This window comes from Quercus lobata, chromosome 12 (genome assembly GCF_001633185.2).
Source record: "Quercus lobata isolate SW786 chromosome 12, ValleyOak3.0 Primary Assembly, whole genome shotgun sequence".
NCBI classification, from domain to species: domain Eukaryota; kingdom Viridiplantae; phylum Streptophyta; class Magnoliopsida; order Fagales; family Fagaceae; genus Quercus; species Quercus lobata.
Genome location: NC_044915.1, coordinates 2,724,708 through 2,778,369, shown reverse-complemented (window position 1 = coordinate 2,778,369; position 53,662 = coordinate 2,724,708). Strand labels below are relative to the sequence as shown.

The following is a 53,662-nucleotide window of genomic DNA, read 5'->3' as shown; positions in this document are numbered from 1 at the left end:
TTTCTTTTCTAAAGTTGCAAAATAGATATTTTTGAAAAGTTTTGGTAGCAATTGATATTATTCAAAACCTCAAAATTTTTATATTTTATCCTATAAGTTATTTTTTTTTTTAAATAAAATAAAAAACTTAACTTTTGCAATTGGGAATGATGGACATTTTTTACTCATTGACCTATCAAATTTGTCGACCATTCATGGTCACATAAATAAATAAATGGTAAAATTAAGTATGAGAATATTCCAACTTTTACTATCAAAAGAGAGAGAAAGAGAGAGAGAAATTGAAAATGTATAGAGAAGTGTCTAAAAAACATGTGAGGCCCTACCTACTTTGTGGTAGCCCGGAGCAGTGCTAAGTTTTTCCCCCAAAAAAAACAATCTCCCTCCTTTTACTCAAAACTTTCCATTTAATAATCATATTCATTACCTTCCCTATCACACTTTTTTGAAAAAAGAAAAAGTTTTACCAAGCAAACAAAGAGAAAAGAATTGTAAAAATGTGAGTGAGTTCCCTCTTCATCACACATTACACGTAGATGTGTAATAGATCTGAAGAGAAACAGATTCATTCAACATTGTAGTAAGAAAACCAAACTGCAAACACAGTCAGTCAGACTCAGACACTCACTCTGTCTGTCAGAACACACATTTGTCCGAAAATGGGATCCAGTAGTAGCAAAGGGTCAAGCAGTGCTGGTAGTGGTGGTGGTGGTGCTTCTGCTACGACGTCGTTTAGTAGTAGTAACAGGCACCGAGGAGGAGGAGTTTTGAAGTCATTTTGTCTGAAAGGAGGAACAACCACATCTACTACCAATGAAGACGATGATCACCAGGTTCGGTCCCTTTGACTCTTCCCATTTTGCCCCTTCCCTTTTCAATCATATTTCAGATCCCACATTGTTTTGAATGTTGTTAATTAATTTATTATTATTATTATTAGATTTAGATCAGATGTTAGTGTATGACCCACCTTTGATCTTTCTAATCACATCTTGGTTTAAGGAAATTTATGCAACATTAGTTTTGTTTTGTTTTGTTTTTTTCTTATAGATGAATCGAATCAATGTGAGTGAAGGCCCGGTCGGGTTGGGTTGTGGGGTTGCATTGCATTATATACATATATGCATACATTACATACATAATTGGGTATTTATATGTATAAACATTACATACATAGATGTGTGTGGGCGCGCGAGTGTGGGTTTGTGTTTGCTTAGAGAACATAATTTAAAAACTTAATGCTTTTTGAGAAATGACTAAACTAATACAATATCATGTAAGATTTTATAAAGATTAATAAAAATTGAAATCTTTAAAGAACTTAACTTTTCTTTACACAAAAAAAGAAAAAAAAATAAATGTGAATTGAACCTTTTTATTATCTTTGTAATATGATTATACCTTTATTTTCATTTTATGAATGTTTGAATTTAAGAAAGATGTCTACTTTTTTTTGGTTGGGGATAGGGGCAGGCGTGGGGGGGGGGGGGGGTTGTTATTTATTTGTTTTGGGGTGAGGGGGGATGGCCCCCCAACTTACCACCTAGTTCTGCGTTTGTGCATAGTGACAGACTATCATTTTTAGTGCTACAAGTATCGAAGGGCATAACGATGAAATGTAATCATTTAGTTAAGTCTTGTTGGACCTGACATTTTATGCTTCTAATCTGTGCTTGTATTGTAATATTGTTGTTGATCCAAAAGTTTACTATTATCAGTTTTTACAAATGACCTATGTGTCATATGTAAATCATGCTTCAGGTTTGCAATTACGGGAAGGCAGGAAATGGTGGTGGTATAGCTCCATGTACAAGTAGAACTGAAACAGAGTCGGATGAGGAGAAAACTGAGTGTTACAGAAAGGTAAAAGATGAAAAATCTGATGAACTGCCTTGTCTATCGTCTGATGTTGATCTTGATGGATGGGGACAATCAAGTGTCACAAGTACTGTATCCAGAACTGGTAGCAGCTCTGCCCGAGCTTCTTCAACTCAATCCTTAAACCCTTCAAGTCGTTTCCTTTCTCGCTTTAGTTTTATTCCTGGTAATATAAGCTTCAGACTCAGCAGAGCGACCAGTTTAGGGTCATCGAGGCCTTATCCTGTTTCTACGACAAATCTTGCAATATTGAATGATGAAGATGAGCTTCATCTACGAGCAGGACCTGCCAATGGCTTCATTCATAGAAATGAAACTCAACAAGGTAGTGACTTGCTTCCTGCATCATTGATTAATGAAACATCCACGCAATGTTGCGAAGATACTAACAGTAGTTTGAGTTTAAATGCTCCAGCACCTGATTGTTCTGACAATTTGCAAGACAATCAGACAATGTCTAATATCCACAATGTGGCCAGAGATGGTGATAGTACAAGAAATGGGGTTGATGTAAACTTGTATTTGCCAAGATTTCATCCAGAAACTGAGAGTGTTGAGACTAGACATTCTGATAGGCGGATTGGAGCTCGCGAACCTGTTGAACGTAATGTTCGTTTCAGTCGAACCCTAAGTGTTGGGAGACTTCGTGACAGAGTTCTTCGTCGATCATCGTTGTCTGATTTAACAGTTTGTCCTTTGCAACAAGAGGGAGAAGTGAGAGATGCTAGTCAGCGTAGTGGTAGACAGGCCTGGGAGGGTGAGACAAGGGAATCAGTAGCTGAAGCTAGTGCTGTAAATACTCCAACTACTTCTGGTTATCCTCCACCCAGTAATTCTAGCTCCTTATACAGTATCCAAGATTACGAGGTGGAAACTTCACGATCGCGAGAAGGCAGGTATCATGATCTTCTGGAACACAGATCAAATTTCCTCGAACGGAGAAGAAGAATACGATCCCAGGTTTGTAAATTTTCTCACTGATTAAATATTTGTGGTCTGCTGAAATCTTTAGCCAAAAAAGATGTAACTAGATCTCAAGTTTTTAATTTATGTTACATTTTGAGAAAGTCTTCTATTTTATTGCAAATCCAGACTATCTAGCATAGCAATACACATGCCATACATGTTGGTTAGTGGTGCTTACCATTAGGCAGCCTCATTTGGAACATGACTAGGCCCAACATTGATCTCAATGGTCATTGGTCAATCTAAACGCATTTTGTTGTGCTGGACTCAGCGTAGTTCCCACCTAGACCCTTTTCTCCCTTGTTGTAAGGAAATTTTAATAAGGTTATCCATCATTATGTGTGTGTTTTTCATGGTGACTAACATTTCATTGCGTAGGTTCGTGCTCTTCAGCGGTTGGGTAGTCGTTTTGAAAACCTGTCTGGACATGAGAGGTCTTGTATATTATCCGGTCAACATCGGACGGGTCGTTGTACATGTCATATTAGTAACCGGGATGCCAACTTAAATGATGACAGCGGTGCTAGGGCCAGCATATCAAGAATTGTTATGCTAGCTGAAGCATTATTTGAGGTAATGCTAATATGTAATAGCCTCTCTGATGGCCATTTTTTACATTGTTTATACAAGTTGAATATTCTTTACATATTTTAATTAGGTTCTGGATGAAATTCACCAGCAATCTGTAGTTTTATCCTCCCGGCCTTCTGTATCTTCGATTGGATCTGTCCCTGCTCCTAATGAAGTTGTAGAGTCTCTGCCTGTCAAATTTTACACCAAGTTGCAAAAACATCAGAATGAGGAGGCTGCACAGTAAGTTTTTTATATTCTCTACTGTCTGGCTGTCAGACCAGTTCACTAGATGTCTTTAATTGAGGTGGTTGAATATTAAACTGCTTGTATCACCTATGCATGTAGCAATCATAAACATATTGGGACTTCTATCAATTTCTTAGTCTCTAACTCCATGTATAGTAACGTCACTCTCTGCACATTCAATGCGAAAAGAGAAACAAGTGGAAAATACATTGGTACTTTTGTTTGCAAGCCATTAACTGCAGTACTTGTTCACTGCAGAATGAGTCATAAATTTCAACATGTGGAAATGTTTAAACTTTTGAGCAAAATGATATGGATGTTTAACTAAGGGCTAATGGTGTGGTGGATGCAGCCAGCTTGGCTGTCCAGGTTGTGGACTCTCTTATCAAATCACCTAACATTTTTTGTAACCTTATATATCAAGGGTGTGCCAATTTGTTATGTTCATTTGTAGAGGTCATCGTCATTGTTTGGTTTACCATCTCTTTTTCTAATCCATTAGCTCTTTGATGAGCTCTTGGAATGTAATGAAGTATGTGTAGGCTCATGACTCTTTCCATACCCATGGCTTTTGGGGGTGTAATTGGGATGGTATTAGTTTAAGTTTTATCAAGAAGATGGAGGGAAAAAAGGATTTTGGGGGGGGGGGGGGGGGGGAGTTTGTCAAGTGATGAAAGTTGCCTTAGTGGGAATGAGATATTGCATTATAAATCGATTGAGGCAATCAAAAAAGTAAAATATTAGAAAAGGATCAATTAATTTGAGTGCTTTTACTCTTATCAGTCCCCCCAAATAAAAAAATTGAGCCAGTTCTGTTATGTAATGACAAGGAACTTGTTCCACAAAGAGAAGTTATGTAAGATTCTGCTATCAAAGAAAACCATCCTGAACAATGGTTGCAGAAGTGTGCCAATTGAACTAAAAGTGAATCTTGATGTCAAACAAGGGATTTTGTTTAATATTTTGGAAATAAGTTTGCAAATTTCACATTGGTTTTTAATGACGAGGAACAGTTTTTGGGGTTCAGTGATGAAGTGATGATACATATGATAAGACAACAGTTGAGATGTTAAGGAAGGGAGGTTCAGGAAGCAGAGGAACACTGTTATTTGGCATGGTATTCCACTTTGAGAGCCTGCTTGCCAAATATGGGGAAGCTATGCAAGATTTTGTTGAATATAGTGGTATTGTCTGTTTGTTGGTCTGTTTGGATGGAGAGGAGTCTTCAACTTTTGAAGATTGTAAAGGTAAAGTGTGGTCTTTTTAAGAAGATGGAAGAAGTTTTTTTCCCTCTAAAATATAATTATCCTTGAAATTTTGTCCAAATTTGATTTTTGTCCCTCAAATTTGGAAAGTTGCATTATTGTTGGAAAAAAAAAAAAAAATAGAAGGTATATCATTTGGTCCTTTTGTCCATCTACCATTAAAGAAATTGCATATATGGCAGGCGGAGTGTTGATGTAGCCTAGAATAATGTTAACAATGGATGGACGGAAGACCAAATGAATGCTTTTTTTTTTTTTTTAATTTTAACGTTTAAATTGAGGGGTAAAACTTGAACTTGGATTACATTTTAGGGAAGAAAAGTATATTTAAGACTTTTTTTGGGCCTCGTTCTACTTTCTTGCTTTTTTTTGCCAAATGTCATTAGACCAAATGTCACCTTCCCCCATAAATAAGTGGTGGTAGGTGAGACTAGGGTTCAATATGTGGGAGTTGTATTTTACCTAAAAAGGAATAAAAGGAGAGACAGAGAGAGGTCTGTCTTCTTTTTGGGTTTACTCTTCATTTCATGGTTTAATACTCTTCTTTAATTTCACTTGGCCTTGAAAAATAAAAAAGAATGTATTCACAGCTCTTTGTTGCATAAAGGCGAAGGATTTACAATTGAGGTGGAGGCTCAAGTTCTTAGTGGTCTACTGGTGTAAGGCAGTCTCTGTGTTGCACCCCTTTCTTCTACTAATTGAGGGGAAAAATGGGATTTACAGGTGGAAGGCAGCTCTTATCTCCTAGACTAGATGAAAGAGGAGGTGTAGGGAAGCTGGAGATTTTGGCAACTTATGAGAGAAATTTTGAATGGTGTATTGAATTGCATATGAGTTGGAAGATTTTCTTGGCAGAGGGTCTACATATTAACACAACATCTCTATGACATTTTACCTGCTGTGAGCTTCAAGTGAAAACAATTCCTACTGTCGGGTTGATGGTGAGTTCGGGAATGAAATAAGGGAGAGTTGGGCATGACTGATAATTAGAATGTGGGGTACTTACTTAGGAATATGGCTTGGAAAGGGGGCAATCACATGCTCTGGCAGCAGCATTTGAGCTAAAAATATAGCTCTACTACAAGATATTATGCTGAATGCTTGTTTCTTTCAGATGATTCCAAACCAATGTTTACTCTGTAGTGGCTAAAAGAGTGTTTTCTAGGGTTAGTTTTGTCAGTAGGTTTGGGAAAAAGATTGGTGTTTTCAAGTGATGAGGGAATGTAGGGGTAGGGCTTGAGTATGGAAGGAAAAGTTTCAACCTTGGTGTTGCTATGCTGCTGGAAACTGAGGCTTGGCTACCTCAAATTAGCCATAAAAATAGAATTCCTACTCTACTTCAATCTCATAACAATAGAATTTTCACTCATCATGTTCTCATAATTTGAATCTCTTGTTTTAGTAGGGTTATCATTTAAATATTTAAATTGTTGTTGCCTATATAGAAAGATTTTCACAGCATGTGTCCAAGCTAGATAGTGGATTCCAATTAGTTCAATTGGTAAAGTATCTTGTCATTGAATAAGAGATTTGTGGTTCAAACTCTGCTTACATCAAAAACCAATTGGTGTCTTAGTTTGATAACAAAAAAATAATCATAAAGTGAACACCATAAATTGAAATTCTATTGTATCTATCAAAAGAAAAAGTGTCCAAGCTAGATAATTTAGACTATTCAATTTTTTCAAGTTAGTTTATTTAGGCATACCATCATCGTTAAGTGGTGTTGGTTTTTCCTCAGCCTTGAGAGTAAATATTTATTCAATCAGATCAATACAGTATAAATTCGAAGAATCAACAGAACTATATTAAAAAAAAACTATAAATCAACCAATCATCAACAATAGAATTTCAGCCTATTGTGTACTTCCTACTCATGTGTAATGCGAAGTCTCTCAAATTCAAAAAATATGGCATAAATCTTCCATAAATCAGCAAACAACCATCAATTTGGTCCTTTTGAGGCCTATTTGAAACTTATGGATCTAAGCCCATCTGACAAAAATAGCAAAAGAGCTCCAGAATCAAAGATTGAAAAAATATGCTGGTAAATTGAAAAATCATTGTAAACTAGGAAACTCACGAATGGCCTAAAAATTTACCCAAAAATCACTGTAGAGAGAGGTGAAGCATGTGATCACTGGACTCAGGTGTTTGTACCAACATTAGTGTCAACATTATGTAATTGGATAGATGTTGACGTTGGCATCCTTTTTTATCTCACAACTATTTCTAAATTGTTTTAATGGCTTTTAGTTTGGCTTTGATATCAAGTTAAATTATTTCATTGCCATTGTTGGTGCCTGCTTATCCATGGCGGTTTCTTTAAAAAATTCTCTAGTTAAAGAATACAGGCACTGGTTTCATTTCTTAAATATTTCTTCAAAGCAAGCAATACCATTTTTTGTGATATTACAAATGCACCAACATTATAGAGAATCTTATTTAAGTACATCACCTCTTTTGGGTTAGGTGAGATGTGGGTTTCATTATTAAATGAGCGAAGTAGCATTACCCCTTTTGCTTTAATTGAAACTTTCTTTAAATATGGAATGGTACCTAAATTAGGATTCAAATCTCATTAGTTAGATAAGTAAAATTTATCTAACAGAAGAGGAAAGATACGCAAAAATGAGACTTTTCCTTTTTTTAAAGGGATTGGATACCATCCGCTAAGCATTATACCATTAAAAAATGAGTTTAAGTAAATTGTTCTAATTCTTGTTTGCTTTTGGCATTATAAACATCAAGCATGATCCTATGAGGAACTGTACTTTTTCATTGAAAATTTTAATTATTGTCGGATATACTTAATCATTAGTCTTATGATTCTTGATCTGATCTGTAAGGTTCCTCTACCAATCCTGTAGGATATTAATTTTAACAAACTTGGTAGGGGGTGGCTCAGATATGGTTCTACCCTTCATCATTTTTTGCATGAACTGGTGCTATCAATTGATAATTGGGTTACAATCTTTTATATAAATTGTTTGGCAGAATATTTTTTTTTTGGGATTATCCTTTTTATTTGTAATTATTAAGAGTTGCTGCCCTTTATTACCTTTCACTGCTACATGAGGTTTCTTCCCTTTTCTCTTTCTATTACTCATACACTTCTGTGAATATGATGTAATTAATAAGTTTGTTCTTTTTATTTTTTTTGGTTCAATATAGTTTAGAGTGATTTGAAATTCTATTATAATTGTATCTCATTATACTGGATTATCTTAAGTTGCCTTCTGTTTTTGATGATCTTGTAGATGTTATATATGCCTTGTGGAATACGAGGAGGGAGATAGCTTGCGGATTTTGCCTTGCCATCATGAATTTCATAGAACATGTGTAGACAAGTGGCTCAAGGAGATTCACAGGTATAAGATGGGTCTGGTCTTCTATCATTCTTACATATGATTTCCATATATGAATACAATTGCATACATGTGTAAGTTTGTTTACAATTGCATTGTTGAGTAAGTGCCAGTATATTTGTTTCTTGGACTGTGACACTCAAAAATTGGTTTTAGCTGACCTAGAAGAGTGAAAATGTGGATGAGTGCTTCCACAGCCTCTTGTATAGTTTGAGAGTGACATGGTGAAGAATAATGCTAATAGATCGTGATATTAGCAAAAATATGAGTTGAACCAACCAGACTTGAAGACCCCCCAAATACTCATGTAATTTCATTACTTGGTTACATATGTTTTCTGCAGATAGGTATTCCTAAAGAAAAAGAATAAAAGTTTCCTTGGATTTTTTTCCCATTTCTATGGTCATGTAATTTGTACCAACTTGCAGACTTGGATCTTTGGAATTACAAACAATTGTCAAGTTTATAATGCTGGCATGATTTTGCTTCAGAATCTTTTGTTTATAGATGGGGAGAGAGATTAAAATCTAGTAGTATAGTCTCAAATTGGGTATAATTTTTTTTTTTTTGAAATTCTAACTAAAACAGTAAATTTTTTGCATGCTGGAGAAAATATCATGGTATCATCTTTTTCAGATGTTAACTAGGAGTGTTTTTGCACCAAGGAAAAAAAAAACATGTATAGAGGATGTTGTCCCATGCCATAAGAGGAGAGGGAATTGTGTTTGGTGGTGGGTGGGGAGAGAGATTAAAATCTAGTAGTATAGTCTCAAATTGGGTATAATTTTTTTTTTTTTGAAATTCTAACTAAAACAGTAAATTTTTTGCATGCTGGAGAAAATATCATGGTATCATCTTTTTCAGATATTAACTAGGAGTGTTTTTGCACCAAGGAAAAAAAAAACTTGTATAGAGGATGTTGTCCCATGCCATAAGAGGAGAGGGAATTGTGTTTCCAATTACAATAGGTTTATCCATCTTTGAACCTGAATGAGCTCATCAAGCATATGCCAGAAGTTGTCCCGTTGTTAACATTTTCTGTTGGCAGTGTACTTAATGAAACTAGAGTTGGAACTATTCACAGGTCAAATATAAGGAGATATTTCAGATTTCAAGGTCATGTTTCATGTGACTGACAACATAGGGAAAATGTCTTTTGGTAGCCCCTCATTGAACCCAGTTACTAAATGATTTTGCCCAAGAAATTATTTGGATTTGCTCCAATAGATGACTCAAAATTAGAAGTATAAGACTGCCATGAAAAGGGGGTTATGTTCTTTTTCCCAGTGGAGCTATTGAATCAATTATATGTACTTGCTTTTGAGAATGAATGTCATTGATACTTATCAAAAAAAAGAGAATGAATGTCATTCATGTCTCTGTGCACCTGCTGAGAGTCACGGGGGGGATGATGGGCTCTTCTGTCAAAGATAATATGCCAGTTATGGATGTTGTAGGCTTTCTTCTCCTTTTGGTGTCTTTGCATGGCTTATGTATAGGACAAGTGTAATCAATATTACTATGTCTGACCCTTTGAGTTCTCTCTTTTCTGTAGTCACTTTGGTTATCTTGTGGTGTCATTTTGTTTTGACAATGAAATTCATTTGCAAGCTATATTAGAAGGTTTTCCAAAATCATAAAATGGACTGACATGTTATGGAGGTGTAGAAAAGATCCATGATACGCTACTTATCATAAGAGATGAAAAAAAAATCCATGATAAGATTGAGCTTATGTCATTGGTACTCTCCATATGAATGATGTTCTATTTACTTGTCATGATTGAGTGCAAGTTTCATTCATGTGTCCACTTCCCTAAATCTAACTTGCTGCATTACTAATAAAAGTGTTGTTTGCTGCCACCAATGCTAAGAAAATTTTTCTTCTATGGTGCACAGGGTATGCCCACTTTGTCGGGGGGATATCTGCAGATCTGATTCGTTGCCTACAGAAAACTAAAGTGGCCAGTTTCACAATCTATTTTCTTAAAACCCCTGAGCTCTTGAGGAGTGAAGTTTTCCACCTAGGCAAGAAAAGAAAAAAAAAGTATGATGCTCAAGAAGTTAGGGTATTTTTTCTGCTGTAATTTTCACTCTTGGCTGTGGCTAATTGCTCTAATTGCACAGTGGAACCTCCAACCCTCATAGAATTAGACTGAACTACTTGCAATCAGCCACGCCTCCAACCAGAACTCAGTTTTTACCCGGGCACTCTCCACTGCCCTGGGGTAGGGGTTGGTTGAGAGAGAGAGAAAGCATTGGTTCTTTTTTGCAAAGAAATATTGTGAATATGCTGAGCAGTTCTCACTGATGTGTCCTAAATTCTTTGCATCTTGCTTTATTTGTGCTAGTTTCTCTTAATAATTCTTGAACTTGTTTAGCGTTAGATTTGTGCTGTCAATGTTGGAGTAAATATGATGAATGTCTGCCAAGGTGAACTAGCACTCAATGGAGACGTTTATGGTTGAAATCCTCCATTCTTCATTGTTGTAACTATCGAATCATAACAGTATTAAAAAAGAAAAAAAGAAAGAAAAGAAAGAATATCTAAGACAAGCTAACTCTCCTGAGATTCATGAATTAACCGTTTTATGGGCCCATCATTGAATTGGTAAAGTAAAACTTGACCCGCTTGTAACATGGTTCTGTTAGTGTTGGGGCAAAGCTTCCCAATCATGTTGATGCACACCTGACAATTGTTAGTAGCAACTGGCATGTTATTGTTTAAGTACCTAGTATACAATGTATCAGCACTATTAAGGGATTTCCAAGATTTCCTCTTAGTACCTATAATTGTATTTTTCGAAATCCCCAAGTTAAAATAAGAAGCACAAAACGGAACCAAATAAGGTAAAACAGTACAAAGTGCAGCAAAAAGCCAAGAAGGTTGTCTAAAACTGGGGCCAAATTTGCCATTTAACATCATTTTAGGAACTATTTAGTTAGTTAGCATGTTTCCTAAACATTTTAACAAACTAATATCTCGAGTTTTAGAGACTTGAGTTTAAAGAAAGAACTCGAGTTCCAAGTGGTGGCAGTTTAACGTAGACTTGAGTTCCACAAAACAAAACCAAAGACTAGATTCACTTTACCTTAAGTTCCTCACCCAACAAACACACCACTAGATTCACAAACACCTTCAGCTTCCCACCCAACAAATGCACCACCTTATCTTGATCATAAATTGCAAACCCAAACCCAACAAACTCATCTCGATCGGAACTTGCAAAGAGAGGGAGAAAATTCCAAGAGAGATAGGGAATGAGATTGAGATAGAACCTCAATGAGCTTTGGCCTTGGAGGCCTAATTTTGGCGACTTTGTTCTTCGGCCGACGATCAAGAGAGCCGCCTCTCTCTCTCTCTCTCTCTCTCTCTCTCTCTTTTGTTGTGGCAGTGGAGGAAAAGAGGAATTTTTGAGAAAGGGAAGAAAAGGAAGAACATGGTATGAGCACGGTTTTGAAACCCAGACCGTTTATCGAACTAGAAAAGGAAGAGGGTTAAGGTTTTTGAGGTCGAACCATGATGACATTATAATTAATTTAATAATTATTTAAAATATAAATTAATATATTTAATTAGTATAAATATAAAATTTGACTAAAATAAACCAAATAAATATAAAGACCATCTTTCAAAATTTGACGTCATAATTATTTCAAAAATCAACGCAATATTATCAATTTTTAAACAAAATAATAATAATATAAATTAATAAAAATTATTTGTTTACAATTTACTATCAAGGGGACCCTTGTCCTATTACCTCTTCATTTTGGGACATGAAATTTTATTTATTATGCTGGATCATGTGTTGGAAACTATTATGAATAAAGTTAATTTGGCAACAAGCTTGGTTGTAACTTAAGGCTACAGCTGTATTTAATATCTTTTTATTAGATGTGAATTTTGACAAATCCACAAATGAATTACATTTTCTTTTTATAGCAAAATTTTCAGAAGATCAAAGAACAATAGCTATGTTATGATTGTTATAAATTAAATGTTTAAATTTCGATTTTTTTTTTTAAGCAAATTTTTTCGAATTTTTTTAGTCTAAAATTATGCATAAAAAATAAGTTATGGATCGAATAGTAAAGACATGTAATCCGATTTTCACAAAATTTAACATGTGTGTTAAGAATATAAAAACATGTAATCCAACGGTTAGATTTTCAAAATATATAGTCATGTTAATTTTTTTAACCAAGTTTGTAACCAAACTTTATTTAACTATTACTATTATTGTATTGAATTATTATACAAAATTTTATCTAAAATAATTGTATGGAATTATTATACAAATTGTCACAAAATTTAACATGTGTGTTAAGAACATAAAAACATGTAATCCAACGGTTAGATTTTCAAAATATATAGTCATGTTAATTTTTTTTAACCAAGTTTGTAACCAAACTTTATTTAACTATTACTATTATTGTATTGAATTATTATACAAAATTTTATCTAAAATAATTGTATGGAATTATTATACAAATTGACTTGATGTAAATTTGAAAGATTAATTTTGATGGTCATACATTGTGTTGCAATCACGCCGAAGGCACTAATCATGCGTTACTATTGTATTGGAAAAATGCATTAATCCGACAAAAGCATAAAGAGTTGATTATACAAATGGACAAATAAATACATCTTGATTTCAAAAATTTTAAGAAACAAAACCAAAAAAAAAAAAACTGCCGGCCGCCCTTTGACCACGCGCGTGCAAAGATTAACAAAGTACTTATATATTAACATTTATAAATCAGGGAATTTTCAAGAAAGTTCATTTTTTTCTTTAAAATTTGCTACACTCCCACGTATACATCTATATATAGAGAGTCACCGAAATTTTTTTGAAATTTTCGGAGCATGAAAAAAATAGTACTCTCTCTTCTTACATTTTGGTGAATTCTATCGTGATTTTAATGAATGAATTCTACCATAAATGCGAGAAAATGAAGTATTATTTTCTGTGTTTCGAAAATATTTAAAAATTATTTTAGAGTTATTTCAGCTCTATTTCGAAAATAGACCAATGTTCGCAGCGAGTTCAGTGCATTGAAGGCATTAGATAGAAGCTTTGTCCTTAGTATTTTATTCCTTACTTTTTCAACTCTCAATACCATCGTCCATTCCCTTTCTTCTCTCACATTACTACTCTGGTTCCTCTTCTTCTCTTTCTTAACCTTCTCACGTTGCTTCTTCTCCATCTTCTTTGTTCTGTTTTTTTGTTTTTTTTTTTTTTTTATTCACACGTTTTCTGACTCTCACTCTTAATATATCCCTCACCTTTTATGACTTATCTCTACCATTAGATTCACTGCTTTTCTCTGGTACGTACCATAGAACAGATCGAAATTCAAAACTCTGCTCTGTCCCCTTCCTTCAAAAAATGTCTCAAACAAGAGAACCCACAAAAGCACAACCACCAACCCTTGGAAAGATCAAGAACAACCATCTTCCGGACGACATGGTATTCAACATCTTAGCAAGGCTACCAGTTAAATCACTCACCAGATTCAGGTGTGTTTCTAAATCCTGTAACTCCTTAATCACAAGCCCCTATTTCATCTCTACTCACCTTATTTGTTATAATAACAATGATCATGATAATAAGGATCATGGTTATATCCTTGACATGTCATGTTTCAATTCTCCTCCTCCTCCTGCAAATAGACCAGCTATTATGTTTTATTGTGACCATGAGTTTGATAAAATTTTCCAGTTTGAAATTCCCTTAAACCTTCCTTCTCATCATGACACCTTCTTAGTCGGTTCGTGCAATGGCCTTTTGTGTCTGAATTTTTGTCCTCCACGCACTATGATTAATGTTATTTACGTGTGGAACCCCAACATCAGAAAGTTAAAGAGGTTGCCTGATCCTTGTGAAAGCCAATCACACCTTGTGTCACTTGGATTTGGTTATCAATCTAAGAGTATTGACTAAGGTTGTTAAGATTTTACGATGCGTTACCTCTCAACTTGAGGTTGAGGTGTACTCATCAAAATCGGATTCTTGAAGAAGGGTTGGGTTTTCATTTAGAACTAATGTTGAGTTTGAAATTCATCATAATTATTATTTGCCAATCCCATTCTTTGGTGGAGCTTTGCATTGGTTATTAGATACCATACCAGATGAAGAGAACAACAAGAGTGAAATGATTTTGTCATTTGATATCGATAAGGAGACATTCGAAGAGCTAGCGCCACCTGATCATTGCTTAGATGGAGAGCATCCTGGGAGATGTCTTATGTTATTTAGGGGGAAGCTAGCTTTGATTAGATTTGTGAGCGTTGTTGAACATAAATTCACATGCATATGGGTGATAAAAGAGTATGGCACACGTAAATCTTGGAATAAACCTCTTGTTGTACCCAAAAAATATGATGGTTTCAATGGTTTCACCAAGTGCGGTTTAATTCTATCGCATGAACAATTTCGGATGTCTTCTAATGGTGAATTAAGACGAGGAAAAAAACTAATATGTTTTAATTGACCCTGAAACTTTTCGTGAAAAACGTGTTCGTATTCAAAATATTTCATTTGTAGCTACTTTCATGGAGAGCTTAGCCTTACTCGATGGAGCAAATGTGATAACTTATTAAGTGCATGGAGATGTTTGTACTAAAAAGTGAAGTTATCGGTTGTATAAATGAAATAAAATCTTTGTAATGCTTTTCTTTTTGAGTTATATATTCTAGAATCAGACACACAGTCACTCAATCTGAGTGTCTAATTCAACTTTGAAGACATATATTTGTCCGAAAATGGAGCTAGTAATGTACAGAGGGGTTGATATAGAGAGGAAAACTAGGAGGAATTTTCCACTGGAACATCCAACCCTCACAAAATTGGATTGAACTGCTTGCAATCAGCCATGCCTCTAACCAGAACTCAACTTTTACCCAGGCACTACCTTTACCCTGTTTTGGAATATTTTTATAAAGATTACAATATTTTTATTGAATGTTGATTTAAGTGTGTAAATAGAAATCAGTTTTATTCTTTGATATCTTTCTTATATGTTATGGAGTAATTATTAGGTACTTCTAGAGTATAGAAAATAGTGTTCTATCTTCTTACATTCATGGTGAGGTCCACTCATTAAAATCATGATGGAGTTTACTCATTAAATTCATGGTAGGGTCCACCATGAATGTGAGAGGAGGAAACATCATTTTTAGGAATGGCAACGGGTCGGGTTCGGGCGGGGTTTCTTAATGCCCGAACCCGACCTGCGGGTCTGTCCCAAAAACCTGAACTCGCCCCATTTAATAAACGGGTTTTTTTTCCTGTGCCCCAGACCCGCCTCGTCGGGCCCCGCGGGTCTCGTGGGCCCCGTCCAAGATCAGAAATCACCAAAAAAAAACCCCAAATCACGTTCATCAATCTACATCAGTTTGATCAGAAACCCAAAAAAAAAAAAACCCCCAAGACACCGAGAACATGTTCATTAACCTAGATTAGAAACCCAAAAACAAAAACCCCAGATCATATTCTTCAATCGAAACAGAGTAGCAACTAAAAACCCAAAAACAATCACAAAGATTTCAGATTTTTTATTTTTACTTTCAAAATCACAAACACAAACACAAATCCTAACACAGAAATCACAAACCCAAACTTGATTCTCAAAAAAAAAAGAAAAAAAAGAAACCCAAACTCCCTAACGATCCCAAAGGTCCCAAACCGTAATGAACCCAAACAGAACGAACTGAGACCGGCGGTGAACGGTGACACTGACAGAGCTTGGGACGGCGGCGAAAGCTTGGGACGGCGGCGAGAGTTGGACCGACAGTGAGAGGTTGGGTAGTTGGCCGAAGGTGAGATTAAGAGTGAGTGAGATTGTGATTTGTGAGTGAGAGAGTGAGATTGTGTGAGTGAGAGTATTACAAATGAGACGCGGGCTGCAACTGAGCTGAAATGAAATGAAGAAGAAAATGTTAGGGTTTATAACAAAATATATATATATATATATATAGGAGGGTATTTTAGTATTTATATATATAACCAGGTCGGGTCCGGGCCGGATTTTCATAAAAACCCGGACCCGACCCGAACCCAGTTCGGGTTTTTTTTAAAAGACCCAAATCCGACCCTATTCCTTATCGGACTGGGTAAAATCCGGTCCATTAGAGTCGGGCCGGGTCGGGTACCCGCGGATCGGAAAGAAATTGCCATTCTTAATCATTTCTTCGTACTCCAGGAGTACCTAAGAATTTTCTTATATTATGAGTTGGCCAAATTAATGCATATTGATTAGCAAACCTTTCCAAATGTTGGTGTACCTGATGTACTTCCTTATTAAATATTTTCTTCAAATTAACGTTTTCTGAATTGCTAATCTGATATGTTTCTTTAAATGAATTTTAATTGGCATGGATTTTTTACTTTTAAATAGATTTCTATATCCAGCCATATGTGTTAGAGAAAACCATTATTCTCATGGGCACTACTGCAGCCAATTTGGTCCGTATAGTTATCACCACCTTATTTCCCTTTGAGCTACCTATCAAAAGTCTTTTTAAGTTACACCACATTTTCTCATCATTGTTCTATACATTATCCAACACAATTAAGTACTTCTTTTGTTTGCCCAGCAAAAAAAATACTTTTTGTTTGAGTTCTCTGCGAAGTTTGCAAATGATCCATATTAAGGATTTCAAGTTTCAAACCAGTTGCAAATCCAGTTATCTTTTCAATAATTGTTTTCACATCAAAGATATCAGAGACACACACCTAAATCTTCAACTCAAAATAAGTCTTCACTTTCTCATCATTGTATACATATTGTGAAAGTGTGGTCTTCCCCATTCCTTTAATTCCCACTATGGATATGAACGAGACATTTTCTTCCACATCAATGTTCAATAATAAATCTATGGTCATTTTCTTATCCTCTTCTCTCCCAACAACTGATTCTTCTCGTGCGAATGAGTGAGTTTGGTCCCTCTCCCTCACATTTATTAATTTGCAAAGGATGCTCTATCAATTGGAATTTGTTCCAATCATTTGCTGTTGCATCAAGTCTCTCCCTTATGGCCATTATTTTGTGAACCATGTTAAAATCAAAAGCAATTTGGTTTGAGATCGAAAAGAAAGTGTGTACCTTCTTTGCCATTTTATCACCACCCATCACCCTTTAATTTGTCGCAAGTCTTCAGTAGAGAAATCACTCAACAGATCATCTGCGCCATATACTGCCTCTCTAAGCTTCTTGACTATTTACTTATTTAGTGATAATATCTTGTTTCCTTTGTTAATTTATTTTATTTTATGTATTTCATCTTTTATGTATATCATAATAATAATATATATATATTAGACTATTATTATTTATATTATTTTATATTTTATATGTCAATCTTCATTTGAAAAATAAATAAATAATATCCGTTATTTTGTCAATGTCTTTTAAAGGTTCAAAACCTAAAAAAGAAAATAAATATTGAAAAGAAATTTTAAAAATATAAAGAAGTATGAGTTTAAAACCCAAAAAAAAAGAAAAAGAAAACACAAATTGTTAACTAAATAATTTATTGTTCCTCATGTCAATTTGTGTATAAGTAATAAAACACATATGGTCTATCTTTATCTCAAAAAAACAAAAAAAACATATATGTAAGAATGATTCCATAATAAACTTGAAGTTTATTATTACTTTCGATTATGAAGTTTCAAATACATATATCTTTCATTAACCATTCTTCATGATTCTTAAACTTGGCTTTTGTCAATCTATTTGTGTTGCTTTTTGTTCAATTCATTGGTAAAGTACAATAACCATATATGTGAGACGCCCACATCCATACTTATATCTTAGTGTGTCTTGCAAGTTATTTTACAAATTTGAAAATTTAGACTTTGGAACATGGGGCTCTTTTGCTAGATAACGCATAATTTTTTTTCTTCAACTAAAATTGGCATGTAACAAATTAAGAATTAAGCCTCTGTTGTTTGCATTCGTGAAGTCTCGTTGTAGGTATATATTGTAAAGCATCCTATAGCAATGGATAATAATTAGATGAAATTTGCGTCTAGCGCCAGGAAGGATTTTCTCAAAAAAAGAGAGAAAAGGATTCCATGTCCGTGTACTAACTGTGTGAGTAGAAAACTGTTTGGTCTAGGACTCTAGATGTTGCATGTGATCACCTATTTTCATATGGGATTGTTAAGGGTTATTTATAACCTTGGGTTTTTCTTGGAAAATCAACATTTGCAATGACTTCTACTGAAAAGTCAATGGTTACATCCAAAAAATCTTTAATGAAGATGGTGATATTCTTGAGATATTGCATGAGCATGACTATTCTGGTGTCAAAACCAGTGAAAGAAGGCCTTACTGTGCAACAAGCTGCACAAGGTTCTAATGAAGAAAAAACTTAGATATAGTATTTTTAACCATTTAAAATTTTAAAATAAAGTGATGGGCTTTTTCTTTGGTTGGGTTCTAAGTGCCAATTTGTAAATGTTTGGGGAGAGGGGACCAAGAGTAATTATTTTGGACCTAAATGTTAAAAGAATTCAAAATATATAACTATTATGATTTTAAAAAAAATTTGGGGGGCCACTGCCCCTCTAGCCAATAAACAACTCTGTCCATGGATGAGGGAACCACAGAATCTATATCTAGTACCCAGCCACAATTGTGGAACCATTTTTTTTTTTGGCTCAGATCTGTAAATTTTTCATATCTCACAAACTCAAGACACAAAAAAGAAGCTAATAAAGACCGAACTGAGATCAACGGTTGTGCTTGAAATCGATGTCGATTTGCTCTTCAGGTTCATCATTAATTGCAGGATTGTGATCATAGGGGCTCAAGCTTTCATTGCAAATCTCCAGCCACCTCCTTTGTTATGTCAAACGTTAATCACAAAGTGACAAATTCTAAAGTAAATTATACTTTGCCAAACTGATCTCTAGTTATTGGGATAAATGATATAAAGGAACGTAATACAAATTCTAAAGTAGATATATAGAATTACCCTACTTCTACCCTTCCTTATTGTACCCCTTTTTTTTTTTTTTGGGTTAAACTACGTATTTGATTCCTATCCTATATACTATATTTTAATTTAATCTCTAACCTTACAATTGTGTCAATTTGGTTCCTAACTTTTTGTGTCAATTCAGTTCCTATCATTATCTTTTTTATGAAAATTGATGACTTGTCTAATGGCTAAAATAAAAAATAAGTTTTCATTTATGTCACAATAAACTTAAATTTTATTTTAACTGTTTGTCATGTCAGTAATTTTCATCTAAGATATAGCGGCATAGATTAAATTGACACGATATTAAAAAGTTAGAGACCAAATTGATACAATTAAAAAAGTTATAGATTAAATTAAAATATGATGTAAATGTTAGAGACCAAATATGTAGTTTACCATTTATTTTTCCTTTAAAAAATCATTATATATATATATTTTTTAATGTTCATGGATTTTTTTTTATTATGTGGAGACGTGGCTTTTTATTATCTTACAATTACTTTAATAATATATATATATATATGAGATGGGTTCAAGTTACACCTGGTGTAACTCTTATAAATTTACATCTTTTTTACACCGTAGATTTCTAAAAGATCTAACGGTTAAAAAAACATCATTAAATGCTATTGTTTTCCACCTTACTACCTAATTAATATTAGCATTCTCTCTCTCTTTCTCTCTCTCTCCTTATTTATTACTTTCCAATATATAATATTTTCTTCAACACAATCTAATAAAAAAGAATTGAAAAATAATTCCATAATCATTGATTTCACAAAACTACCTATAACAAGAGTCAAATTACTTTCAATTTGCTCCTTGAAATAAATAAATAAAGGAACTTATTTTATAATTTGTAAATAATTATTCAATATACTTTGTTCAGGCTAAGGATACTTATTTTTTTTCTCCTTTTTTCAACAATCTACGGGCTTATAAAAATCAACTTAACTTCTTTCGACTTGCATGTTATTGCCTAGTCACTGCCAAGCTTCCACACATACTTTATCTCAACTTTTTTGCTGACCTTACAAAATTTTGAAACAGCATTAAACCCTCCAAAATATAGCATTACGTACTCTTTGTACTAAAACCCCTAACACAAACACTAAACTAGTGTCTTTTGGCAACCACAAAATGGCTTAATTTCTTATATATGCTATTCTAGAATGCACAAAAGGGTACATGATCCAACCTATTTTGTCTATAAATACTAAGGCTTTTTGCACTCTCTCTTCATCTTCTCCTTGGTATTCACTCTAGGCCTAGAGTCTGAACATATACTAGAGAGAAAAAAAAAAAAGGGAAAATGAGCATCAATGGATTTTTTTCGCTATTTCAATGTTTTATACTTGGTCTTAATCTTTGTGGACTTCCATGGTTTCGTACAGGGACGGTTACTCACAGAAAAGAAACCTGACCCAAAAGATATTGCTGGCAGAACTTGTTGGTAGGTCTCTTAGAATTTCTGGGGAGTCTTAATGTATGCTCCCTCTCTAATCTCTAGCTTGTTAGCTCAAAAGGTATAGCTGTGTTGTTTAGGGATGCTTTGTTGAACTTGAAGCTTATTTTTCTTTTTAATGTTGCAGTACTGTTTCAACTTTCAAGTGACTTGGGAGGAGCACCATTTGGGTAAGGTTTTCCCATTCGTATGTCTTAGAGAGAGTTACTTCTCATGTACAAGCTGCATATCTATAAGTTAATTAAGTTATTGTAGCATAATATAATATTGCGGGATTAAGTTATCAACATTACGGGATTAATTAGTGACGTCAACAGGTGTGTATATATATGCACACTACATTAAGATGACAACTGAGTAATATTATTTAAATATTTTAAATCATAGTTTTTTTATTAGATAAATTAAGGATTGCCCATTAGATAATGATAATAGTGGAAAGCAATAAATAAGAAGAGAGAGAGAGAATGCTAGTATTAATTAGGTAGTAAGGTGGAAAACAATAGCATTTAATGATTTTTTTTAACCGTTAGATCTCTTAGAAATCTACGGTGTAAAAAAGGTGTAAGTTTATAAGAGTTACACTAGGTGTAACTTGAACTCATCTCTATATATATATACATATATATATATATATATAGATTCCTCGGAATTTCTCAGGAGCGTGAATAAAAACCCTACCTCTTTTTATATTAATAAAAACCCTAAAAACCCTACGTCTCTCTCTCTCTCTCTCTCTCTCTCTCTGAAAAATGTCTCAGACAAGAGAACCAGCAAGAGAACAACCACCGACCACCCTTCGACGTCAGAAGTATATTCACTACAGTATTGTACTCAACATCCTGGCAAGGCTACCAGTTAAATCACTCCTAAGATTCAGGTGTGTTTGCAAATCTTGGGATTCCTTAATCACCAGTCCATATTTCATCTCCACCCACTTATTTATCAATAACGTTGATCGTGGTGATTATATTGTTAACATGCCCTGGTATGTGAACCCTTCTTCTCCTCCTTATTCCAACAGACCAGTCATTACGTTTTATTGCGATCATGATGGGTTTGATAAAATTTTCGAGTTTGAAATTCCCTCAAGGTTTCCGCCTTATCAAGCTAACTTAGTCGGTTCGTGCAATGGCCTTTTGTGTTTGGAATTTCAAGTATGGGAGGAGAGATGGCAAGCAGCATCTAAAACTGCTATTATCTACTTGTGGAATCCCAGTATTAGAAAATTAAAGAGGTTGCCTGATATTATGTTTGACTGCTTTTTTGACTGCTTTATTCCACTCGGATTTGCTTATCATTCCGAGGATAATGACTATAAAGTTGTCAAGATTTCATATTATTCCAGGAGAAAGCTTGAGGTTGAGGTGTACACATCAAAATCAGATTCGTGGAGAACACTTGAGGACCTTGACGTTTCATTGAGACCCAAAACTGATGACTTTGGATTTCATTTTTCTTTGCCAATCCCATTTTTTGGTGGAGCTTTGCATTGGTTAGTAGATATCATACAAGGCGAAGAGAAGCACAAGACTGAAATGATTTTGTCATTTGATGTCAATAATGAGACATTTGAAGAGCTAGCTATGCCTGACCGTTGCTTTGATGGAGCAGGCAATGAATTTGATGGGAAATGTATTTCGTTGTTTAGGGGGAAACTAGCTTTGATCAGATTGGAGACAGTTGGAGAACAAAGTTTTGCATGTGTATGGGCCATAAAGGAGTATGGCAAGCATAAATCCTGGAATAAACCTCTTGTTGTACGAGAACAATATGATCGTTTCTATGGTCTCACCAAGCGGGGTTTCATTCTTTTGGAAGATGAATCCCACATCTTTGGTAATGGTCAATTAGAAATGCCGAAAAAATGAAAGCTCGTTTTGATTGATCCCGAAGCTCGATGTGAAGGGTGTTTTGATTTTCAAGATCTTTCATTCGTAGCTACTTTCATGGAGAGCTTAGCCTTACTTGATGAAGCAAATGTGATAACTTATTAAGATGTGTGTAAAAACTGAAGTCATTACTGGTATAAATGAAATGAAATCTTTATAAGGCTTTTCCATTTAGCAGCATATATATATATATTTAATGGTCGTGGCTATTTTATATATATTAGTATTTGATATTGTTATGTGGATAGTACATACCCAGATTACAGCTCTGACTATTAACATTCTCTGGTCACCTTCTTGTTTGCTAGTTCTAGCTATATGGTCTTTACCGGTCTGTGCTTCTATTAATTAGTGCTTTTGTATGCATCAAGGATAAGCATTTCACAGATTGTGATAGAATACAAACTCTCTTCAAAGACTACCTATAACTATGAGTAGAGATGGGCATGTTAATGCCAAAAAGGAGTCAAATCTATTTATTAATTACCATGGGGGATCCATTGATTACCAATTGTTAATGTTAGGATCCTGTCTCTTTGCTTGCTGGTGGCCACTGCTAGTGCTAGTAGTTCTCTATTTGTGCTTGCTGTTGTATCACTGCAAGTTGCAAAGTTGCTGCATATAATATATAGGAGCTGCGTACCACACCACTAGAGCGCTGCAATACTGCTATTATATTGCAGTGTTATTGTGTCATGTACTAATATTTATTAGCAGCCAGTCTATTAGTAATTTAGTAGTACTCCTATTAGTTAATTACAGCATGTGCTCTATCTAAAATAATAACAGCATGCAGTGTTATTGTGTCATTTACTCATATTAATTAGCAGTAGTCTATTTATTAGTCATTAGTAATTCTATTAGTCAATCACAACATTTTCTTCTATGATGTAGAACAGACAACACAGACTTTTTTGGAGCAGCAAGGGCACTGGAAGTCAGTACCGCACAAGATGAAGGGGTGGGGGGTGCTAATAGAGGTCATCGGAGTGACGATGTCGAAATTGCATGAAATTTGATAGATTGAAGGAAAACAACATTCTAATCTAGACTCAAGACCTCGAGCGTTGCCTAAATTTAGGCAAATTCCTTTGTTAAAGCCTCGAAAACAGTGTTTTTATTATTTATAGTAATATTTTTTTTTCCTTAATAACTTTTAGTTTCAAAATTAGATTGAGGTCTCTTCTGTTTTGGGACGTCTCTTAGAGACAATATTTTCAATTTTCGTAATTATCTAAATTTTGTTATTTTTGGCAAAAATAGCTATTTTGTCACCTAATAACGTGATTAGCATAGATTAGGATTTTTAGTTGTCTTCATAGCCACCTTAGGGTTTCTTTTACTATTTAAATATATTGTAGCCTCTATGACAATTTAGTTTTCAAATTTATAAAAATGCAGACTGTCTAATTCTCTCTGGTGTTTAGTTTCTTTTTCATTCAGAAAAAAACATGTTTGTTTTCTTGTAAAACGTGTTTGTTTTCTTGTAGCTTCCGCGACATCATTCTATCTAATCGGCTATGTGATTAATTTGGAGTGGTTAGTCAGTTAGTTGGTACTGCATTAGTTAGTTACTAGCTAGTCTAACAGATTGTCAATGGCCTAGTTAAATATATAAGGCTGATTCTCATGATAGATTATTGTACATTCATTCATTCATTCAAGAAATATATATTTCTAGTCTCAAACAATCTCTTCTCAGTTGCTCTATTCATTGTGCTCTTTTAGAATGAGTGAATGATCACAGGTTTGGAGATTGACCCCTCTTCACACTTAAGCGGCAATTGGGCTCGCTCGGCCCTGTAATCCCATAAAGCTTATCCATCCCTATTATTCTTTTACTGGGCCCTGAGCTGAGCCCACGAGCCCGTTATTCTATTTTCAGATCCCCACACAAAGTATCCTTGCTATCGTGAATTGTGAAATATAGGGACTTTTCTTCTTGCTATACGAAAGGATTTAGACAAGAAAATGGCTTTAGAAATTACCAATGATTTTAAACATATATAGTGTGCGGTGAAATCTTATAATCATGCCATAAAATCCTCAATCAAATTCTTTTTTATAAGTTTTGAATGAATCTCAGGTGCATGTGGTGGAATTACTCAGTTGTTTGACATGCAAAACTCTAAAGAGAAAGTGTGGTCTTCCCCATCTCTTTAATTCCCACTATGGATATGAACGAGACATTTTCTTCCACATCAATGTTAAATAATAAATCTATGATCATTTTCTTATCCTCTTCTCTCCCAACAACTTATTCTTCTCGTACGAATGAGTGAGTTTGGTCCCTCTCCCTCACCTTTATTTGCAAAGGATGCTCTATCAATTGGAGTTTGTTCTTATCATTTGCTTTATCCCTTACTAATATATGCCTTAAAAAGCACATGTTAATAAATTCCATGTTAATAACATGATTTTTTTCGTTAGATTATGGTACGTTCTGTTTGGAATTGGCGAATAGAAATAAAGGAAAAAAAAGAGTCCTGAAATCTTTTCATAAAAGTCACCATGTGATGATTTCCAGTGAGTTTCCACACTAACTTTATCTTCAAAGCAATCGGCTGTCAGTGACCTTCGCAAATCATGCATAGCTCTTGACAACTTTGCTCAATTTTCAACACTAATCATTTCATCAAACCTATCAAATTCCAAGACATGACTACTAATCGAAGCACCATGCCAAGATAATAATAAAGGTTTCTTGGTAATTCCCCTTCACCCATCTCTCTCTCTCTCTCTAGCATTTTCCTGGGTGGATTGATACACGTTGAGTAGAAGGATTGGAAATTTTTTTTACATACGCGTAAAGAACTTTAAAAGTTGTGCATGTTCCTTCCTTCTTTCTTTCTCTCTGTAAAGAAAAATTCTAGTCACATCGTAAATTTCACCGAAGATTTCATATACTCTTTCACAATCACAATTTTCTTCGTGGGAGGTCCACCACAATACAATATTACGAAGAGGGTATGAAATTTTCAATTACTCTCTGAAATTAACACTATGTTTAAAGAAAGGGAAAAAAAAATTAAGGGAATAGATTTGGGAAAAAAAAAAAAAAGACAGAAAATACTATTTATGTATGTGTTTGGAAGTAAAAATGAAAAAAAAAAAGGAAAGAAAACGAAGGAAAAAATAATGCTAAAAAATTATTTTCTTTTTTATTTTTTGTAAATTATAAATGAATAATTCATTAGGAAGAATTAAAAGTAATTTACAAAAATATTCCGAACTTTTTTATACTTTTACGAGGGTACAAGGGTAATCTTGTATAAAAAGTTAATCATTTCTTTTTTTTTTTTTTTTTTTTTCTTTCAAATCGGACAGAAACAAAATTTGGAAAAATGTGTGGAATCCAAAATTTTCCCATTTTCTACTTCCTCTCATCCGGTATAGCCAAACATTGGGGTGAATTTGGTTCAGCTTTTTGAAATTGAGGTTTTTGAAAAAGTGGAGTTTTTAAAAAGTGTGGTATGAAATTGGGTTTTTTTGTAAAAGCTGAGTATTTAGTAAAAGTTATTAAAAAGTGTTTTTTGAAAAAGCTGAGTGTTTGGCTACAACTTATAAAAGTGGTGGTTTGAGTGGTAAATTACCAAAAAGGACAATATATATATATATATATAAATATAAATAAAAGAGTTTATTTCATACTTAAATCAACTACTTCATAATACTTAAATCAGTTTTTTTCTTTCTAAAAAAATTATTTTTTTCTCACCAATCTTAGCTAATAATAACCTACCACTTAAGATTTATTGTGAAAGTAATATGAAAAATTTTGTGATAATTGATACTGATTTTAATTTGAACGTACTATTATAATTATTTTTTTCTCTTTCTAAAAAAATTATTTTTTTCTCACAAATATTAGCTAATAATAACTACTACTTAAGATTTATTGTAAAATTATTGTGAAAATATTGCGATAATTGATACGGATTTTAATTTGAATCTACTATTAAAATTATTTTTTTCTCTTTCTAAAAAAATTATTTTTTTCTCACCAATATTAGCTAATAATAACCTACCACTTAAAATTTACTATGAAAATATTGGGATAGCATTTCCTTCTTCTTCTTTTTTCCTTTTTTGTTTTTATTTTTGTTTTTTCCCCTCTCTTTTTTCTCCTCCACACACATACAATATTTCCTTCTTTTTTTCCATCTTTTTTTTTTCTCACTTTTTTTCTCCTCCACACACATACCCTTACTCTTTTCTTTTTCTCCTTCTTTTCTTTTTTTTTCCTACCATTTCCTCCAAACTCCAGAATGTTCTTGAGAGCTCTCTTTCTTCCTCTTTCTTTTTTTATTTTCTTTCATCCTTTCTCCCTTTTCTCTTAGCACTTCGTTTGCAAGTTAAAAAATATATATATATATATATATATAAATATATATATATTTGTATATTAACTAGTTAAATGATGTTATGTGCATATTAAAGGTCAATGGAAAAATACAATAATATTTAGTTTATAAATATTAATAAATTTATAAATCAAATTCAATCCTATCTAATTTTTTAATTTTCAAATTCCTCTAATTTGAAAGAATTGAAAATAGAGGTTTCTCCTCAATTCCTTGCTTCCATCCATCCTATTGTACTGTGCTATTCTTTAATTAACAGGTCTGGAAAAGAAGTTAATTTGATTTTGAACTGTGATTACAAGTTTCAGTAAAGAGGAATGCGATAATAATTATATAATTATAATACACCTATTGGTTTTTGGAAGTTTATAACATTCTTGCTATCTTTAGTTATTTATTTATTTAAATTTTTTTTTTGTATGTTACTTTACTTTCGAGAAATCAAGTACTGGATAATTTTTTTTCACTTTTTTTTCTTTTGTAAATTTTATATTATTAAATAAATTATAAATATTTAAGATAGTAATTAGTATTTAGCCTACATAATGGGAGATGATAGATTATAATGGGAGATAATAATATGATAAGAATTTTTATTAATTAGCTAAGAGTTTTTATTTTTATTTATTATAATTTGATAATTACAATGATAGATGATAAATTTAAATTTTAAATGTCTCCACTGAAGATATTTGGAAACTCAAAACTTGTTGATAGGGAGTAACTACCAAAATATCACCACTTGGATATTATTAGATAACAAATTTTAATAATTGATCATGATTTTTCTTTTTCATCTACAAGTGTTACATATGTGATATACAAAAGGATTTAGACAAGAAAATGACTTTAGAAATTACCAATGTTTTTAAACATATACAGTGTGTGGTGAAATCTTATAATCATGCCATAAAATCCTCAATCAAATTCTTTTTTTATAAGTTTTGAATGAATCTCAGGTGCATGTGGTGGAATTACTCAGTTGTTGGACATGCAAAACTCTAAAGAGAAAGTGTGGTCTTCCCCATCTCTTTAATTCCCACTATGGATATGAACGAGACATTTTCTTCCACATCAATGTTAAATAATAAATCCATGATCATTTTCTTATCCTCTTCTCTCCCAACAACTTATTCTTCTCGTACGAATGAGTGAGTTTGGTCCCTCTCCCTCACCTTTATTTGCAAAGGTTGCTCTATCAATTGGAATTTGTTCTAGGGCGGCTTGATGCATTTGGGGGCCTAAGACGAAAATTGATCATCTTGTTTTAGATGCAAAATTACTACTAATTAATATGAACTATGTAAATTTTTTTTCTTTTTTTAGAAAATTTATACACAGAAAAAATTTGACAAAATTTTTCATATTTATTGATGTGGTAGATTGATAGTGGTAAGTGAAACAATGGTATTAGTAATAGACTTAAATGAAAACTAGTAAAAGTTTGCTAACTAAATTCTTATTATTATTATTATTATTTTTTTAGAAGTGCAACATTCACAATATTTTTTACAACAAATCCTAGATTTTAAACTGCCTTTTGTTTTCTATTTAAAAATATCACTATAATTATTTTTTTTTGCCATCAACAATAAGCTGTAACAACCTGTTATTTAGCATTAGTTGTAAAAATGTTGTGAAAAATATTATGGACGTTGCATTTTTCTCTATTTTTTTATTTGATTTTCATCTGGTAAAAAAAAAAAATTTTTATTTATTGATTATAAATAGCCCTATTGATTAAAATTTAGGGACCTTTTTTTTACTTATGACCTTAGGCGACCGCATTTCTTGCTCTACCATTCAGCCGGCCTGATTTGTTCCTATCATTTGCTGTTGCATCAAGTCTCTCCCTTATGGCCATTAATTTGTGGGCCATTTTAAAATAAAAAGCAATTTGGTTTGAGCTAAAAAAGAAAGTGTGTACCTTCTTTGCCATTTTATCACCACCCATCACCCTTCGACGCAAGTCTTCAGTAGAGAAATCACTCAACAGATCATCCGCGCCATATACTGCATCTCTAAGCTTCTTGAGCCAGTCCGTGAATTGATGATTCCTGTCTTGCTGCTCCTCTGCATCTTGAAGTACGGCTTGAATAGTGGAAACAATGTTCTTCAATCTTTCAAGCTCATCTTTGACACCCCAGATAGATCCAATCTCTTCAAAAGTCGTGGAGCTCAATTTTTCAATGATCTTCCGTGCAAGGCCAAACGGGATTGCTTCAGCCATTTCTTTTTGGTGGGTGAAAGAAAACTCTGAAAGATAGATCACAAGAAAGCTGGCTGAAATGCCAAATGTGTGAGAAGGAATAAGTTTTAGGGAAGGTTCAGCTTTATCAATTTTCTGGAGTACTTCCACTGATCAATGCCTCAAATAATTAAAAAAAAAAAAAATACCAGTATCATATGGGTAATAATTTTAGTAATTTTGTCCTATAAAATTACATTTTACATCCCTTAACAGTATCATTGATTCTTTTATGAGTAATGCTATAGTTAAAAAATTTTTTACAACATTTTTACAAACTATTGAGATAGTAAATTTTTATTGGTTCACATCTAGGTTCATTATTTACATCACTTTTTAACTTACCAATAACCATTTACCACATTAACAATTTGTAAAAAAAAAGGTTTTTAACTCTAGCATTTTCCTCCTTTTAAAGGCCTTAAAAAAAAAACTTGATCTAAAATCTAAAACAAAATATACAAGACCCCAAAAATTAGCCGATCAACAAAATTATCAATAGTAAACCTAAAATCAATTAAACTTAATAATCCAATTTTACTAAAAACAAATGGCCCGATTTTTTAAAAAATTTTAAATGAAATAATTTTGTCCTTACCTAGAAGCAAGGTACGCATCAAAAACACACAAAAATAAATAAATAAAACCCCTTAGTAGTTAAGTAGCAAAACCAAAAACTAAAACTCTAAATGCAAGAGAGCAGCAAAGTTGCCCCCCAAATTTCAAGTCTTGGCTCCGTCCCTTCAATCATGATTCAGTGTGATCAAGGTTGGCCCTTCCACTAGGTGAATTAGGCAATTGTCCAAGGCCCCTAAGTGGAAGGGATGCCCTAAAATTTTAGAAAAGAAGGGTTAGTAGGGGGGAAAAAAATGGTTTCAGGTGAATCTAAAAAAATCCGACACATCCTTTTGATCAAAAAACAAAATTTCTGTCAATAATGAGACATTTGAAGAGCTAGCTGTGCCTGACCGTTGCTTTGATGGAGCAGGCAATGAATTTGATGTGAAATGTATTTCGTTATTTAGGGGGAAACTAGCTTTGATTAGATTTGAGACAGTTGGAGAACAAAGTTTTGCATGTGTATGGGCCATAAAAGAGTATGGCAAGCATAAATCTTGGAAAACGCCTCTTGTTGTACGAGAACAATATGATTGACTGACTGTTTATATGGTCTCAACAAGCGGGGTTTCATTCTATTGGAAGATGAATCCCACGTCTTTGGCAATGGTCAATTAGAAATGCCGAAAAAAAGAATGCTCGTTTTAATTGATCCCGAAGCTCGATGTGAAGAGTGTTTTGATTTTCAAGACCTTTCATTTGTAGCTACTTTCATGGAGAGCTTAGCCTTACTTGATGAAGCAAATGTGATAACTTATTAAGGTATGTGTAAAAAGTGATGTCATTACTGGTATAAATGAAATGAAATCTTTGTAAGGCTTTTCCATTTAGCAGTATATATATTTTAGGGCCGTGGCTATTATATATGTTAGTATTTGATATTTTTATGTGGATAGTACATACCCAGATTACAGCTCTGACTATTAACATTCTCTGGTCACCTTCTTGTTTGCCTAGTTCTAGCTAGCTATAAGGTCTTTGCTAGTCTGTGCTTCTATTAATTAGTACTTTTGTACGCATCAAGAATAAGCATTTCACAGATTGTGATAGAATACAAACTCTCTTCCGAAGACTACATATAACTATGAGTAGAGATGGGCATGTTAATGCCAAAAAGGAGTCAAATCTATTTATTAATTACCACAGGAGATCCATTGATTACCAATTGTTAATGTTAGGATCCTGTCTCTTTGCTTGCTGGTGGCCACTGCTAGTGTTAGTAGTTCTCTATTTGTGCTTGCTGTTGTATCACTGCAAGTTGCAAAGTTGCTGCATATAATATATAGGAGCTGCGTACTCCACCACTAGAGCGCTGCAATACTGCTATTATATTGCAGTGTCATTGTGTCATGTACTAATATTTATTAGCAGCCAGTCTATTAGTAATTTAGTAGTACTCCTATTAGTCAATTACAACATGTGCTCTATCTAAAATGATAATAGCATGCAGTGTTATTGTGTCATTTACTCATATTAATTAGCAGTAGTCTATTTATTAGTCATTAGTAATCCTACTAGTCAATTACAACATTTTCTTCTATGATGTAAAACAGACAGGCCTTTTTGGAGCAACAAGGGTGTCGAAAGTCACAGCACAAGATGAACGGGGGTGCCAATGAGACCATTGGGGTGATGATGTTGAAATTGCATTAAATTTGGCAAGTTGAAGGGAAACGACATTCTGATCCAAGCTCAAGACCTCAAGTGTCACCTAAATTTAGGCAAATTCCTTTGCTAAAGCCTTGAAAATAGTGTTTTTGCTATTTATAATAATATTTATTTTTCTTTAATAACTTTTAGTTTCAAAATTAGAATAAGGTCTCGTCTATTTTGGGATGTTATTTTCAATTTACGCAATTATCTAAATTTTACTATTTTTGGCAAAAATAACTATTTTACCACCTAATTATGTGACTAGCAAGATTAGGGTTTCTGGGCATTTTCATAGCCGCCCTAGGATTTCTTTTACTATTTAAACATATTTTAGCCTTCAAGGAAATTCAGTTTTCAGATTTATGAAAATTCAGACTTTGTCTAGTTCTCTTTGGTGGATTCTAGAACCTTATCATCTTGTGGATTCAAGGGACTTCTCGTAAATTCGAGGATTTCATTTAGAAGCTAACGTGTTTAGTTTCTTTTCCATTCAGAAAGCAATGTGTTTTTTTTCTTGTAACTTGCGCGACATCATTCTATCTAATTGGCTATGTGATTGATTTGGAGTAGTTAGTCAGTTGGTATTGCATTTGGTTAGTTACTAGCTAGTCTAACAGATTGTCAATGGCCTAGTTAAATATATAATTCTGATTCTCATGATAGATTATTTGTACATTCATTCATTCATTCAAGAAATATATATTTCTAGTCTCAAACAAACTCTTCTCAATTGCTCTATTCATTATGCTCTTTTAGAATGAGTGAATGATCACAAGTTTGGATCGAGATTGACCTCTCTTCACACTTAAGCGGCAATTGGGCTCGCTCGGCCCTGTAACCCCATAAAGCTTATCCATTCCTATTATTCTTTTTCTGGGCCCTTAGCCCTTGAGCCCGTTATTCTATTTTCAGATCCCCACGCAAAGTATCCTGGCTATCATGAACTGTGAAATATAGGAAGGGACCTTTTTTATTCTTGCTATACAAAGGATTTAGACAAGAAAATGGCTTTAGAAATTACCAATGATTTTTTTTTTTTTTTTTTTTTTTTTGGGGTAAGAACCAATGTTTTTAAACATATATAGTGTGTGGTGAAACCTTATAATCATGCCATAAAATCCTCAATCAAATTCTTTATTATAAGTTTTGAATGAATCTCAGGTTCATGCGGTGGAATTACTTAGTTGTTTGACATGCAAAACTCTAAAGAGAAGTACTGTCCAACAAACAATTAATAGTTTATGATTCTTTTTGAATCATATCTAAGGAATCTTTGGCATTCATTTTATGACCAATTACTGGCACCTCTTTTCCACATATATATTGAAGCTTTAACCCTTATAATAAAATAAATCATCAATGTTCTTTGCCCATAAATTTCAGAACCTTGTGTCTGCTACTCAAGGCTTAAGAGAATCTATTTTGGAGGTTCTTCCATGCCTCTACAATGGAGAACATTTCTTACGGACTGAATTACTGGTAAGAACAATGTAACCTCTACTCTATTTTTTGTCTCATATACGTATATATTTTTGCATTTCCGATTATTATTATATGAAAATATAGCTAGATTAGTAGGAATTTAAACTGAAACTTTGATTGGAAACATTTATTTTTTTATCGGTAAGTAATAAACTTTATAAAAAAAGAAAAAAAAGAAGAAGGAAGTTACTAATTATTATTATTATTTATATTTATTTTTTTTATGGGAGGAAGTTACTAATTGGTATATACTTGATCGACAACATTTTCATCTCACGGTTTTTCCAACCACTCATTTGCATAAGTCGTATTATACGAGTATAGTCCTCTAAACTACACCTGCAAAAATTGAGTTCTAAGTAAATAAGGTTGAAAATTGAGTTCTAATTAGTAAATAAGGTTGTGGTGGCAGGGCTGATGTGGCAGTTTCTACACAGCTCGATTTCTCAATAATTGAGTTCATCATGAAATTTTTTGCACAAAACTCGATTTCTCTATAATCAAGTTCTGCTCAAAAAATTTTTCCATGTAACTTGAGTTTCCCCTGACAAATTTTAAAAGGAGTATACATTAACTGCTGCCATCTTAGTCTAATTTACTTAAAATTTAAAAAATCGAGTTGCAAAACAAGGCTACCACCCTAAATATTCCGAAAAGGAGGCTTTTTTGGCTAAATAATTTTGCAAAAGAGGGCTAGACAGCCAAAATCACCTACATTCCATCTACGAATACAACCATTCTTACATTCAATTTCACAATTTGCTAAAGTGCGGTTATGGGTGATATGCATAAGGTGGTGAGTCACACAAGATAGAAAATGTCCACAACTCAGTAATTGTGAAATTGGGTGTACGATTGGTTGTCTCCCTAGAATTATTTGTATAGTCGTAATTAAAATCTTGCTCAACCCAAGTGTCTAAAATCATGCGTCTCTCACATGCTTGCTTTTTTTTTTTTTTCATGGTTTTTTCATTAAATTTTTTTAATCAATATCTATTTTTTTTTTTTTTTTTGATACAAATCAATATCTATTTTTATACATTTATGATTTATAAACCATTAATAGAAGTACATTTGTAATGCATTTTTATATTGTTGCAAGGGGACAGTTGGACACTTAATCAAAAGCTAAGGGAAGGGAAACGAAGGTTAAACTCTAGGCCGAGTTAATTAACTATGCATCTGGATGTTGAGATGATGCAACACATTTAGGATTTTTACCGGAAAATGCAGAAAATTTTCTTCCTAGAGATTTTTTCATCGAAACAAACTAACATAGAGTGCTTTGTACGTATCTTATGCAAGGAGAAGGTATGTATACAAGTTACAATACAACATGAATATACAAAATAAACGTACGTGTCCATGAATTAGCCATCATAATCAGGTGCTGGAATACAAAACAAATCTGTAACTCCTTAAACAAAATAAGCATACTAGAGCAACCTAGATACGTTACATGCCACATGTGCAATAAAATATGTACTGAATTGTATATGGATAATTTTTATGATATGTATATGGTGTCCCAAATTAATCGCCATTGAGCTTCAATTATTCCAAGAAAACAAAAAAATGACATCAAGTTTATTGACTACATAATAATCAAAATATAACATGAATTCAATTATATAAATCATAACCCACATCTGATCGATCGAGTTGACTCCTCTCTCGCTTCCAATTAGATTCGAATCGATTTCTATGATTGTATAGCAGAAGTGCTACTTAGTAGTAGAAGCTTGGAGAGATAGACAAAGAGGGGACTTTCTCATACCTGCTAACTCCTAGGATGAGAAGTAGGTCCCTTGTTTTGGTCAGGAATAGTTCTAGCCTTTGTTGCCCCTCCGGAGAGTGAGTCTACTTAGCGAACTGGCAGCACACGGGGATCGATTGATCAAAATGAATCTCGAGAGTAGATGGTTGACTGTTGCCCCCTTGTCTTGGGGGCTCTTCGGCCAGGGAGGGGCTTGCTATCATAAACTTTTCTCCTAGTGTATGTGAAAAAAAAAGATTGACGAACCCATTTTTGTTCGGTCATAGGCTGGCTCCAAAGAATGAGAGTAGGCTTCCTTAGGTTCGTTGTTCCTCAATAACTCAGTGGTAGAGCGGTCGGCTGTTAATTGACTTGTTGTAGGTTCAAATCCTACTTGGGGAGATTTTTGAGTTATCGCTTTTCTGACCTACTAGCGAGCCCTGCCCTTCTCCTTAGTTTCTAAACTAGCAGATTCGTGGGACATAAAAAGTGGGAAGTTGATTGTTGGTTTTTATTCCTCATTGTTGTGTAGGTGAACTTGGTTCATTTAATTCTTAGGGAGAAGAAGGATCCACTGGGAATGAATGGGAAGACTGGAGTAGTATCTTTATTAGCCGGAAGGAAGGTCTCCACTCATTTCATTCATTCAATGCCTGCGGTGAGGTGCAACCCACAACAAACAAAAGGGGAAAGCTTGCTTGCTGTAGCTCTATTTTGGTAGACTAGGCTTGGTAAGCGTAAGCTATTTAAGTAGGCTTGAGAAGGGTAGGCTCGCAGCTTCACCAGAAGCGACTAGTTGCCTCATTTCCTTTGCCGAAAGATGCTTATTAGCCAGAAGTGATGAAGAGGGGGAGGGGGGCTGGGGAAGGCCGACGGCTACATGAGGGGAAAGCTACCGTAGAAGCTTTGCCCCTTGCTTTATAGAGATTGTTATGAACTAACTAAATTACTAGATTCTCCTTGAACGTTGGCTAAGCTAATAATTAGTATTAGTTCTCTTCAATCAAATCAATAAGCTTTTTGATTGATTCAGTGCACTGCCCTCATTCTTAGAACCCATTAAGGGGGGCCTCGGCCCGGGAAGGGGAAAGTGGCTGAGTGGTCAAAAGCGGCAGACTATAAATCTGTTGAAGTTTTTCTATGTAGGTTTGAATCCTGCCTCTCCCACTTGTTTGTTGTAGACTTCAGAAAAGAGAAAAGAGGCATTCGTCAGCGTAGGAAGGCCCAGCAGCTACCGGTCGGGGCGGGGATAAGCTGCATTAATTTGCTATGCTTTATAGAAGAGAAGACACCTACATGCTTCCTCTTGTACAAGGGACCAAGAAGACCAAGGTCCTACTATCAGCCAGAAAGCTAAGAAAGGCTTTCAGAAGAAATGCCCACACCCACATTAGTACGTTTGGTTGACCTTCTTTGTTTTACTACTTTAGGTCCAAATCTTTGTTATGTCCCTTAGTTAGTTGGGCATACCTTTTTCATGTTTCTGAAATGAATTAGTGTCTATTTATTAACTTTCATATTTGGTCAAATGGCACATTCGGAAGGTGTGAAATTGGCCAATGTGAGGTTTCCCTTTCTGTTTTGGAAGAAAGGTTCACAGAATAGCAAATTGCATAAGAGAAGAAGGTTCATAGAATTTCTTGATGCAACTGGCATATCGTCGAATCTACTCTACTTTAGGGTACCATCTTTCTTCTCTTATGCAAAGACCTGTTTATATAGAATAAGAAGAGAGAGACCGTTGTCTTGAGAGTGAAAAGCAAGCGCAAGCGATAGAAAGGATAGTCCCTTGTGCATTCGCGCAAATTACTATAAAATGGTGAGATTATTAGATCATTAGTGAAATAAGGACCAACGACGATCCTTTCCTAAAGAAGAAGGAGGAGTAGTAGGAGTCAATCTTCTTTGAAGATCGAGGAAAAATTAGTGGTCTATGCTATGGTCGAGCATTTAAAAGACGTCATCAATAGAGTTGTTACATAGGACCTAGTCTATTGGTTATGTTTTATTCTTCTATGTGTTCTCGTTCTGTTCCAGCTATATTTATTTATCACTCTCTGCATTTATGTGTCTCTTCTGAGATCTGTCATTTCCCAAAATCAAGCACATGGGTTTGGTATTATGCTAAAGTATGGGTGGCATGGCGTAGAAATCACCGTTGTGCCTCAAAACCTCCCCCTCAAGGGTAAGGTCTGTAACCGAAAAAAGGGAAGACTTTCTTCAAAAAGAAGAGTCATGCTCTTGAAAGCCCTAAGAAATAGGCGTAGGAAAGTGGCTTTTTCTTCTTGATTTTTTTCTGGTATGTCGCTCCATGAGCAAGGACTGCCACGCACAAGCGGAGCGAAAACAAAGCTAGGGGGAATTCTTCGCTGGGGGAAATCCTTTTATTGCATATTGAATATAGATCCATGTCTTTCTTGTTCCACTAGCTAGGACCAAAGTCTTTCTTCTTCCATTAGCTAGGACCAAATTCTCACATGTCCATTTTGTTATTACAACCGTATTTTTTGATGTCAAAGACCAGAAACTTCACGCAAATTATTATTGGATCTTGGTTGTTCTTAACAGCGATGGCTATTCATTTAAGTCTTCGGGTAGCACCACTAGATTTTCAACAAGGTGGAAATTCTCATATTCTGTATGTACATGTTCTTGTGACTCGGATGAATATTCTTGTTTATATCGCTATGGCTATAAACACTTTCTGCTTATTATTAACAAAACACTCCCTTTTTCTTCGCTTTTTCGGTACCAGTATAGAAATGGGTGCTTTTTTTTACTTTGTTTACCTTAGTTAATGGGGGTGTTTTGGGGAAGACCTATGTGGGGCACCTTTTGGGTGTGGGATGCTTGTTTAACCTCCATATTCATCTCATTTCTTATTTACCTAGGTGCACTACATTTTCTAAAGCTTCCTGCCGAATTGGCTTTTATTTCAATCCGTGTTGGACCAATCAATATACCAATAATAAAGTCTTCAGTCAACTAGTGGAGTACATCGCATCAACCTGGGAGCATTAGCAGATTTGGTACATTAATACATGTTCCTATGCTCATTCCAATCTTGTCTAACTTTTCTAACTTCTCCTTCTCAACTCGTATCTTCTTTGTTCTGGAAACACATCTTCTTATTCCATCTTTTCTCGAATCTCCCTTAACGGAAGAAATAAAAGCTCGAGAAGGAATACCAAAACCTAGTTCACTAGTTAAGTTTTCCTGCATCTATGGCTAAATGGTTAAAGTGCCCAACCTAATAAAGAGGCAAATTTGTAGGTTCGATTCCTGCTAGATGCACTTGGAATGCTTAGTTCAATTGTTGCTCACAGAATTTATACATATAGCTCGTCCTTATAGCTTATGGATCACTTTACTCGCTAAAAGCAGACCCATCATTCGAGAACCAAGCAGTCGACCATTCACCACCAACAAACAGGCCCACTTGGATGCTCTCTTGGATTGGGTATGGGATAGGAGGCCTATACATCCACTTGCATAGCATATCGGTAGTAGCTACAAGACAAAAAACAAACTCAAGAATGCAAGAGAAGTGCTTTTTAAATGGTAGAGCTACAAGAAAGCATCTACTAAGCTAACCATCTAATCTAAGCAGTAGTATCTCAACTCAAGGAATAGCTTTCTCGCAAGAGGAAAGAGATGGTTAGGGTCTGGCAACTGATGAAAAAGTCTTGTTTGGAAGTGATGGGACTTCAACATTGTATTTGATTAACCGTCAAAATTTCAAAGTCATAGGAAAACATATTGTCACATATAAATTATAATGGTCATGAAGTACACAACCTTGATGAACTGGAGTATATAAATGGAGAAGTTTGGGCAAATGTTTGGCAAATTGACTGCATTGCTAGAATCTCACCTAAGGATGGTACTTCGCTTGGATGGATTCTTCTTCAAAATTTAAGGGAAAATTTGGTACAATCTAGGAATAATGGTATTGATGTTTTAAATGGCATAGCCTGGGATAGTGCTAAAAAGCGCATCTTAGTGATAGGAAAACATTGGCCAAAGCTTTATGAGATCAATCTACATCGAGTAAAGAAAAAAAAAACAAGGAAAAGAAAAAGACTCAAAGTGGGAGATAAGTCAAAGTTTAAGTGGTTGAAACTTGAGTAAAATTTTATGATTACGTTGAGTTCTATTGGCTTTGACGTGCAATTATTTCATTATGATTGTAGAGCAATTCTTTTGTCCATTCAGAGTCTACCAAGAATTTTTCTTAGAAGGTGTTGTGGTGGTGGAGCAATGATGATGCCAAAGATGATTTTGATTTGGGGATTTAGGGATTTTGGAGAAGGGTTGATACCTGATATGCACAAGAGAGAACTAGAAAAAAAAAAAAAAAAATACATGTTTTGTTTTTAATTGATTGGGAAGAGGGGGGGGGGGGGTTTGGTCTTTTAAGTTTGTGCCACTTAGCAATGCATGTGCAAGTCATGTGCTTCATATTTCCATGCCACTTAATCGTAAAACTAATGGCAGGGTGCAAAGTGTAACGAATGTCATAGTTTAGGGTGCAAATTGTGCATTCAAATAGTTTAGAGTGCAAAGTGTAATATGGAGCATAATTTAGGGAGGTAAAGTATAAATTTTTTAATTTTTTTTCCAAAAATGGCATCTGCTTGGGCCTTGGCCTTTTTTGGGTGTAGACTTTTAGAAGTTTCCCTAAGGCCCTCCTTCATATTAGTCCATGAGTATCCTTATGCAATTATGCTAAAAACAGAAGAAGAGGAGGTATATAATGAAAGTAGGAGAACAGGAAGAAAAATCTTTTAATGTAGGACTTGACAGACTACAACATGGCAATAAGCCAATGATATTATAATATTATTTTTTATTTGAAACATATTTAGGTAACAAGATGAACAATTGAGGTATGATCACCAAAGTCTAAGACTTTAAATTGTTATCGAGCTTCCAAAATTGAGGCTGTCATGTTATTTAGAGAACAAATTTCTGGCTCTCTCTTAGATGAACTCAAATCCTTGAAACCGCTGGCAAATGAAAACACAGGTTTTTTTGGTGAAGGTAGAAGTGCAGGTTCCTTACTGAACATCGAGATCACATCTGATATGGTAGGCCTATCAGCTGCATTTTCTTGGATGCAAAGGAATGCTATGTTTATATTACTCAAAAGGACATTTGCAAGAGGAGTATCTCCAAGGATTGGATCCATAAACTCCAATGACCTATTGCTTTTCCACTAATCCCGCGCTTGGAGAAAATTTAGCATCAAAATTAAAAGCAAGTGCCATTTATGATGCTCTTAGCATAGTACACATCACAAATAAGAAGAATTGCAAACTGAATTAAAGGAGCATTAGAAATGATCTTGGGTAAAACACCGAAATGTAGCTACTTAGGTTTAGAGGAAACTCAATTTGACACTAGATATATAACTTTTAAATCAACATTACTGAATCAGAAGATAATCCTTTGAAAAGTCAAGAGATGGTATAATACACACATAGACTCAAATGGTTAAACACATTGTCTAAGCTTTTGTTAACTTAAAAGTAAGAGGGTCCATTACTCATATATCCAATAAGATTGATAGAGTCACTTTGATAGAAACCAGTATTCTTCTTGCCACTCAAGATCTCTAACAATAATACTCCGAAACTAAAGATGTCAGATTTAATTGAGAAGAGGCCTTCCATTGCATATTCAGGGGACATATAGCCACTGTATTTCATTGTAAAACTAACTAGTTAGTAGCTTCATTGTGAATACTTTGTATTTATTACTGATATTTGCTATAGATACATACTTATGAATTATACTTACTAAGTCCCCACTATTCGGTTGGTTGCTTGTGACCCATTCCCACAAAAAATTCTTGCCAATCCAAAATCTGATATCTTAGGATTCATGTCTTTATCCAACAAGATATTGCTGGCCTTCAAGTCTCTGTGAATGATTTGTAACCTGGAATACTAATGGAGGTAAAGAAGCCCTTGAGCAATCCGTTCAATGATGTGAGTTTGGGTTGCCCAATCTATTATCCCATGTCTAATTGGATCTGTCTCAATACCACATATAGATAGTAAGATAGAAGATAGGAAATAATTGGTGGGCATAATGTAAGTAGATGACTTCGAAAGTAATTAAGATTATGTTAAACTACATACCAAAAAGGAAATAATCTAAGCTTTTATTGGGCAAATATTCATAGATCGAAATCTTTTCATCTCTTTCAATGCAGCAGCCAAGCAGTTTCACAAGATTCTTGTGTTGGAGTTTGGCTATAAGCATTGCCTCATTTTTCAGCTCTTCCCATCCTTGTCCAGATTTTCTCGAAAGCCTTTTTACTGCTACTAATTTCCATTCAGCAAGGATCCCTGAAAATAATTATTTTTAGTTTTTTATTAAACCTTGGGATGAATCCACATCAAACAATTATTATAGGTTGGATACTAGTGTTAGAGGTATTAGGCTTACAATAAATTAGGCCTCGCCCATGTATACCTAATAACTCCAACACCTAGCATCAGTTTCATGCAAGTATTAGGACGTCAATATTTGTGTTAAACGTTAGATTGTTGAATATTATATATTACTTCAGAATTTCTCTTCTAAGATCAATGTGGTTAGTTATTGAAACTTACTTTGCAAACAGGTCCAAAACCACCCTCTCCAAGTTTATTTGAGGCACTGAAGTAATTAGTGGCAGTAGACACGGTAGAAAAACTGAAGAGTGGAAGCTCCATTTCCTTATTTCTACCTTTCCCAGCCCTCTTCTTGTTGATTAGTCCTTGTTGTATAGCGCTGTTGGTGAAATCAAATGATATCATGTCCTCCCCTGCTTGATCAAGAAGAAAGTTCCGATTAGTCCAAGCTGTGTGGTCTTGTTTCTCAAATCAAATTATAACAAGTCCTCCCCTACTTAATCATGAAGATGGTTCCTCTAATCTAATCCTAAAATGATTCATAAAAGCCGCCATGGCTCAAATAATAATTGAGTTCTGTCACATGGTTGCAGAGGAATATATAGCTTTTAAAAATGTGTGAACGTATATGGTAGATTATTTTTAATATTTAAATAATATTTATTATAAAAATTAGGCATAAAATTATTAACATTATTAAAATTATAAAAACTTATTAATTATACAGATAACTAATTAGCTACGCTTTAGATTTATATAATTTAAAAATAAATAATTAAATTATTTATAACGTCATTGGTTCGACCATCAATTCGACCCTAATCGGACCATAAAATCGATAATCAATCTCTTTTTCGGTCTTTAATCGTACTAGTTTTTAAAACCATGCATGGAAGTTAATTAACAAAATAAAAAAAATAAAAAACTGAGACATGGAAATCAAGCATTCACCCAAGCAAGTGGTTGTTTGGTTGCATTAAAATGCGGATTGACTAGAACACTTTAAAATTATTTGCTTGTTAGAAAATTGCACCTTTTTTTTATTTAATAAAAATTCTCGTATGCAAACGCAGCCCTTTTTTGTAGTTCACCGTTTGTCCCAAGCATTTAGCACATGTATGTGAAAGGTCGACAATGTGGTTGAGAGGTGGAAACCGCACAGTTTGAAATTGTAGTATCGTATGGTAGGATTAATTAACATTTCTTGATAGAGTAATGCTAGGGACACATAATTTAACACAATTTTATGTCACAATTTGCCATGTGATGAATTATGATTGGTAAAGGTGTTTTTTTTTTATTATACCCAATCTTCATTCCAGGTAAATAGGGACTGGAAGGAAAATCGAAGCTCTGCCACAAGATTTTTGAGTTTACCTCTTAAAACAAGGTTTCCCGAATCCAATAGCGTAGCACTTGCAGTTGCATTGCCATTAGATGACATGTTGGATACCAAGTAAGACAACTGACCATCCGCAATCATGAGATTCCCATCATTACTAATAGTGAGAACTGCAGAAGAATTGACAATAGGGTGATTTCGGTTGGCTTCCCATGTGACAGTTTGCTGTGATACCTTTTTGAACCAATTCCCACGTATTGATATGTGGAGTTTCCAGGACGAAAGAATCCTAGTTCAAATTTTGCGTCAGCTGATACTATAGTTTCCGTAATTGTAATAGATTGTCCTTGCGATATAGTATCTCCGGCAGCATGAGAGGAGTGAAAGAAGGGGCATAATACTAATAGCATCAGCAGGAAAACAAGATGAGTAGACTTACAAGTTAAAATATCCATGCTACTCACAAGCAATCCACGCAAGGTCACCAGAGCTTGTTCAAGCATCAACTTGTTATAGGAGCAATTCCAGCTCCTGTAGTGATTCTTCATATGTTTGACTCAGACCTTGAGTCGTTAAATTACCGATTATTCCAAAAGCTATTGGGATATAGTAAATTTAATCATTTAACCACATATTTCTAATATTCTCTCTCACATGTGGGTCGAAACTACCTTTTAATAAGTGAGATCCAACATGTGAGAATTTAAATGGAAGGTAGAGTGGAGGAGACAAGGATCGAACTTAGGATCTTATGCTTTGATACCATGTTAAATTACCGATTGTCTCAAAAGTTTAAACTATTGGGATATGATAAATTTAATCATTTAACGACGTATTTCTAAAAAAGTCCATCTAATACAATAGACTACTAGAGCCAATCCGGTCTTTTACTATGTTTTCTTGATTTCCTATAGATAACTGTTCGAAAATGTATAAATTTAAGGAGGCAAAGTATCATTATCTTTTTATACATTATTTTTTGGGTTCCAAATAATATTTCACAAATATTAGCAATCCAAAATAATAATCACACACAAGAACACAAAATTTATGAAGAAAACCCTTTCTCTTTGAAGGGAAAAATCATGGGACAAATTCCGAATAATTTCACTATTATCAAATCAATTACAATAATTCTTATATATGTCTCAATGCCAAAGAAAAATCTCTCTTATTTTTTCTTAACTCTCATACACACTAATTATCTCTCTCAAAAATGGCAACACTTTGCTCTCCTTTTTATTTTCTTCTCCACACACAGTTATCTTTCTTGGCTGTCTTATAAAAGCTGTCTTCTTTCTATAAGCGGCTTCCTCTTGGAAGCTCTCTTTTTCCTTGTGCGGCAATCTTGCTCTTTGTGCGGCAATCCTTTCTCTATTCTTCAATATGCGGCCCACACTTATTCAACACAAACCATATTTATATATAACCTAGCCTCACACCACAATTCCAATACAAGTCAAATAAGGAGTCTTTCAACCATTAGCCACGAACTCTTATTTCAAAGAGGATGAATTCTTTTGCTTTCCTAGGAGTTCACTGACTCCTAATTCTACTTGAAGTAGAATTCTTGATACAAGCCCATTCAGCTATCACGTGGGCTGGACCCATAAGACCATTTTCATTGGCGTTGTAGAGAACACTCCTCAGAAACATCTCTCTTATTGTCTCTCTACCATCAATTTATATTAGTGCATTTAGATTGTGCAACTCTTTAAGTATACTTTTTAAAAATTCGGGAGCATTTCTAAGTTTTGATTAGGGTCCGTTTTGCCTTGCACGGTAATCAAGGCCAACCGGCCTAGGCCATTTTGGCCATTATCTAGGACCCCCTAATAGAGGAAGGCCCTCAAAGGGTTGAACAAGTGTGAGATATATATATATATATATATATATATGAGTTACATTAACAGGTGTCTTTATTGTTAAAGAGTGTCTAAAAAATTGAGTGATGCTAAAAATTCTAATTTTGTAGCATAAGTCTTACAAATTGTTGTCACCAATTACAATAAGTAATTCAATTACTTAGTTATTATTATGTAGTTGTTGAAGTGCCACCAAACACATTCTTTTCCACATTAGTTTGTAAGCTTCTTGTAGTAGTTTTAGCATTTTCCAAAATAAAAATAAATATGTATGTATATATATATTAATAGTAATTTAACCAAATCATCATTAAGAGGATAAAAAATGCTGAAGTTACAACAAATTTTATTTGAAAAAAAAAAAAAAAAAAAAAACTCACAAACTAATGTGGCAAGAATATGATTAGTGAAACTTAAACAATATATGATGTTTGAATCAATTTTTTTTTTAATTGCTGATATGTCAATTAGTAAAGCCTATGCAGTTGAATTTGTAGTGTCTTTAGCATCACTCAAAGTAAATTAGTCATATATTTTTTTAGAAGAATTAGTCATATTAAACCGTGAGAATATGACTAATTTTTCTAACCCTACTCAATCCACCTATAATTAATATATATTATATGATTTTGTTAATTGCTCTTTTGAACCTCTCCTTGTATAAAATAAATATCTAACCTATTTTCTCATTTCATTTCAATATTAGATTGCTATTTTTTTTTTTTTTGAAGCACTAATCAAATAGTTTGTGTAAGAACCAAGTATAAGACCTATGGGCCTTGGATTACTATGGGCTCACAATCTATTTGTAGTGGGCTTGAAGATTTCCTACTATGGGTCGTTCTCGGCAGAGAGACTCAAAGCAACGCCCAGTTTGATGTTCACTCTTTCACTCTTTTCCCTCAAATTTTCTGAACCCTTTCTTCTCCCAACTTTCTTCTATTTATAGTCAAGGTTAGTGGGAAGATTATGATTACAGCCACCGTTTGTGCTTTTGAAGGTCCAATATTATTTGATTTAAGTGGATGTTTAGGTGAGAGGGCGGTGCTGCATTTATGATCTTGGAACTTGGTTTCAGCTGGATCGATTATGCTCGGCAACTCAGCTTCCCGTACATACCACATTTTCCCGGGAAAGATTCATATACTTGTCCGGGGACGTTTGACCGATCACCCCTTGGAACTTAATGCCCAACACTTGTCTGTGTATTTATGGAAGCACCAGGGAGGGCGCAAGATGACTGGACCTTTCTACTGGGCCTGCGCCCAAAGCCAGTATGGGACTAGGCCCAGGGCCTATATGGGCCTGGGATCCCCGTGCTGTACGATTGGGACTGGGCCCGGGGCCTGTGTGGGCCCTAGATCTTGGTGCCGTACAATAGCCCCCCCTTGATTCATACTCGGTCGCCGAGAGGAATCAAGGAGCTGCCTGGGCCTTTTGACCTCGGGAGTCTTTTAGCCTGTGACCTATGACTGTTACTTCTTATTAATGTTCATCTCAAAAGACGCGCCGTTTCGCGGCGCCAGACGCAGTCGTCATTATTGTCTGACGGCTCGTGAACCAAAGCGGCGGGCGGATCGGTTACGCTTGGCATTCGCTGGGTCACTCGTAAACTGTGCCCATTTACTGCTTGATTAATCGCTTCTTCTTCTTCATTTCTTTTTGGCTCTATAAATAGTCTCCCTCTGAACACCATTCTATTTTTCCTTCGCCTCTGATCTTTAGAGCTCTTTCTCTGCCGATCACATTTCTGTGCGCTTGCTTACCCAGTGTTCTTTTCCTCCTTAGAACCCAAAGTAAGTTTTTCTTCCCCTTCCTGTTCCTTCAGCTTTTATTTCTTTGAGTTTATTTCTGTAGTTTTAGGCGTTATAGATGGGTTACTCTTACCTTCTAGAATCCCCGGCTGCTTTGGCCACCTTTAGGAATAAATTTAACATTCCCGATGACGTGGATATGGCTTACTGCCACGAGAGTGATATTGAACTCCACCGAGGGTAGGGTACAACCTTTTTTCCTTTGATGTCCATTTTAGAAGGTGGGGTCAGGTTCCCCGTAGATCTCCTCTTGATAAACACACTCACTTACTATGGGCTGTGCCCCGACCAGCTTCCCCCCAACTTTTACCGGGTAGTTAGTTGTGTCAGTAAGTTGAACCACACCTTTAGCTTACAGTTAGATCACCATGACATTAACCAAATGTATAGGCTCTGTGGGAGTAAAGCCACCGGTTATTACCTAAAGACAAGAGATGCACGGGTACGGCTGATATCATGCCTACCTGATTCAAACAGGAACTCCGCCGGGGAGTTCGTTAGGGTGCGCGGCAAATGGTTTGCCGGGGAGATCCCATGCCCCCTTACGCAGCGTGAAGTGGGTTCGTACTCTCCCCTTCATATAACTGCTTCCTTCCACCTCTCCTTTTCTTCTTATTGGAGTAAAAAACTTTATTATTGTAGACTAATGTGTCACCTGATCTTTTGCAGACGGCAAAGTGTTCGAGCAGGACCTCAGAGCCGTTCACGCCAAAGACTTAAACTTCGTCCTCCGTTCTGAGATATACGTGCATTGGGACGGACAACTCCGGGCCTTGCACTTGATCCTCGGAGTGGATCCGGTTTATTCTACTTGGCAGCCTTTCAAGCAGGCACTGATAGTTGACAGCCCCCTGCTATCGTATATAGATGTCTGGTACGTAAACTTTCTGCCGCCGAATCTTACAACCGGGGAAGCAAGGGAATTTGGTCGGCGGTTTACTTGCGCGGACGAGCTAGCTCCTCTGCGAGACGAATCCGCGGAGCAAGCATCCCGGCGCCTCAGGGAGATAGCCCACGAAGCCATACAGCAAGAAGGCCCAGTGCAAGAGCAGCCCATTCCAGAGAATCCAGCCGTCGTGCCTCAACAACAAGTGACAGAAGCGGCTGCCCTGCTAGCTGAAGCTATCCAGCCTAAGGGAAGGATGGTATCCAGGAAGGTGATGTCAATAGAACGGTTCGTGCCCAGTGCCCGGCAACCCAATCAGCCACCGCCTTCCCAGAGCCGGGGTCAACCGCCTCAGCCTTCACCCTCCACGCAGGCCGGACGTGCCCGCAAGAAGCAAAAAGTTACCGATCAACCCTCCCCGGGCCCGGGAGATACTGCTGCCCAGACTCCTCCCCGTCCAACAGGTGGCATTGTTATCCGCGAGCCGCCAACCGAAGCTGGCACGGGGGGCGCGTCTTCCTCCCAAGTGGCTCCAGCGTGGGAGCCAAAGATCCTTCTGGACGGCAAGCCATTGCCCTCAACTGCCTGCATTCGGATGTGGGATAAAGGCGAGGGCGGCCGTATTGCCCAGTCTTTGGCCGAAGCTCTCCAGCTTCCCGAGGATGTGCATGCTTTCGGGGAAGGGTCCGAGGAGTCCGTGGGGCGCCGGTTAGAGTGGCACGCCATTGCGGTAATTCTTTTATCTATCTAGTCCTTCATACAGATTTCCTTTTGCTTCTTTTCTAACCTTTGTGCTTGCTAGGCTGCTCAAATGGCCCACATTGTGGCTACTCGGGCACGAGAGCTTGCCGAGGAGAACGAGCGCGAGAAAGATGTGCGGGAGGCGGCGGTGAAAACGGCTAAGGAAAAACTGAAGGCCGCTGAGTCTGCTGAGAAAAAGGCTGCTGCTGCGGAGAAGAACCGGGCATTAGCCGAGAGTAGGTACGCAGAGCTCCTGACTAAGCAGAATGAGACGGAGGTCAAGCTTGCCGAAGCCATCAGCCTTAACACCTCCAATGCCGAGGAGATTGCTGACCTCAGGGCAGGCTTGGCGGCAGCGGAGCAAAAATGGTATGATGTCGGCTTTGCTGATGCCGAAAACTCCGCAGAGCCGGTGGTGGCCCGTGCTCGGAATATGGGTTTTGAGGCCGGGTGGTTTGCCGCTCTCCAAGCACTGGGAGTTCCCGAAGATTCCCATCTGAGAGACCCCGGCCAGATTCCATTCCCGAGCACTGCACCTGCCGCCAAGGAAGCCCTGGCTGCTATTGACGAGGAGGAAACGGCCAGTATGAGGGAGCTGGTTGAACAAATCGATGCTCACGCCGAGCCCGAGGAGATGGAAGTCACCAGTATCCCAACTGTGCAAGAGCTTCTCGGTGAGGCCCCGCCCTTTCCTCTGACCGTCCATCAGGACGTGACACCGCAGACCCAACCTCCCAGCTGATTTTCCTTTTATTTACTTGCTTATTTTGGCTTTGTTGGTTTTATTTGCCCATGTCACCGGGATGTGGTGACCGAACAATTGTCTTAATTTTCTGGTTTTATTTGCCCATGTCACCGGGATGTGGTGACTGAACAATTGCCTTAATTTCTTGGTTTTATTTGCCCATGTCATCGGGATGTGGTGACTGAACCGTTGCTTTAAGCTGTTTTAAATTAGTTGCCCGCTTTCTTTCGCTGTTTCAGTTTGTTGGAGTGAATTTACATCTATTTATACGTTTTGCTTGAATTATGCCGGTGCTATGGCTGCTTAATAGAATGGTACCCCCGAGAACCTGTTGTGCGGCGCTTTGTGTAATTTGAGAGCGCTATTTGACTTGGTATTTGTAAAAAGGGTTATGCTTTCATGGGCTTTGGCTTAACCGAGAATCGTGTTTTTGGCTTTAGCCATTTGCTTGTAAGGTTTCCACCTGTTCGGCGAGGGTCAGGTTTCTGTCCTTAGAGATTCTTGTGTAAGGTTTCCACCTGCTCGGCGATATTGATCGAGCCGAGGTTCAGGTTTCTGTCCTTAGGGATTTTTGTGTAAGGTTTCCACCTGCTCGGCGATATTGATCGAGTCGAGGTTCAGGTTTCTGTCCTTAGGAATTTTTGTGTAAGGTTTCCACCTGCTCGGCGATATTGATCGAGCCGAGGTTCAGGTTTCTGTCCTTATAGATTATTTGTAAGGTTTCCACCTGCTCGGCGATATTGATCGAACCGAGGTTCAGGCTTCTGTCCTTATAGATTATTTGTAAGGTTTCCACCTGCTCGGCGATATTGATCGAACCGAGGTTAGGCTTCTGTCCTTATAGATTATTTGTAAGGTTTCCACCTGCTCGGCGATATTGATCGAACCGAGGTCAGGCTTCTGTCCTTATAGATTATTTGTAAGGTTTCCACCTGCTCGGCGATATTGATCGAACCGAAGGTCAGGCTTCTGTCCTTATAGATTTGATGGTTATTCTCTCGGCGTGCGGTCAAGGAATGAAAAACAGCATATACAAAAGGATTCATCATGCTTTTAATTTCGTTGGAATACAAGTTCTGGCTTACACCGATGATTATGCGTAGAATTTTTTCAAGTTGTTGGCGTTCCATGGTCGGGGGAGCGGCTTCTCGTCAAGGTCTTCCAAGTAATAAGCCCCTGCACCCGCAATGGCCGTGACCCTGTATGGTCCTTCCCAACTCTGAGCGAGTTTCCCTGCAGCCATGTCCCGCATGTTCCCTACTACCCGTCTTAACACTAGTTCCCCGGCACTGAATTCCCTGCTTTTCACATTTCGGTTGTACCTTTGGGCCAGTTTCTGTTGATACTCGGCAAGACGTACGGTTGCGGCCTCCCTGCATTCTTCTAGCCAATCCAAGTTTTCCATCATCAAGTCGGCGTTCTGTGTGGGGTCAAACCCGGCGACCCGTGCACTGCATAAGCTCACCTCGGTCGGTATCACTGCTTCTGAGCCGTACGTCAGGGAAAACGGGGTTTCACCCGTGGATCTCCTGGGGGTCGTACGGTAGGCCCACAATACACTGGGTAGCTCTTCCGCCCATCTTCCCTTCGCTCCGTCCAACCTTTTCTTGAGCCCGTTCAAAATAGTCTTGTTTACCGCTTCAGCTTGGCCGTTGCTTTGTGGGTACGCCGGGGTTGAATACTTGTTCTTGATGCCAAGCTCACTACAAAAGCTCCGGAAAGCATTGCTGTCGAACTGCAGCCCATTGTCCGTCACTAGCGAATTCGGCACCCCAAACCGTGTAACTATGTTTTTCCATACAAACTTTTTCACGTCGGAATCTCGGATATTAGCCAAGGTCTCAGCTTCAGCCCACTTTGTGAAATAATCTACAGCTACCAATACAAAACGGCGGTTCCCCGTTGCTCGGGGGAAAGGCCCAAGGATGTCAAGCCCCCATTGTGCAAATGGCCACGGGCTGCTGACAGGATTTAGCTGTCCTGCAGGCTGATGGATCATTGGGGCGTGCTTTTGACACTGTTCGCAACTTCATACGTATTCAGCGGCATCCTTCTGCATCTGCGGCCACCAAAACCCCTGTGTCATTGCTCGATGCGCTAAAGATCGTCCCCCGGCATGCCCGCCGCACACTCCCTCATGCAGCTCGGTTAGAAGCTCTTTGACTCTTTCCGGATGTAGGCACAAGAGGTAAGGGCCCGCGAAGGATCTTCGGTACAGTTTTCGGTCTGAAGACAGCCAGAATCTGGGAGCCATTCGTCGAATCTTGTTGGCCTCGGCCTCATTCTCCTGAACTTTATCTTCGGCAAGGAAGTCGATAATCGGGCTCATCCAATTTGGACCAGCCACTGCCACCTGCGCAATCTCTACTCTGGCTTGGTCGGGAACATTCTTCACATGGATGCTTGGCTCCCTTACAAGTTCTACCGTGATGAGCCTCGGCGTATCCTCGGTAGCCGATGAGGCTAACGTGGCAAGAGAGTCAGCGTGCTTGTTTTGTGACCGGGCTACCTGGGATATCTTTGCCGTTTTAAACTGACCGATAATCTGCTTTGCCGTACTGAGATAAGCTTTCATTCTGGGGTCCCGAGCTTCAAAGTCCCCGGTGATCTGATAAACCACCAGTCGAGAATCAGAGTAGATCTCTACGTCCTTTGCGCCCAGATGTAATACTGCCCTTAACCCGGCCAGCATGGCTTCGTACTCGGCTTCGTTGTTCGAGGCTTTGAACCCCAATCTGAGGGAGTGTTCCAGTCGTATACCCTCAGGGGTGACTATGACTATTCCAGCCCCGGCCCCCATAGCATTCGATGCGCCGTCCACAAATAACCTCCACGGGCGAATCTCCGTACTACAGATTATCTTGCCTTCATCCTTGGGTGTGAACTCTGCGATGAAGTCAGCCAGAACCTGTCCCTTCACTGAGCTTCTAGGCCGGTATCTTATGTCAAACGATCCCAACCGAGTCCCCCATTTGGCAATCCGCCCTGTGAAGTCTGATCTCTTCAATAGTGACTGCAATGGATACTCGGTGAGGACGAACACTGTGTGTGCCTGGAAGTAATGTGGCAACTTTCTCGTGGCGTGCACCAGGGCCAAAACTAACTTCTCGAGAGGTAGGTACCTTGTCTCGGCATCGACCAAGGTTTTGCTCACGTAATACACCGGCATCTGCACTCCCCGGTCTCTTAGCAACACAGCACTTACGGCATGGTCGGTGACAGCGAGATACATAAACAGATCCTCCCCGGGATCCGGGGCCGTCAATCTTGGCGCCTTTGCCAAATACTCCTTTAGCTCTCGAAAGGCTTCATCGCAGCTCTCGTCCCATCGAAATCCCTTCCACTTTTTCAGAAGCTGATAAAAAGGCCGGCAACGGTTGGCAGACTTGGAGATGAATCTTTTCAGGGCCGCTAGCATTCCAGTGAGCACTTGCACCTCTTTGGGATTGCTTGGTGGTTTGAGGCGGTTCACGGCTTCTATCTGGTCGGGGTTAGCTTCTATTCCCCGAGTAGAGATCAGATATCCCAGGAACTTACCAGCCCCCACTCCGAAATGCACTTCTCGGCATTCAAGCGCAATTTGTGCCGACGTAGTATCTCAAACACTCCCCGGAGGTCTTCGGTGTGCTGCGACTCAATTCTGCTTTTCACCACCATATCATCGATATAAACTTCAACCGTGCAGCCAATTTTCTCTCGGAACATTCTCGTCATCATTCGCTGATACGTAGCCCCGGCGTTCTTTAATCCGAACGGCATGACCTCGTAGTGATAATTTGCATTCGAGGAGATAAATGCAGTCTTTTCTCGGTCTTCGGGCGCCAAGGCAATCTGGTGGTAGCCTCGGAAGGCATCTAGGAAGCTCATCCTCGGATGCCCGTACGTCGCATCTACCAGCTGGTCAATCTTGGGCATCGGGAATGGGTCCTTGGGACATGCCTTGTTCAAGTCTGTGAAATCCACACAAACTCTCCATTTCCCGTTCTTCTTCTTCACCACGACAGTGTTTGCCAACCACTTCGGGAAGAATATCTCCTTTATGGCCCCGGCATCCTTCAGCCGCTGTACCTCCAGGTTTACTGCATTGACGTGTTCCCTCGACGCTCTTCTCGGTTTCTGCTTCTTTGGGGGGAATAACGGATCCACGTTGAGTCTGTGGACAATGAACTCGGGATCTACGCCGGGCACTTCATACGGGCTCCATGCAAAAACATCCACGTTCTGCAATAGGAACAGCAACATATCTACCTTTTCCCGGTCGTTCATGCTTGTACCTATCTGGAAATACTTGTCAGCATCTGGGAGAATTCTTACCTTCAGCACTTCCTCGGCAACGTCCGCCCCAGCTTCCCCCTGGGGTTTCTGTAATTGCTATGAATTTTCTTTCTCGTTCTCCTCAGTTCGACCGAGCTGTTCCTTCTCCCACCGGACCGCGGCGACAAGGCACTGCCTCGCCACCTGTTGATTCCCCCTTACCACGGCAACTCCATTCTTGGTAGGAAACTTCACTTTCACGTGAAGGGTGGACGGGACAGCCCCCATGGCGTGAATCCACGGGTGGACGGGACAGCCCCCATGGCGTGAATCCACGGCCTTCCCAGGATTGCGGTGTACGGTGCGAATGATCGGACTACTATAAATGTAACTATAACTGTCTTGCCTTCCATGTCCACTGGGAGAGAGATCTGCCCCTCGGGAATTACAACCCTCCCATCAAACGAGACCAACGGCGTGTCATACTTCGCCAAATCCTGGGTCTTTAACCCTAGCCCTTCAAAGAGATCCGGGTACATGACGTCGGCTCCGCTTCCTTGATCAATCATTACCCTCTTCACCAGGAATCCGCCTATCCGGGCCGTCACCACCAAAGCATCGTCGTGGGGTTGGACCGTCCCCTCGAAATCGTCTTCTCCGAACGAGATGATCGGCCGTCCACCTTTCTTCTTCTTCTTGGATGATTCTCCTTCCGCGCAGGCCACTGTCAGTATCCTTTTTGCCGCTGCTGCCCTTCTTGGTGCGGCATGGATGACTTCGATTATCCCCAGGGGTGGTGGAAGGGGATTCCTTTTCTGTTGGGCTCCCTGCCCTGT

General features: G+C 36.8%; 2 protein-coding genes and 1 non-coding gene across 5 annotated transcripts; all 3 read left to right on the top strand.

Annotated features, from left to right (window-relative positions):
• The first annotated feature begins 333 nt into the window (after nucleotides 1-333).
• LOC115971515 (E3 ubiquitin-protein ligase MBR1) lies at nucleotides 334-10,681 on the top strand. Of its 3 annotated transcripts, XM_031091482.1 has the most exons (7): nucleotides 336-833; nucleotides 1,762-2,203; nucleotides 2,294-2,838; nucleotides 3,223-3,417; nucleotides 3,503-3,657; nucleotides 8,189-8,299; nucleotides 10,195-10,681. In XM_031091482.1, the coding sequence occupies exons 1-7, from the start codon at nucleotides 660-662 to the stop codon at nucleotides 10,253-10,255; spliced, it is 1,683 nt and encodes a 560-aa protein (XP_030947342.1). In that variant the 5' UTR covers nucleotides 336-659; the 3' UTR covers nucleotides 10,256-10,681. The 3 variants fall into 3 exon arrangements, with proteins under 3 accessions (XP_030947341.1, XP_030947340.1, XP_030947342.1); XM_031091481.1 differs by having other exon boundaries at nucleotides 334-833; nucleotides 1,762-2,838; nucleotides 3,524-3,657; XM_031091480.1 differs by having other exon boundaries at nucleotides 335-833; nucleotides 1,762-2,838.
• Nucleotides 10,682-21,514: 10,833 nt separating this feature from the next.
• On the top strand, nucleotides 21,515-22,633 carry LOC115971673 (F-box/kelch-repeat protein At3g23880-like). The gene has a single exon (XM_031091681.1). The coding sequence runs from the start codon at nucleotides 21,515-21,517 to the stop codon at nucleotides 22,631-22,633; it is 1,119 nt and encodes a 372-aa protein (XP_030947541.1).
• Nucleotides 22,634-35,105: 12,472 nt separating this feature from the next.
• TRNAN-GUU lies at nucleotides 35,106-35,177 on the top strand. Its single transcript has one exon. It is a non-coding gene; the product is annotated as a tRNA-Asn (tRNA).
• The last annotated feature ends 18,485 nt before the right edge of the window (nucleotides 35,178-53,662 follow it).

Excerpts from the sequence above, each read along its gene's own strand:
- LOC115971673 (XM_031091681.1), top strand. The coding sequence starts at position 21,515 with ATGTCTCAGACAAGAGAACCAGCAAGAGAACAACCACCGACCACCCTT.
- LOC115971515 (XM_031091480.1), top strand. The coding sequence starts at position 660 with ATGGGATCCAGTAGTAGCAAAGGGTCAAGCAGTGCTGGTAGTGGTGGT. Across the intron at positions 834-1,761 it reads ATGAAGACGATGATCACCAG|GTTTGCAATTACGGGAAGGC; the intron begins GTTCGGTCCCTT and ends ATCATGCTTCAG. Across the intron at positions 2,839-3,222 it reads GAAGAAGAATACGATCCCAG|GTTCGTGCTCTTCAGCGGTT; the intron begins GTTTGTAAATTT and ends TTCATTGCGTAG.